This window comes from Neomonachus schauinslandi, chromosome 8 (genome assembly GCF_002201575.2).
Source record: "Neomonachus schauinslandi chromosome 8, ASM220157v2, whole genome shotgun sequence".
Lineage (NCBI taxonomy): Eukaryota > Metazoa > Chordata > Mammalia > Carnivora > Phocidae > Neomonachus > Neomonachus schauinslandi.
The window spans coordinates 28,323,960-28,395,730 of NC_058410.1; the positions used below are offsets into that span (position 1 = coordinate 28,323,960).

The 71,771-nt window shown below is 38.9% G+C and overlaps 2 protein-coding genes across 4 annotated transcripts; both read left to right on the top strand.

Moving 5' to 3' along the window:
• The first annotated feature begins 1,800 nt into the window (after positions 1–1,800).
• Positions 1,801–31,826, top strand: BCLAF1 (BCL2 associated transcription factor 1). Of its 3 annotated transcripts, none has more exons than XM_021693682.1 (13): positions 1,801–1,954; positions 8,325–8,428; positions 10,515–10,628; positions 11,360–12,265; positions 13,483–14,148; positions 14,301–14,470; positions 16,805–16,910; positions 17,977–18,061; positions 20,421–20,596; positions 21,731–21,911; positions 22,996–23,142; positions 28,842–29,054; positions 29,222–31,826. In XM_021693682.1, the coding sequence occupies exons 3-13, from the start codon at positions 10,525–10,527 to the stop codon at positions 29,225–29,227; spliced, it is 2,760 nt and encodes a 919-aa protein (XP_021549357.1). In that variant the 5' UTR covers positions 1,801–1,954; positions 8,325–8,428; positions 10,515–10,524; the 3' UTR covers positions 29,228–31,826. The 3 variants fall into 3 exon arrangements, with proteins under 3 accessions (XP_021549357.1, XP_044773604.1, XP_021549359.1); XM_044917669.1 differs by having other exon boundaries at positions 1,820–1,954; positions 11,354–12,265; XM_021693684.2 differs by lacking the exon at positions 22,996–23,142 and having other exon boundaries at positions 1,842–1,954.
• An 8,661-nt stretch (positions 31,827–40,487) lies between these two features.
• MTFR2 (mitochondrial fission regulator 2) lies at positions 40,488–53,562 on the top strand. The gene is made up of 6 exons (XM_021693461.1): positions 40,488–40,666; positions 44,933–45,037; positions 46,131–46,243; positions 47,188–47,429; positions 48,525–48,882; positions 53,211–53,562. The coding sequence occupies exons 1-6, from the start codon at positions 40,604–40,606 to the stop codon at positions 53,416–53,418; spliced, it is 1,089 nt and encodes a 362-aa protein (XP_021549136.1). The 5' UTR covers positions 40,488–40,603; the 3' UTR covers positions 53,419–53,562.
• The last annotated feature ends 18,209 nt before the right edge of the window (positions 53,563–71,771 follow it).

The window sequence follows — 71,771 nt, forward strand, 5'->3', positions numbered from 1 at the left end:
CCCAGATCATCTCAGGGTTGTGAGATCCAGCCCTGCATCGGGCTCTGCGTGGAGTCTGCTTGAGATTCTCTCCCTTTCCTTCTCCCTCTGCCCCTCAACGCTGCTCTCATGCGCTCTCGCTCTCTAGAATAAATACATAAAATCTTTTTTAAAAAAGTGGAATTCATGATTTCCTTCCCATTCCCCAACCTGTTCATTCCTCCCTTTCCTGTCATTCTCTCCAATCAAGGCCACAATCTAGATAGCAACACTATTTCCTCCCTTTCTTTAAACTAATCCATTCCATCAGGAAGACCTGTCAATCTCATTTCTAAAATATATTTACAATTTTTCCTTTTCTCACCATGATCATCATTACCTCACTTAAACTACTAAAACAACATCCTAACTGATCTCCCTGCCCAGTGTCAACCATTTCTCACATAGCAACTTAAAGATCTTTTTCAAATAGATCATGTCAGACCTCTGATTAAAACCTTTCAACAACTTTCCACCCCCCATACATGCAGAATAGTAGAGTTCTATTGAGCTATTAATGGTTAGGTTTTTTTCTTTTAATATAGTTCACCCATTCAACAAATACTTATTGAGCACCTACTAAATGCTTGGGACTTATCAGTGCACCACATAGGCCAAAGATGATTTTTTCCACATTCGGATGGTGGTGATGGTGGTTGGGCTAGGGGCAAGCTGTACAGTGAGAGAAAAATAAGAATTTATCCCATGAAAATGAAGTTATTTTTTTCTAGTTGAGCTGGTAAATCGGATTGTCAGGAAAGAATGCCCGAAGCACAGTGTTAAATTCACAACTAGGGCCCAACACTGGATTTAACTGACACAAGACTGGTTGCTAATTATAACTTTGAAATCCTTTAAGGTAGTTTAAGTCCCTAAACATCAAAGTAATAACGGTTTTAGGGCCTAAGGAAGAAAGTGCAGCCCAGACAAATATTAATAGAAAATGAGCTATGGCTTTTATTTGAAATTCTGTCCAAATCAAACGTGGCTTGCCTATTTATAATCTGACTTATATTTCTGGCAGACCAAGTTATATTGGGCTGTTTCTCGGCCGGCACAAATGATCGTTACGCTTCGTGCTCTGCATTCTTTTTATGCCTATGCCAACATTCCGAGGTGCCTAAGTGGTAATGCTTTAGCAGCGTCGGGAGGAAAGAAGCAGCAGCCTCTGATGCAAACCAGGACAGCCTAACATGCTCAGAGCTCTGCGGTGCTAACTCCGTTGGGGGTAGCGGGGTTGGTCTGACCCCGCTCTGGAAGGGGGCTTAGCTCGTGGCCCTTTTTCTACTATCGAAGTGCGTTTGGCACATTTTATATCAAAGCAAAGCGACACTTCCAAGTTTCAGTTAAGGCGTCCAAGAAGAAACTCGGCGCTTGCTGGCAAAGGAGACTCAGTGAGCGAACAGCCCTCTAGCCTCCCTGTCTTTTCCTCGGCGTGAGATTGGCTTTTTGCTTTTGGTCTGAGTCGGCACCACAGAAAGAACAGACCAAACAAGCAAAAAATGGGGCCGACAGAGAGGCCCAGAGTGTACCTTCAAAGCTAGTTAGAGACTCGCGCGAATTCTACCCTGTGGCCAGGAGACCTCACGGCCTAACAAAACACCCCGCCCACCGTCTACCGTCACCGCCGCGAGGCGGCAGCTCCAGGCCGGAGGGCGGAGCCGCCAGATCATCGCGCGAGACCAGCCACGAGACTTCCCAGAAAGCCTCAGGAAACATCTTAATAGCTAGGGAGCCGGTTTAGGGCGGAAGGGTGGGCGGGGCTAGTCCAGATATTTAGCGGCACTGGCGGCCACGCCCCAAATCGGAAGTGACGGAGACGAGCTAGCGCGTCGAAGATACCTCTATGGTTTTCCTCCCGTTCTTGAGTCGGGAAATGGCCGCTGTGTAGTTACAACGGAGATAAGTCCCGGGCACGGTGCTTTCGGCGTTTCAGGTAGGCCTCATGCTGCATTCAAATCACTCGGCAGTAAATGCCGAGGACGAGTGAATATTGTTGAATCTTTTGTGGGTAGTGACGGGTTGGCGGCTGCAGGAGGACCCAGGAGACGTTTCGCCGTTATTTATGCGTTTCTCCATCAGATCCCCTCAGGTTTTTGGGGCACTATAGGTCGAAAAGGTGGGGGGTGGGGCGAGCAACGAGAACGGTGCGCGCGCGCGCGCGGTTACGAACCTGGCTCGAAACCCAGAGACCGCGCGGCCTTCCCGTGCGCGTGCGCATATCTTCCTCTTCAACCCTTCCCCCATTTCCTCGGCCTGGTCCCTTGCGCGCGCCCGACTGAAAGCTCGCCCGGCGCACGCGCGCTTCCTCCTTTCTCAGCCTACGGCTCCTGAGGCCGCTGGAGGTGCCGCTTGTGTTCGCTTCTCATTGGCTGGGAGCGCCACCTTTCTTCCAGGCTTTGGGGCTTTGATAAAACAACTGTGACCTGCAGCAAAGTGCTTTGGGTAGGTTGACCCGTTTTCGCGTCGTCTTTAAATTCCCTTTTCCCGGCTTCACGCTACTCGTCGGTTTACGCCCCGTTTTTTTGTTATTCCCTTAAGAACGTGGTCTGCTGTCCCTCGTCACTGACGCGGGTATCCGCCTCCGGCCCTCGGTGTCGCGGGACAGTTTTCTCCGAGGTTAATCTCGGATCCCCCTGGCAACCCACTTTGTTTTGAAGCGAAGGTGTGCACTCGATTCTAAGAGTTGGTGCCTAGTTACCGTTTCCTAGTTTGGGGAGCAGGCCTTAGCTGATGAGTGGCCCTGTTGTTTCTCCCCCGCCCCCTCACCCCTTGCCCAAAAGGCAGTCTTCCAGTAGTACAAGCGAAACCACGTCTTTTTGGCAAGTGATTCAGGTCTTTATATCGAGTCAGAAATGTTGCAACCATGATAGGTAGACAGTTGGGGTAATTGGGTGGGAGTGGTGAGTTAAGGTTAAGGACTTTGCCCCCACTTTAAGTCCATAGGTTGGCTTTCTTCACATTTAAGATTCATCTTATTAGAATCAAGCAGCGGTGCTGGCAACTACTTTTCTATGTCTTTTTTTTTTTTTTTAAGAGTTTTAGGTTGAAAAAATTAAGACTAAAGTTGAAGGCAAATGTGACCAAAACTGATATAGTTACTTCAGACACATCTTTTTGCAGGAGCGCCTTTTATCTTCGGTATTAAAAAGGAAACCAGAATTCCTTAATCCTCATGTAAATTCTCATTCCCATTGAGACTCTATTTGGAATGGTTGGGCTACTGTTTAGACAGTAGAGAATCTTTACATAGGAAAAACCGCTACAAGCTTATTTGCATTTTTATGTGATTCTAGCCAATTCAGGATAAGTAATTCTATGAGAAGGATTGTATGTCTAAAATAACTCTTGGTGAACAACTCAAAGTTTATGTACTGATGGCTCATAGCCATCTTGTTTTAAGGATACCATGTTTTCACTGTAACATTGGGGTAAACATTGGAATCCCCCTTCATTCAGATAGTTGGTAGCATAGGAGATTTTTCTTTTAAGAACATTAGTATTTTAGGACTCAAAGACCTCTAAAAACCCCTTGATAGACTCAGGTCTAGATGAATTTATTGAATTCAGCTACCTGAATTAACTGTGTGATGAGAAGACTTGTAGAAATAGAGCAAGTCTTTTCAGTTCTACATAGAACTTTGGATTGGGAGTTTCCAGAAACTACATTCAGAATCCTTAGTTGAACACTAGCTGAATTCTATGTAATTTACAGTGATTTATTAATCAACAAAGACATAGATAAGGGAATCAAGAAGCCCAATATATCTCTGGGTAGTAAGTATAAATGTTTACATTATAATTTTAGGTTATAAATTTGTTCCTTTTTCAAATCCAGATTCTTTGTGGTCATTAGTGTTACCTCAAAATCTTAAGCATTAATGTTTTATTTGACTACAGGACTGAAAAAAATAATGTACAAAATTAAGGTGGTAGTAATCTAGTCTACATTTGTGTAATATTTTGTGGAGTCTTCAAACTTGATCCAGTATTTCTCCACTTAGGTAGAGAGCAAAAAGGTAGGAAACTTATTTATAAAAGCCTATTAACCAGGGAGTGGCACAGCCTGGTTTAGAATGCAGGCATTCTTCTCAGTCCCATGCTGGTTTTGTTTTGTTTTAAAGCAGGATGACAAGAAGCTGGACAAAGAACTAAAAACTTGTGACTAAACCTACCATTTTTGAAAAGCTTTTAATTATGGAAATTTTCAAACAAGAAAGTAGAGAAAATAGCACCCATGCTCTCATCATCTAGGTTTAGTAATTGCCAGCGTGTACCAATTTTAATATTATTTACCTTTTTTTTGGAGTTTTTCATTCATTTTTAAGGATTTTATTTATTTGAGAGTGAGAGAGAGAGAGAGCCTGAGCAGGGGTAGAGGCAGAGGGAGAGGGAGAAGCAGACTCCCTGCTGAGTGCAAAGCCTGACACAGGGCTCAATTCCCAGGACCCTGGGATCATGACCTGAGCAGAAGGCAGATGCTCCACTGACTGAGCCACACAGGCCCCTCTTTTTGGAGTGTTAATAAAGCAAAATTTCAGTCATTTTATTATGCATTTATAATGCTGATTAATGTTGTATCAAAAATACTAAGCATTCTTACAAGAATCACTTGAAGCAAAATTAGATAACCTGCAGGAAAAACTGTCACAAACCAGTTACCAATAATGATAGCTGATGTTTGAGTGTATACTGTGTGCAAAATGTTATGCTGTTTACATTCATTAGTTCAAGTAACCTTAAACCTGTAAGTACCATTATTGTTAACCCTATTTTATACTTGTGGAAATTGAAGCTGAAAGAGATTAAGGTAACTTGAGCATCTAGTTAATGGTCAGGTCAGGATTTTGAACCTAGTCTATTGTAATAATAGTCTTAGGATATTATTTTTAGGATTATTAAAGATGTGAATAGCAATAATTTGTTTATAGAAATCTGGCAGCCAAACTTCCTGAATCTGCTAAAACAAAAACTTGGCTCTTATTTAAAGAATCCATTTTGAGGGGCTTTAGCTTGAGTATTTTGTTGAACTCTGTTGTCTGCTCTTTTCATCACTTGTGTTCTAGCTGATCTTAATGTAATATCGCATAAAAGATAGACTTTCTTAAGGTATTTAGGAACTTTATAAATAAATCCTGATTTATTCTCATAAGTTTCTCACTTGTTGGTGAATCACTTGGATAAAAATATATAAAGCAATTTATTCCCTCTCTCTTTTTACAGTCTGTTAGTAAGTAATCTTGGTTGTAATAAAGGGAAGATTGATTTGGCATTTTGAATTCTATATATAGGTTATGGCCACATCAAGCACCTGTCAGGGTATTGGAGAGAGTGCAGGAATTGGAATCAGGAGATCTGGGTCAAATTCTGGCTTAACCATTTACACTCTGTGACCATGGGCAACCTAAAAGGGTAAAGAAATCTGTTTACTCTCCCAAACTTAAACATCTCCCAGATGCTTGAGCCCAAAACCGGGAATTTAGGAACACCATTGAATTTCCCCTCTCCCAGTTCTCTTTCCTCCACACCAACAACCTGTGAACGAATACTGTTGACTGCACTTCCAAACCAGATTCTGACTTTGCCTTTTTTTTCCAACTTCGTTGCTGCTACCTTTTCCAGGTCACCTTTGTATTGAATTTCAACCTTCTAATTTATCTCCTTGTTCTCCTCTCCATATTGTTCATGCTGTTCACAGCAGCCATTTTAAAATGTAAATCTGATGGTGTGACTTCCTGATTGCGGAGCCTTCCCATTGCAGTTAGAATAAAATCTACTCTTTACTCTGGCCTGCTTTCTAGATGCAATTTGATCTGGTCCATTCCTGCCTCTTTCACCTTATCTCACACCCTCTCCATGATCAGAGTGCCTCAACTTTCTTAGTGGTCTTTCTGTCCTGAATTTGCCAAGTTTGTGTCTTCTGCCTGGAATGCTCTTCTTTTTCTGTAACTTTGAAATGTACCTTGTCTTTAGCTTTAATGTTTTCTTCTTAAAGAGGGCTCAAGGACCCACCTTTGTAGTCCTCCTCTCCACCTCTTAATACATCATCTTGTGGGTTTTTCTGCCTCTCTTTCCCTCCCTTTAAAATAAGCTCCAAGAGAGTAGGAAACTTAATGTCTCACTTGAATACAGTATTTTCAGTGCTAGAATAATAGTGCCTGGCATATAATAGACACTTCGTAAATTCAGATGAATTCTGACAACTTAGAATTCTATTTGAGAGATGGGTTAACATGTAGTTTATCAGATTATGAGGATTAAATGAGATGATTTTATTTAAAGTCACCTAGCACAGTTCTTAGCACATGGTTGGTATTCAGATGTTTTTGGCTATGATTTGTTGATTTTTATTCCTCTTTAGTTGGGTTTTGGAGAGCATGCACCTCTTCCATAGTCCTGTTTCCCATAAAACCTAGCATAGTGCTTTTTACATAGACTTTCATTTAAAAAATATTTGCTGAGCTGATTATAGCCTTTGTACTAACTATATTAAATATTGTTATTAAATGTTAAATATATTTTGCATTAAATATTACTAAATACTATTAAATATGTGTCATACTTCACATGATTTTGGGGTTCTTTTTATGAATACTTAACCATATTTATAGATTGTGAACAAGAATTTGTATCTACTAGTGTAACAGCCTACAGCCCTCCTCCCTTTGTTATTTCTAGTGTATAATTTTTTGGAATTTCAGAAGTCATGATTTGGAGTAAAGAGGGATTTGGCAGTTGGTTTTTCTTTGGATATGTGGAAATTAAAATTAACCTTTTAGAATTGTTTACGGGAAGTGTTAGCTAAAATGAGCCTTGCATCACTTCCAGCAGTGAATCAGTATTACTGGACTTCTGGGTCCAGAATAAAGTTTTCATAACGCATCAGTTTAGAAGATTGGTTTCTTTCTGCCCCCTTGGGGGGATTTGATATTTTTAAAACTAAACATGCCTGCACTTTAGAAATCCTTTTGTTTCTGTATCTATGGTCTTTTTTTTTTAATTTTTTTTTTTATTTTAGTATGTTTCCCTTAATTATTAGTTCCTATTCTTCCTAGTTTGAACCTCACATCTCTTAATCTCCCCAACTGTAGGGTCATGGGTATATAGGGACAATGTTCTTAATTCACCAGTTTAATCTTAACATTTCTTTTCCTTTGTATTTTCAATTTTATTGCATTTTTTTTATTGGATCTTTGGTAAGAGTCACAGATTCTCATACTTATGTGTATTTTTTTTTAAATTTAAAATTGGTCTGTGAATTCCTTGAGGTTAGGCATGAATACAATTAATCTTCTCTTCTTTAGTTTCTGCTCCCCTAGGGGTTTTTGACTGTCCTTCGCACGTAATTGGTGATCAATCACTGAATGTTACTTACAAGGCTAACCTCTTCAGTGTTGATAACTGCTTAATATTTTGCACAAAATTTAAATTTATTTTCATAGTAATGGTAAATTAGTTTAGGAAGATATCTAATCCATTAGATATTTGTTTCATTTATTGCCTGTTCTTTTATTGGAATGTCTGTACATGTATCAGAATGCTTTTAGGCACTGAGCTTAGAGTTACTGTGATAGCTGTTAATAAGAATTTTAAAAACCAGTTTCAGATGAAACTAAACTGTAGAAAGGAAGTGGCCAAGAGAGAATAAAGAATAAGTAGCAAAGCATTAAAAATAAAAACTCATACTTTAGGTAATTTATAAGTACAGCATTATGAGTACTAACTACTGATAGATGACATGTTTTGGTATTCCAAGAATACCATATTTGGCATTATATTAGCCACTTTGAAATTTTCTGATAGGATAGCAGCATAGCTTCTGTTTTCTAAAGCCCAGATTACTAAAATGAGAATTCAAGTATTTAAATTAAAAAGTAAAATGCTGTCGGGGCGCCTGGGTGGCTCAGTCGTTAAGCGTCTGCCTTCAGATCAGGTCATGATCCCAGGCTCCTGGGATTGAGCCCAGCATCGGGCTCCCTGCTCAGTGGGGGGCCTGCTTCTCCCTCTCCCACTCTCTCTGCTTGTGTTCCCTCTCTCGCTGTGTCTCTCTCTCTCAAATAAATAAAATCTTTAAAAAAAAGTAAAATGCTGTCAGTTTCATGGTACACTTCTACATTTTGATTAAAACAAAAAAAATTCTTTAAGCTTTTATGGTTAAAAGTTTATTTCCTAGATGAGTTTCCCTTTCCCTGAAATCATAAGTGCTTTTATTAAGAGTTTATTTCAGTGCCAGTATAATTCATTGTTGTGAACAGTGGGCGTTTAATTTACCATAAAGCAAACTTGTATTTTTTTTTCTTTGCTAGGAATTTGAATTTAGAGTTTAATTTCTCAGAACATTTTCTCCAGGAAGAACTTTACAGTATCTTAAAGACTTCACTTGACTGTTTAATCCTGCATAAAACCCAAGGTAAATAGCATTCATTTTTCTAGTTTCAGTTTTGGTTTATTTGAGAAAATGCAACTACTTAATTTATGAATCTGAGTGATTATAAGTGACGTGGTCTGAAGCTTTTTTGGTTTGGTTTTGTTTTTTGGGTTTTTTGTTTTGTTTCATTTTGGTGGCTTATATGAAGTAAGCCAGATTTTAAAAGTTGTAGGAAAAAGATTCTCTTTATCTCTCTTGCTTCTCTGTTGTGTGTCTCCTTCCACTTTTATAAACACATCAACTTAGACTCAGGCCAATAACTCCTTTTCCCGTGTGCATATAAGAGGAATTCCGAGGAATTCCGTGTGCATATAAGAGAATTCCGTAACAACTTTTTAACACCCTTGCATTGGTGTTAAGGTAATTAAAGTTGATTGTATTAAATGTATCGACTCATTCATTCTTAACTACAACTCGGAGGAAGATAATTATCTTTATGTATTTCTTATTTATGAGAAGATAGAGCTAATATTTGTCTTTAGGATAGTTATGTTTTATTTTGAAATATCTGAAACCTTGAATTTGTCATTTAATGGTTTTTGATGAAGTATGTGCAGACATGTTGCTGCTTCTGTAATGCAACTCAATCTTAGTACTTTTAAATACTGTTTTCATAATACTGAGCAATGCCTAGGTAGATCAAATAAATGCCTTCAAAAATATTCAGTTGTGGGAGGAATTGTTCATATGGCAATTGCAGACTATTAGAAGTTTAGTGAGTCCATTTTTATGGAAACAATTATTTTGGTAATAAGTTAGTGGAAATTTAGAAATAGTTATAGCAGAAATAAACTTGGGAGGCATATATATATATGTGTATATATATATAGTTTGTATAATTTTGGGAAGAGTAGATCTTCTAAATTATTTAGTCCTGTTATTTCTGTACCCAGTGAAGTTTGATTATTGCACTAGATATCAAGTAGTGTTTAGAAAAGTTTGAATATTGGTGCCCAACTTTTTCTTTTTCTTGTACTTCCAATATCTTTCTTCAAGCAGTCTTTCCAGTTTTTTATCCTTTTTCATCAACTTACCAGAAAGCTACAGGGTGAACTAGCATTGTCACATAAGCCCATTTTTTTTTTTAAGATTTTTTTATTATTTATTCGAGACACAGAGATAGAGAGAGAGAGAGAGAACATGAACATGAGCAGGGGGAGAAGCAGAGGGAGGGGGAGAAGCAGAGGGAGGGGGAGAAGCAGAGGGAGGGGGAGAAGCAGGCTCCCTGCTAAGCAGGGAGCCTGATGAGGGCTCCATCCCAGGACCCTGGGATCATGACCTGAGCCAAAGGCAGACGCTTAACCATCTGAGCCACCCAGGCGCCCCGCATAAGCCCATTTTTATGTGAAATCATGCAGTATTATACATAAGGAGTGGTTAATTTAGTCCCATTTTATTTTTTTTATTTTTTTAAGATTTTATTTATTTATTTGACAGACACAGAGAGGGAACACAGGCAAGGGGGGAGTGGGAGAGGGAGAAGCAGGCTTCCCACGGAGCAGGGAGCCCGACGCGGGGCTCGATCCCAGGACTGAGATCATGACCTGAGCCGAAGGCAGATGCCTAACAACTGAGCCACCCAGGTGCCCCAATGTAGTCCCATTTTAAGGCCATAAAGCATTTAGGATGACAGTCTGCTAGGTTTATTTATTTTTTTTAGTATTATGCCAATTGTGTTTTCTTTGTTTCAGGTTCCTTATCTGATATTACTCTGATATTTATCTTTTTTACAGGACAGGTAGGCATTTGTATTGGGCATGGAATAACATCTAACATGCTGCTGTACTCTTGTATTGCTCTTTCTGGCTTATGCAGCTGCTGCCTTTTTGAATTGAGGCACATAGGTGGTGCAGTCCATAGAAATCTTCTACCTACTGTATACAGTAACTGTCATGCAGGTGAAGATAAGTAGGGAGAATTGTCTTAGTATTCATATGAAAATGGTGATGAGTAATATCCGTTAAGAAACTATGTCTTGTAAAATTTAGTTGGTCTTTGAAAATAAATAAGAATGGGAAACTTCTTTAATTGAATTGTGATTTTTGACTTTTTTGCTCTCGTTGACTAGGAGAAAAGAAATGGGTCGCTCCAATTCTAGATCACATTCTTCAAGATCAAAGTCTAGATCACAGTCTAGTTCTCGATCAAGATCAAGATCGCATTCTAGAAAGAAGAGATACAGGTGAATTACTGTGTTTCAATTCTTTTAATAATGATAATCAGCTAATATTCATGGAGTGCTTACTACGTTTAGACACAATGCTAAACTCATTTATTCTCAACCCTGTAAAGTGAATCTCTTCTACTTTCATTTTAGAATTGGAGAGATTGAGAATTGTTCAGGTTGCAAGCTAGTAAATGGCAGTGCTTAGGTTTGATTTCAGTTAGCGTGACTTCAGATCTCAGATTCTTACACTGTGCATGTATGGTGAATTTCTTTGAATTTATAACATTAAAAGATAAATTGGATAATGTGAGAATTATTTGACAGTAAGCCATCTTTTGTATTATTTTATAGTTTCTCATTGTTTCTGATTCTGATGTCTCAGTATTATGTATGAATTTAGCCAGTAGTATTTCATTGATGAATATTCTTCTATGCCATTAAATATTCTTTTACTTTAAGTGCCTGTATAGCTTTACTATAATTTGTTAGTATGTCCTGTTGGTGGATATTTTCCTGTTTTCTGTGCCTTTGTTCCTAAGGCGTTTATCCTCTCAATATTTATCTTAGAAGTGAGACTTTCTTCATTAAAAACAGTAAACTTTTGTATAAATGAGAGGTTTTGTTTTTCATATGTACATTTTTGGTTTTGACTATTGACATGTTACGTTCAACCATAAGTGTTTAGAGTGGTAGAATGGAATAGTTTATTTTTCTTGCATTGATATTTATTTCATTTTTAGTTCTAGGTCTCGTTCCAGGACATATTCAAGATCTCGTAGTAGAGATCGTATTTATTCTAGAGATTATCGCCGAGATTACAGAAATAATAGAGGAATGAGACGACCTTATGGGTACAGAGGAAGGGGCAGAGGGTATTATCAAGGAGGAGGAGGTAGATATCATCGAGGTGGATATAGACCTGTCTGGAATAGAAGACACTCTAGGAGTCCTAGACGAGGTCGTTCACGTTCCAGGAGTCCAAAAAGAAGATCCGTTTCTTCTCAAAGATCCCGAAGCAGATCTCGCCGGTCATACAGATCTTCTAGGTCTCCAAGATCATCCTCTTCTCGTTCCTCATCCCCATATAGCAAATCTCCTGTCTCTAAAAGACGAGGGTCTCAGGAAAAACAAACCAAAAAAGCTGAAGGGGAGCCCCAAGAAGAGAGTCCTTTGAAAAGTAAATCACAGGAGGAGCCGAAAGATACATTTGAACATGACCCATCTGAATCTATTGATGAGTTTAACAAATCATCAGCCACATCTGGTGATATTTGGCCTGGCCTCTCAGCTTATGATAATAGTCCTAGATCACCTCATAGTCCTTCACCGATTGCTACACCACCTAGTCAGAGTTCATCTTGCTCTGATGCCCCCATGCTCAGTACAGTCCACTCTGCAAAAAACACCCCCTCTCAGCATTCACATTCCATTCAGCATAGTCCTGAAAGGTCTGGGTCTGGTTCTGTTGGAAATGGATCTAGTCGGTACAGTCCTTCTCAGAATAGTCCAATTCATCATATCCCTTCACGAAGAAGCCCTGCAAAGACAATCACACCACAGAATGCTCCAAGAGATGAGGCTAGGGGACGTTCTTCATTTTATCCTGATGGTGGAGATCAGGAAACTGCAAAGACAGGAAAATTCTTAAAAAGGTAAGCATTAAAGTATTTAGATGATAATACATTTGTTCTTTGAATTCTGTTTGGATTTATAAGACTTAAAATTGTATCGTGATGTGTAGTTAGCTGTTTTCACTCACAACGTTATAATTCAAGTTGTTTATACTACATCTGGTTAACTTTGGAAATTGTTTTAATAGAAGCTAATTTATATTTCTCTTTTTAATTTTGTTTTCAGTCAGTCCAGAATTAAGAATGTAAACAAGAAATTGAGTAGCATAAAGCGTAACTGATGGTTAATATGTAAGATCTTAGATGAATTTTGTGTTAGAGCATTGAAAGCTTACTTTGTTTTCTTCATTATAATGTAACTTATATAAATAATGTAGTTATAGTACATGTTTTTACTTGTGTGGTATTAATACATGCAGCTGCCAATTCTTAGTAAAACTATCCGACCATAGAAAAGATAATGGTATTTCTTATTCTAGTAATGTTTGAAACATACTTTGTTTAAATTCTGATTTCAAGCATTGCTAAAGAGTTGCTAAAAAACTCAGTGAAAATTGGTTGCTAATGTAGTTTGATTGACTTGAGTGAGAAAATAGAACAGGCAGGCTATTTATGGGATAGTGCTGTACAAACTAGAATTAAATTTCTTGTTGAATTGATACAGTTTGTACTTAGTATTGCCAGGAATCATTTTCTGCAGCAAAGTATATATGAAATAGTTTTGTGATTCAATTAGAATATTAAATATTAACTAATTTAAGTTCACTTTTGTGAACTCATTTCTTTTGGTAGGTAAGTGTTACAGTCTGAAATTTTGAGTATAATTATAAGTAGAATTCTGATAGATAAGTATACTGTTTATTAGTGGTTTTTAGCCTTAAAAATTAAACTGTTGCATGTTATAGAAGTTCTGGATAATCGGATTTGTTAGTGCAGAATTGTGGTCTATGACTAGAACAGGTTTTTGGGAAAGGCTTTACTTTTTAAACTTCAGGAGATCTAATATGTAAATTTATTTAAAAACTCAGTACATAAGTGCTATATAGATGCTTTTAATGTTCTTTTAAAGTGGAATCTGAAGAAAGCACTTTTCAGTAAGGTTTTTTTTCTCTTTATTACTGGTCCTGTGATATTGGGCAGATCTCGCCGGTCATATAGATCTTCATACATATAAGTATGCAAGTGATCCACAGTGAATGCAATCCAGAGTTACCATCCTCTTCTCTGCTTATTCACAGGTTCACAGATGAAGAGTCTAGAGTATTCCTGCTTGATAGGGGTAATACCAGGGATAAAGAGGCTCCAAAGGAGAAAGGATCAGAGAAAGGGAGGGCAGAGGGAGAATGGGAAGACCAGGAAGCGCTAGATTACTTTAGTGATAAAGAGTCTGGAAAACAAAAATTTAATGATTCAGAAGGGGATGACACAGAGGAGACAGAGGATTATAGACAGTTCAGGAAGTCAGTCCTTGCAGATCAGGGTAAAAATTTTGCTACTACATCTCACCGGAATACTGAGGAGGAAGGACCCAAGTACAAGTCCAAAGTTTCATTGAAAGGCAATAGAGAAAGTGATGGATTTAGAGAAGAAAAAAATTATAAACTTAAAGAGACTGGCTACGTAGTGGAAAGGCCTAGCACTGCAAAAGATAAGCACAAGGAAGACGACAAAAGTTCTGAGAGAATAACAGTAAAGAAAGAAACTCAGTCACCTGAGCAGGTAAAGTCTGAAAAGCTCAAAGACCTCTTTGATTACAGTCCCCCTCTACACAAGAATCTGGATGCACGAGAAAAGTCTACCTTCAGAGAGGAGAGCCCACTTAGGATCAAAATGATAGCCAGTGATTCTCATCGTCCTGAAGTCAAACTCAAAATGGCACCTGTTCCTCTTGATGATTCTAACAGGTAATTCCACATTGATGCCCAGGAAATAATCTGTGGTGATTTAGTTAATATTCTAATTAATTATCTTATTTTCTGAACATACTCCCATTTCGTATTCAAACCAATGGTATATTTTGTTTGTTGTGTGTGTGTTTGTTACCGATATGCTCCAGACCTGCTTCCTTGACTAAAGACAGGCTACTTGCTAGTACACTTGTCCATTCTGTCAAGAAGGAACAAGAATTCCGATCCATCTTTGACCACATTAAGTTGCCACAGGCCAGCAAAAGCACTTCAGAGTCTTTTATTCAACACATTGTGTCCTTGGTTCATCATGTTAAAGGTATGTTTACTATTGTGAATAAAATATTTCTTGCAAATTAAAATGAACAGTTAGGCTTTAATTAATGTACTCTAGGGCTATCAAGTTTACATAGATACCATTAGAAATTGGAAGAATAGTTTTGTGAAAGAGTGATCAGTCTTGCTAGGATTAAGACCCATGTGGAGATATTTGATAAAAAGTGATTGAAATACCAAATAGAAGTTGAAACACACTCTGAAAAGCTATATCATGATAAAACTGATAAAGATTTATTTAACAGGAAGTCTTCTTGAAATGTGTCATTGTACTTGAAGGGCAGAATGCTTACAGATGATTTTTCTTTGCATGCATAGGATTTATAATGCACTCTTGCATAGATTTATAACAAAGTGAGGTCATATTGTTATTGAATATTATTAAGAATTTCTTTTCAATTTTTAAAGAAACCTGAAACCAGCAGAAAAGCAGTATTGATTTTCTGTCTATATTTTTGTTACTTAATTGGTTTTAATACTTAGCTTTTTTAAATGATAAGCTGGAAAAGAATGTATTGGAATTTTTTAAGGAAAAAAAGTTTAAGAAATTTAGAAATGTGTTAGACGAGTAGTGAATTTATGAATAGTTACTAGTTAGGATGATAGTTATATTTCTTTAAGTCCTGAAGATGATAAGGGTGTTCACTTCAGTTAAAGTAATGATGCTCAATTTTCACCAGTATGTAATTCAAAGTTACTAATAATTTTCAAAGGTTTTAGGGTGTGACTTTTTGGGCAATTAGGTTGTTTTGTTTTTGTTATTTTCTTTCTGTGTTTAAAAGGCAACTTACTGTGAAATAGGTTCTTACCCAGGAAGCTACATGGTTGTTGGTCTTAAAAGCCATTTTTTTAAACAAGTTTTGTCTTTTTATATGAGAATAATTCGTTGTAATAGCTGAAACTTGTTCCTAGCAAATTCTTTATGCAGTTGATGTGTCAAGATAGTGAATAGTGAATGAATTTCTTTTTGACTGTAATTATTTAAACATGGTAACAAGGGTTTTGTTATTTGGCCATAACTAGGTTTGTGAGCCAGTTTATGACCATATTGTGGTACATAAAATATGAAACATTAACATTTTTTCTTTTTTTTACCTTTTTTTGACCTGTCTCCACATTTTACAATTTATTGCTGAATTTTGAGATCAGGTTTTGATAAAATTTTTTCTTTTTCTTTTTCATTTTTTTTTTTTGTTTTTTGTTTTTTGTTTTTTGTTTTTTTTTTTAAAGATCTGTAGTTATGTTTCATTATTGGTATTGTACAACCGATCTGAACAGCTCTTTCTTACTTTAGAGCTGAAAATGCCCAGTGATGTTTTCTTTTTCATTGTAACTAGGTCCTGGAATATGTTTTGAAATGGCAAAATCCATGTTTCAAAGTAAAATAGCTGTTGAAAGATACAGGCAAAGTTGAATCTTCTGTCTTCCTGGCAAAAATGGCATAAAAACTGAGTTGCTAGCTCAAATTCCTGGGTTTCATGGAATTATGATTGAGGCACTACCCTTGTAGTGGCCGTTTCAAGTTTTAATGATTGGTTATGAGACATGTGCTGGATATTGGGCGGTAAGTTGACACAGATGTATGTTGACCTGTTAAGCAGATAGCTTGCTTCATAATGTAACATTTCATGACTTTATACGTCTTTCTATTTTACATTTACAGCGTATCTTGAATGGTTTAAAAAGTAGTATTGATATTACTAATTTTAAATTTGAAAGAAGGACAAGAGAACAATAGCAAATATGTCGGGTTTGCCAAGATGCCAGATTTTTGGAGTAATTAGTGTTAATTGATTTGAAGAATATTTTTTGAATTGAAATGGTACTATTCATTTTTTTCTTAAATCCATTTTTGTCAACGTAGTACTTGATGAAATAATTTTACTAGTGTACTAAAACCAACTGTGTAGTTATTTCAGTATTTTTTGTTTTCTGCAAATGATTACTTGAAGTAACCTCATTGGTTCATATTGGCAAGGTATAAGGACGTCCACTTACTGTTCCTTTTTGTTCTGTTTGAGGAAGTAGTTCATTATTGAAATTAAGTTCGAGATTCTCAATTTTAATCTGTTTATTGTTCTTGGATTGTATGTAGTATTGATAGTGCCCTCTGAGGAACTTTGTATTCGTTACCTGTTGAGGTACAAAAAGTTAAAAGGGACAGAGTAGGAGTTCTTTGTAACACTTGATTCTCTTCTGCTAGGTTTCTTGAGTATTTTTATTTTCTTTTCACCTGCCAAATGCCCTTCTGTCACAAGTGAAAATCTTTCTTGAAGTAAAGATAACTAATTGGGCAGTATTTCTCCTAAATCAACAGAGCAATACTTCAAATCAGCTGCAGTGACCCTAAACGAGAGGTTCACTTCGTATCAGAAAGCCACCGAAGAACATAGTACCAGGCAAAAGAGCCCTGAGATACACAGGTATGTGCACTGTTGTATGGGTGTATAAAAAATGTTTTGATAGACACCGTTTAAACAATATCATAATGGAACTGTGCTATCATCATGATAATAAAATGAACTTTGGTTTTATTTCTGATTTGTACCTTGAATAAGTGTATTTCCAGCCTTGAAAAGTTTGTAATTTACTGTTTCTTTTTAATTTTCAGTTCACTTGGTTTAAACAGGTTCTTACAACTTACAGTACTCTTAATCACTCCCCAGTAAGGAATTCAGTAGATACCACATTTGTTTTTTTGGGAGGAAGTTGGATGCCTAGAGTAGCCCTTTATTTAATTTACTTCCAGTAAGTTTGTAAAATAAAAATGCTTGGTAACAGGTAGAACTGTTTTTCATAAGAAGAGCATGAATGTTAAAAGTCAGGCAGTTATGTTCATATACTGGTTCTGTAACTTCATTGCATTGTGATGAACAAGTTAGTTAATTTCTGTACATTAGTTTTTTCCATCTACCAAATAAGGACAGCAGTGCCTCTTTTGCAGGGTGGTGGTGACAGTTAGTATTGGTTATAAAGTATTTAGTGCTTAGTCATAGTAGATAGGGTTTTGGTGGTGACTGCTGAAGAAGCTCTGAGAAGTTGGCAACGGATACTAGCTTAAAAAAGGCAAGGAAAGGCACAGCATAAAACTGAAGATCCACTGATTATGTAAAAATATTGGAGATATTTAGGAACAAATAACCCTATTCATGTGTTCATTGAAGATATGGAGGTATAATTGTATGAAGGTTGACACTTAGGATGATAATATTCAATTTAATCAAAACATGGGTTTTTTTAATGATTAATTTGTTTTAAAACTTCAGACTTTATATGTAAAAATACTGAAGCATTTTTAATTTATTTTTAATGGATATAGTCTTTATTTCTTAATTATTTGGAATTAGATTAATAATGTTACAATGCTAAGGTTTATTTGGGAGAGAAATAACTGTCTAGTTATTTCCTTTATTAAAATGAACAGTTCTGAGGAATTTTTTGAACCATAAAGTTAATGTGACTACAAATAGACTTTATTTTTACATTAAGGAGAATTGACATCTCTCCAAGTGCCCTGAGGAAGCATACTCGTTTAGCAGGGGAAGAGAGAGTTTTTAAAGAAGAAAATCAAAAGGTATGTTTTGAATGGACATTTTTTTAATGTTAAGTTCAACTCAGTTAATGATATTGTATAATTAAGTATAGTTTGCATAGACAAAATGTTTGCAGAGGTCATCTATTTTTAACTTGTAAATAAATGCATTTACAGTTGTGTATATACTGTTCCTTCCTAAAAGAAATTAAGCTGACACTATACTATGTATTCAAGTAAAACCAAAAGTAATTTTTAAAAATGATAAAAGGAAGAAATTCATTCTAAGCAAAGGGTAAAGAATCAAGTGTTAGATAAAGGAAAATGAGAAAAACAACGATAAGAAATTATAGTAGGGTTTTTCTATAAAGTTTTGGGGTTAAATAGATGAGCCAGAATAAATATTCCTTGATTTATATATGCCTAAATTAATATTTCTAGGTTTTTCACAGCAAGAACAAGAAGTAATCCCCATGCTACTGGGTTTTTTTGATCTGGACTAAGAAATAAACATTCTAAGAACAGATTTACAAATGAACATTTGGAATAAAAACTCACTATTGGAATTTTTGTGGGTTGGGGAAGAATGCTTTTAAACTTGAGAGAAGAACCTGTGAATGTTGGGGGAGGGAGGTCTGTGAGAATAGAATGCGTTTGTTAAGGGGACTCTGATACATTCTGATGATTTGAAATTGGTGTTTTCTAGGTAGATTAGTCCATATGGCAGGCCTTACGCAGGGACAAATAGCAACTGTCCATTGTAATGAAAAGGTTAGGGGACTTGGAAATGCTTGGTTCCAATTTTGGCTGTAGCGAAGTATTTCTGTGATACGTGGAAGATAATTAGCCTCTTGGACATTTGGTTTTCTAATCAGAAAAATGAGACTACATGTGTTTTGCAGAGCTAAATAGTTGAGGTATTAGGAAAACATCAGCACTTTCATTTCCAGAAGCTGTTATTAATAGTTGTATTATACAAATAATAGGGCATCCTCTTAACTTACTAGATGTGAAATTTAAAGCTAAAAGAAAGTGGTCTCTTTGTATGGGGCATACTGATCTTGGAAAAACTGATTCTGAGAGCTGAATACTAACCTTGGCTTTACTTTCAATGTCTTGGGTTCAGTGTTGGTTAATTTTGTTTTGCCAACAGTTTAGTCTATCCTTGTGCTCTGACAGAGTGAGTATCTTGTTTCTTTCGTCATTACTCACCAGATTTTCATCTGGAGGAGAGAAAATAGTGATTACTTATGGACGGACAAGAGGATATGACATTGCTTTTTATCCTTCTTCTTACGATCTGAATGAATAATAAATATATGTTATTATTTAATGTGTATATAGTTTTGGAGTTTATAAAGTAGTTTTACTTAAATTATTTTGTTACTTGTGGGCTTGATAATACCTAAGTGAAAAAGGAAGGTTTTTGCTCTTGATTAGATTTTCTTTGTTACCCAGGGAGCAAATAGGTGAGTAGTTGATATCATTTGGAGATATACTTCCAGTTTTATGAATGCTTATGAATATCATAGCTAGATTTCCCAGAATAAGTACTTCTTATTGTTGAATACTAGCAAGGATGTCCACATTGCTTAGCATCTTACTGATGTATAATTTTTCTTCATTCCTAGATGCCTCTTTCCATCTTCCTAAATTATATAGTATTTGAAAAAGCAATGGAACAAGAAGGAGGTGAATTGTGACCCAGTTAAACTAATGTCCGTTGCAATACCTGAATTGAGAAAGGGCAGTATATGGCCCAAGATACTGAGTACAGGATTGGGAATAAACTCTTTCTGGCTTTGTTTCTACCCTTATTCAACCTTACTTGGTTTTATTAATCATACTCCACTTGCATGTTATGGAAATTTACAGTTCTTCCTTTTGAAGTGGTTTTTATTGGGTTGGTCAACTTACTGGGAAGAGCTTGATAATAATGAGGCTTAAATAATGAGAACCGTTACTTTAGGATCCCATAACTTTATAGGTAGAAGGCTATACCACAATTACAGATAGACTATAATCTCTATCATTTAAAAAGAAACCCTGTGAAAAGGATGAGTGATGACAATGAGGATGTGCTGAGTGGAAAAATAATTATGTCATTCTACTGTACAGAGTTTATTATGGATTGCTTTGAACAAAAACCGATGACATTTTCAAGATAATTAGCTTTTCATAACTTCCCTAGTCCTGTTGCACTGTGTATACAAATGTTTAGTCAAAACAACCAGGCATATTTTTTAAGAAAAACTAAAACTAAGTGTGGAAGTAGTATGTTATGGTCTACTCTTCTCTGATACTAAAATGCCAATTTAGAAACTGGCATAAAATTTGGCTATATATTTTTTTTTTTCTTATATCTCTCCTGAAATCTGTATTTTACATTTGTCTTTTATAGGGAGATAAAAAATTAAGGTGTGATTCTGCTGATCTTCGGCATGACATTGATCGTCGGAGAAAAGAAAGAAGTAAAGAACGGGGGGATTCCAAGGGCTCCAGGGAATCCAGTGGATCAAGAAAGCAGGAAAAAACTCCAAAAGATTACAAGGAATACAAATCTTACAAAGATGACAGGTAATTGTTAAAACTGTGTGAGTTAGGTTTTAGCTTCTAATTAGCCTTTAATAATTGTCAGCTTAATTGCTTTCAATTTTGACTGTGTAATCGAATGTTTAAATTTAAACAATTAAAATTATTTGTTTTACAGCAAAAATGTATTTGTCTTTTACACGGCTTATGGTGGATGAGGACAAAAACTTTGGAATAGCAAGCTAACACTGAAAAAAAAAATGACAAATTAATGTGTCCTATTATCCAGGCTACATCAGGAGGTTGGACTTCAATGCAGTGCATTTCTAGAAACAGTTTGTGTAAGAACTTTGGTTCGTTATGCTTGATTCCGCACTTTTTCAACTCATAACACCCAGAGTACAAGAATTTTAAACTGATATCTAGTGGTTTAACATGGGAGAGATGGGGGGGAGGAAGGACTAGTTTTTATGAAATAGTAATGTGTATTTATCTTTCAAAGTAATGTTTCCATGGATACTGTTAGCAGTGGTAAGAGTTATCGCAGGTATGACCTTTTCGGGTGTTGCATTAGAACCATATAAAATTGATCATCATAGAGTCAAATAAATAGTAGGAATACTCAATATCATAGATAATCGTTTTCTTGCTGTTCATTAGGTAAATGGTGGATTTTACTCGTGTTTTTTTAATTTATGACTGGTATTTGTATGTCATATGCTTTTGATTTCTATAATGGAGTTATGGCCCAAACCATACCATCTGTTCTCACCCAGGGTGTACAGACTGCAGTCATTTTGAAACTTGGCCTTAAGAACATTCTTACTTTTTCCTACTCTTCTTTTCCTTGCCTTAAAATAACAACAACAAAAAAGTTAAAAATATTGAAGAACTGAACCTTATTCTTGAAGTTTCCAGACTGCTAGTTTTTAACTGGCAGGCCATATCATGTTTTTCAGTAGTTATGTAAAAAAAAAAAAAAAAAAACTGAAGGAGAATGGAAACAGACTGTGTCAAAGTTTAACACCCAATCATTTTAGTTATGTAATAATTTTAATAGGGGTTAGTTTTTTTTTTTTTTTTGACTTAAAAAATATCCTTTTTATTATAAGATTCAACAGGGTCTTTATCTTTTTTAAAGTAGCACATATTTTTTTGTTTTCTTTCTTTATTTTGCAGTAAACATAAAAGTAGAGAGCAAGATCATTCTCGATCTTCATCCTCTTCAGCATCGCCTTCTTCTCCCAGTTCTCGAGAAGAAAAGGAGAGTAAGAAGGAAAGAGAAGAAGAATTTAAAACTCACCATGAACTGAAAGAATACTCAGGCTTTGGAGGAGTTAGCCGACCACGAGGAACCTTTGTAAGTAGTAGAAGTACCTTTGATTGATGGTAGGACTTTACTTTAGAGCACTGTGCATAAGGAAAGTTAAAAATACATGATTTAGACATTGTTGTGAGTCATTACTCCTACATTCAGAATTAGTCTTGGAAAGTGAAATGGTTTTTGATAATATCTTCATTAAGATATGCCATTTAAGGGTTGGGAGGAGGGGCTGGAGCTGGGATGATGCTTTCTTTGTATACAGAGTAAATAATAAGTGTTTTTATCTAATTTAAAAAAAATTTATATATATATATATATATATATAAACTAGATACTTTTTTAAACTTTGGAATCAATATCTACATAGCGCATAAAGACCCAAGAGTCAAGTAAAGTTATTGAGATCTAGTTCTTTAATCACTTAGTTTTTGAGAAGATACCTTAAAACATTAAAAAAAAAAAAACCTAATCTCTGTATTACAACTATTTTTATTTTGCCTATTTTGCCTTCCAGTCCTTGCTTATATGCGTATAATCATAGAAATCATATAATTTTCTTTTTATTCTACATAGCCTACACATTATCCCCATATTTGCATAAATATGTTGTAATTATTAATGACTTCATAGTAGTGCATTTTCTTGACTCTTCAATTTCTATATTCAGATTCCTACTGTAAGCGAGTATCCAGTCAATTATTAGTAGGGTTCATTAATTAGATCATTTAGGAAAGAGAAGAGCTTTGCTTATATGGTGATAGGTGTAGTTGAACACTTGGGACTCCTATGATAATTCAAAGAATTAGATAACTCTTTTGGCTAGTAAAAGGGAAAAGAACCAACTATTATTTAAAAGTACTAGTTCAGGCCATGAAAGTGCAGTCAGTATGCTAATACTTAGATTGACTGCATTTTTTCTTAACCTTTTTAACTTGCAGTGGGCAGAATTTTTTGCTTATAATATAAAATAGTCACCCTTTCTATCCTCAGTGGCTATGAAATTGAGATTTAGGAAGGAAATTAGGAAATATGTTTTTTGTTACTGCAGTAAAATTAGAGTTTGCATGTAACTAAATACCTTTTGATTGCATTACTAAACAACTTTGTTAATGTTAATCAGTTTCGAATTAGAGGCAGAGGAAGAGCCAGAGGAGTTTTTGCTGGGACAAATACTGGTCCAAACAACTCAAATACTACTTTTCAAAAGAGACCGAAGGAAGAGGAATGGGATCCAGAATATACCCCAAAGAGCAAGAAGTACTTCTTGGTGGGTGTTAGAAATCTGTGTTTATTTGGTTTGCATTAATTTTCAAAGCATACTGGGTGAATACATTTGAGTACAGGTATCCACTACTATGAGTTTTCACCATAATGCAGAAAATCTTTTAAAAATTCATTACCCAGATGATTGGAAGTTTTGAAAATGTGGGTCCCTTTGGTCCTGTTTATACTTTATTGATAGCACCTATAGGCTGATCAGGGTAAATTTAAAATGTACCTGATTTGATAGCCACATTCAGAGAAGAAATTAACGTATGTTTCATATCTGTCTATAAGACAATGACAGTTACAGAAACTTCTCATTAAGATTTACCTTCCATCATCACAGCTGTCTGTTTAAATGAAAGACAAAGAGAAGAATTCTCTCACAGTACACATAATTAAGGATCTCAGGGAGGTTGTTTACTTCCATTGGAATAAAAGGAAGATGAAAATTTACATGTGGAAAAGTTGCTAGCTACACTAATGTGGTGCTTCTTTGTGATACAATTCCTTCTGAAGTAGTTTTCTAAGGGATGGAACCTAGAGGAGGTGGGTCCTGAAAGAGTTTCTAGGTAATGATGGAAATTTTCTGCAGTTTGACATGGGAGAAAAGGGTCCAACATTATAGACACTTTAGAAAATACCAAAACTATTACCAGAAACATTTATTTTTATCATAGCTTTTCAAAGAAGTCATGTTTCAGAGACTAGTTCTGAAGATTAGTTGTTTTGCAGAAGCAAGGAGGAAAGTAATACTAGATTTATAGAATCGTGTTTTTTATTTGGCTTTTTATGAATACACCTGAATACCCACAACTTACCTGCTGAGAGGAGAGAGCTATATGCTGAAGTAGATCTGTATTGTTTGAAGAATGGCAATCAAAAATTTATTATTATTTTAAGATTTATTTATTTGACAGAGACACAGCGAGAGAGGGAACACAAGCAGGGGGGAGTGGGAGAGGAAGAAGCAGGCTTCCCGCTGAGCAGGGAGCCCGATGCGGGGCTCGATCCCAGGACTCTGGGATCATGACCTGAGCCGAAGGCAGACACTTAACGACTGAGCCACCCAGGCACCCCCAAAAAATTAGTTCTATTTGACTCTCTTGGGTACTTTAAGACCAAAGTCTGAAAAAATTTTTAAAGTGTATTATGCATAAAGTTTACTCAATAAATGCTCTAAGGGGAAATTTAAGCTTGTTTAAATTGAATGAGTTGACCATGTGCACAGGGAAAGGCATTTTATTCAGTTACAGGAAAGCTTAAAAGATCTCCTTTTTGATTTAAGAATTTATATATTCACAGACTGCTGTTTATGCTAGGAACTGTGAATGCAAAAACAAATACTGTATGATTTCAGTTCTTGGCTGGAATAAATATGAAAACAAATGTTCTAAATACATGTGATGGATTTCCTCCAAAGCAGGAAATGGAGGATTATTTCAAAGGAGAGAGTGATTAGGAGAGCCTTCAGAGAGGAACTGGGCTTGAATCTGAAGCTTAAAAGATAGGCCAGGTGTACTGTAGATTGAAGGAGTGAAACATCTTGAGATAGAACTCTATGACTAGATGGTTGATGTAAGTTTGGTAAAATTAAGAAAAAGCAGGAGCCAAGTTGTGGAAGGCCATAATATCCTAATAAATTTGGATTTTAACCAGAGTTTAGAAAAACAATGTTTGTATAGACAGATCTGAGAGTTACTGAGTGTCGGAACTAAGGGGTTAGATATTAGAAAAGTTAAGAGTAACATTTATGAGGTCTTACTCAGGGACCCTGTAATGTGGTTGGGTGTTAGTAGTGAGATGAGGGGATCTCTCTCTAAGATTGGGGATACAGGGGAAAGAATCCAATTTGAGGAGAAAAGTTCTATTCTTGAAGTGCCTGGGAGAAATGAAGTGCAGATGTGCAATGGGTTGTTGATAAGGCAGATCTATAGAGAGAAAAAAAAATCTAGGAGCCATCATTTTACAGGACACAAAGCCAGATCACCCAGTCGGGAGAGATTAAAAGGCCACCCTGTCAAAGTTAGGGTGAGGAGTGAGTGATAGTAAAATTGCCGTATTGTTCATTTAAAAAAAAAAAATGCCAGAGAAGGAGACCAAATGTTAAAGGTTAGAAAGTTAAGAGGGAAGTGCTCGCTTAGGCAGCACATATACTAAAATTGGAACGAAAGTTAAGAGGGAAGTGAGAGGTGAACAAGTAGATGGTAATTATTTAGTATTTTGAATGTTTTACAAATAATTTAGGCCAGACCTTCATTTTTCTCTGGCATTCTTTCAGAATCTGGTGTTGTAATTTTTTCTTAAATTGAGACATAACATTTTAGTTTGGCATTTAGGTGGTAATTTTACTGATTAGAGGAAGAATGTGTGTTACTTTAAGAATTTAGCAACTTATAAGTAGCAGTAACATTTTATATGTTCCTATTCGGGCCTATATTTTAAAACCTTCATTTCTATATAAAACATGCATTTGTCAGAGACTGATGTTCACTAGAAGTAAAATTAAAATGTTAGTATATTTTTCTTACAAATCTATTGCCACAGTTAATTATTTTGGTTCTTAATTAATGAACCATTGAAATGACAGCTCTGGTTTTTACACGGATATTTAAATTTGATTTTGCTTTTGCAAAGATACTTTATAGACTGCTACCGCTGAGAATAGAAATATATTTAGAAGAGATGAGGTTGAAAAGTAAACAGATATGTTCCCTTAGGTTCTTTCAGAATAATTGACAAACATGGAACTTTTGATATTAATGAAACGTTAATATTTAGTAGTAATAATAACAGTGTAACATGTATTGAGCATATGTACTGTGCTACGTAGGAGCCTTCCGAAGGCGCCTAATAAGAAATAAACTTATTTCATGCTTATAAAAAATCATTTTGAGATGAGTCCTTTATCCCACTTCTTTACAGATGAAAAATAATGGGGTACAGAGGTTGAGCACTTGACCAAAGTTACATGCCTAGTAGAACAGGACTGAATTTGAACCCATGTCTTGGGCCCAAGAGCCAGGGTTCTGAAAGCACCCGACCATTCTTTCTCCAATATTGAGTAATAGTAACATTTGTTGCATTCTGTTCTGAAACTTCTCATCTCTAATCTTGGATTTATGCAAAGGTATGGTAGTGTTTCCAATAATAAGTACTCCAGAGTCTATCTTAGAATCTGAAATTCTATGGAGGGGTGAGTATGTGAAGAGTTGGAGCAAGTGGGAAAGTACTGAAGTGGACAGGTTCTCAGTGTTGATGTTGTCTTCTGAGGAAGAGAAAAATCCCTGGTGGGGAAAGGGCCTTAAGGTAGGAGGTTTGATCAATTAAATTTTTGAAACTTGTTCATTTTGTGGAGAAGAGATAAGGGGTTTCAGAAGGTTTTTTTTTTTTTTTTTTGAGATTATTGATTTGAGAAAGAGAGGGCACTCGGGTTCTGGGAGGGGCAGAGGGAGCAGGAGAGAGAATCTTGATCAGATTTCCCTGCTGAGCGCAGAGCCAGATGCAGGGCTCCCTCTGCAGGGAGTCAGATGCCTAACGGACTGAGCCACCCAGGCGCCTCCAGAAGGTCTTGATCTGATATGGCCACCTGTGTTTATGTGTTTTGTGCATTATAAATATCTCACTTCTCTGACCATTTATCATGTGAAGTAATTTTTAAAAATTGTAGTAGGACTAAAATCTTGGAAGTTAGAACTTGAGGATTAAGGGTTAGTATGCGTAGCATGAGAATGTTACTTAGCTGCCAGATACCCTCTGATAAATACAGTGTAATCTAGCTGCTGTTTAATTTATACAGTTTCAGATCATTGGTTATTTAAAGGTAAAGGCTGGTTTAACTCTTGTGTCTGGTTTTGCCTCTGCTTTTTCTATTTCTGTAACTATTAGCTGCCTTATGGTAATCATTTACTACCACCAAGATACTGGAAAATGTATTCTGTGGGTGATGGGCCTAAAGAGTAGTGGAAAGGACTAGTTTTGTGGCCTTGGGCAAGTAACTCAGTTTCTCTGTGCCTCAGTTTCTTATCTAAAGCAGGATTAGTAACAGTATAGAGTTCTTTGAGGATGAGATGAATAAATACATGGAAAGTGCTCAGAATAGTGTCTTACCCTTATTAATATTATTACCACTGTTTGAGTGCTTGCTTGTCATAACTGGGCTGGGTGCTTTTTACACCTCATCTGTGTTCCGTCACAGCTATCTCCCATTTTTAAAATGAGCAAGTAAAGTCACACAGCCTCTGTTGAGATTTAAACCCATGCCTCTGACTCCAAAACTGTTTGCTGTTTCCCACAAATGCATAGAATACTGTGTAAACGCCAGGAACAAACACAAACTCTAGAGTTGTTTGTGCTAATATCAAAAGGGAGCCTGAAATTATGTAGTTGTGTGGGTATGATTTTGAGTGGCAGAGTATTTTAAAATATTTTATTTCAGGTTTCTATTAAGCTTTCTGATATTCTGAAATCTACACTTTTGACAGTTCCTAAATTCATTCTTTATGGAGTCCTACACACCACTAGTTAGTCACTTCTCATCGGTTTGGTAAAGATAGATTATTGGAAATTGGTAACTGCTCTTTTGCATGGTGTGTTACTTGTGTAACTGAGCTTTGCAATTCATGCCGGGAGGGTGCTCTGTATTACCTGAAAACGCACAAAGGCACATTGTGCTTTGCAAAGGTGCTAATATCACGTAATACTTAAGAAAAAGATATAGTGACTTCTGGACAGCTGGTCAAGTATTCTATAGGTTATACAACATTGTTTGCATTATACCTGTTGTTTCAGTAAGGGGCATTATTTTGCTTTATTTTCCATTTTTTATAGGTGACAAACTTGAGAGTTTAAGTTTGAGGTGGGCAGCAATTAATTAAATTACATTACAGGAGAACTTTGGCTTTTTGTTTTGTATTTTGGGTTGTAATACTCATCTACTCATTCACAAAGTAAAGTGCTTTTCAAGTTTGCAGGTTGTTTTAATTGAACAATTTGTAATTTGAGGAATATCTGTATTTGGATATAGTTAATGAAAAATTAAGGTTAAAATAATAACTAATTAAAAGTAATAAAAAGCTATAGTACTTCGTATTGGTGAAGAAGAAATAAGTTGAGGTATTACTCTAGGGACCACGTGGTCATAATTTGGCATGTGAAATTCTCTAGCATAGATGATTGATGTGTAAGATATATTGAATTTTAAATCTTAGTAGGATTTTAAAATCTGTTCCTATATGTAAGGTATAATTTATAGCACTTATTTTATTTAACAAATTTTATAGTGTTGTAATAATATTTTTATGGCTTTTTAATGTCTATGGCAATTTTTTGGGAAAATTATTGGTTACTTTATCTCATTTACATGCAGCATATTAGCCAGTGGACTTAGATTGAAATAATGGAGAGCAAAAAAAAATTTTGGAAGTTGGCAGTAATTTAGCAGTTGAAATTCTCCAAAAAATTGGACAGCTCTCAATGCTTGGGTTATAAGCAGTAAGATATAATTATTTGCTTTCACAATGGAAAATATTTTTGCCGAAAACTTCAGTGTTACTGGCTTTGTTTTAATGTGTTTTAGAACATTACCAATCTTACATACTCTAATCTTCAGAAGATGTATACCATGACTTATAATTTGGGGATATGATCATTTTCCTTATAAGAAAGACATTTTAGTGATGATTGTTTTTAACCTCTCTGTAGCATGATGACAGAGATGATGGTGTGGATTATTGGGCCAAAAGAGGAAGAGGTCGTGGTACTTTTCAACGTGGCAGAGGGCGCTTTAACTTCAAAAAATCAGGTAGCAGTCCAAAATGGACTCATGACAAATACCAAGGGGACGGGATTGTTGAAGATGAAGAAGAGACCATGGAAAATAATGAAGAAAAGAAGGACAGACGCAAAGAAGAAAAGGTAGAAAATTTCAACTTGTTAAATGTGATTCTGATACATTTTTCTTCAGTATGGGTTTGGTGGGCCAATTAGTTAATTATTTCATTTTTAGAGACAGTGATTATTATGGATCATTTTCACTCTCCACATTTTTGCTAATCTTTTTCCTCTCTCTCTTTTTTTTTTAGGAATAGTAAATCTGAAGTGAGATTGCAACAGAGAGCAGAACTTGCACCCACCATTTTTTACCTGATTTTTGTTTTCAAATAAGAATGTAAGCATTTTACTTAAATTTTACTGTTTGCAAGTAGTCAATAGAAATTTTGTTTTAAGTCTTCAAATACCTTGAAAAATAGTAGACTGTATGTTGAAAATTGTATCGAAATAAAGTAGAAAATTGTTACGTACCATATTTGTAACTATCAACTTTTAAAAAATACTTTTACTGTTTTTGTTACATGCATTGTAATTCGCTTTGTCTATAAGATATGGTCAAGTACAGCTCTGTGAAAGTTCTGATTCTCTTCCTTCCCTGTTTGTTAATGTTTATTCTGAAGTAAACGTTAGCTCTACATACAAATCCCCGAACAGAAGTTGTTTATAGAGACCACACTAATTATTTTAACCCTATACATCTGTTTAACATTCTCCTTAATTCACACACTACATTGTAGGGTGACTAATTTTTGAGGTGTACCACAGAAAAGGTTTTTACTTTGGTAAACTAAACTAGTTTAACATGTCAGCAGATGTTTAAGAGGAAAAAAAGCTTTACCAATAGCTAAAAAGTACAAGCTATTTAAAAGATCCAAAAGTATGAGGTTTTTTTCTTTTTTTTTTTTTTTAACTGAAAGCAAACAGTGGCCTACAAAAACTATCAGGATCCTTTACTTTTGGGGCTCAAAAAAAGTTCTCTTTCTATTCTTATTTGAAAGTTTGAGTCATGGTCTTAGATATCAGCTAATTTTTTTGAGAGAGGAACTGGTCTGTAAAAATACAAATAAAAAATCCATTCCTACCAAATGTATTACTTTTAAAAAAATAAAACAGAACAAAACCTGTAATCTTGGTCTTGGTATGGAAGAGGATTAGCTGCAGAATAACTTGATACATTAGAAAGATGTACCTGATTTCATATCTTACATATTTATTTGAGCTTCTGGACAGCTGAAACATTAGTTTGTAGTCTAACCATAAGGAAAAATAGGCAAACAAAACATACTGTTCATTAGTAGTATTTTAAGTAATTTGTTTTTCAATAAAAAGTTTTGACAGGAAGTTTGTTGCAGCATTGTCTAACTTGGTTTTACTTTTTTCCCTATTTCAGTTGCAGTTTATAAAATGGCTTTCTTTTTCTTCCCAAGGGTTCTATTCTTCAGGTAGATAATCTTTCAGATGTGAATTACCTTTATGTTTATGCTGATAGCTCTTAAGATGAAAATCCGAAATAGTAAATTTCAGTGTTTGTCTGCTCTATGAGCATATATAAAAGTAGTCAAATTTCATTTGTTAATTCAGCAACCAAATTAGTTGTTTATGTTTGCATTAAAAGGAGGTAATGCTTGTTCTTTTAGTGTAAACTTTCAGAGATCTTAAGTACATGGATCTTTCGTCCTCACTTGATGATTTGCAGTGCTCCTACCACCTTGATTGCAGCCAGGGGCATTTGCTAAGAACTGTAAGAGGGAAAAATATGAAAAAAAAACCCCTCAATATATGTGATGTGTATGGCCCTGGGATCTTTAGTATTGCATGATTTCTCCTATCTTGTCTTTTCTGAAATTGTTACAGAGCAGAGGAAATACTGTTAAAGCAAGTTTGTTATTGCATTAATCAGGACACAGCTAATTTCTTCTAGTCAGAATAATAATTACATGCTAAAGCAACATGGATTTAATCTTCAACACAGTTCTCGAGAATTTTCACAACCATTTTATTTTATACAAATAAATTTAGCTTTTATTTTAACAGTTACTATTTAGTTAGATACTGAATCTCTGTGCATGACTATAAACGTGCAGTTTTGTTTTTCCACTTAAGACAATAGAATGGGAATTTGCTGAGAAATTATTTAATAGGGAGTGGGAATAAAGCTCCCTAGGTCCTATCAGCAAGTTATATTTTAAATGCAAATGCATTGCTTTAACCCAAATAGATACCTGATTTGGTTGCTTTTATTCTATTAAAATTCAGGAAAGGATTATACCAGAATTTAGTAGGAAGGGTGATAGAACTCTGCAATAGGATTCCATTGTGGATGTTACCTGTTTCAGAGCCAAGCATATGAAAGCCTGTGTTGTGTTTTTTTAAGCCACAATTTAAGTCCACACTTTACAACATAGTATAAAGCTGAATGGTTCCTCTTGGTAAGGAATTTTGTTAACAAATGCCAGAAAAAATTAACTCTTTGATACCTACATTAACAGACTTCCTTTTGCCTAGAGAAGGAAAATAAAAGTGAACCAAAGGATATTTCCAGAAAGGATTAAGAAAGCTGTTTAAGAAGGCCATGACTCAGTCCTTAGGTGTGTATATCTTTCAACATCCTAGGAATTTTAATATAAAATAGCAAAATATGTTTTTCCAATTGCATCCAACTTTAAGGAATTACTATTTGTTCCCTTTTGTCACAGTTAAAATCAAGTGTTGGGAATTAAATTATAATTTGAGTAAAAATATTACCCAATACGAATGAATGTAGATGGCTAAACGATTCTTACTCAGTGTGATGTATATTGCAACAGGGACCCTTGTAAATTGTCATATGCCAATAAAATGTCATTAAGTGGTAATAGCCGTTGTTTGTTTACCTGATTTTGGAGACTTTCTGTGTCTGTTCTATACAACTGATTTCTATGGCCTATTTATAGAGTTTAGAATACCAGCTCCTCTGTTGGTAAAATTACTGGTATGTTGTGGCTTTTGGGGGGCTGATAATACTTTATAAAACTCCTTAAATCCCATTTACTGTTTTTTTGTTTTCCCTGGGAAAATGGGAAATTTTATAGTGGATAATTCCGCTGTTAGAGAATACAGGAATTCCAGATTTCTAGTCTAGTCTTCCAGTTCTTGAGTTAATACAGGAACTTGTTAGCCATAATATTACAAAGAATCAGCATTGCTTCTCTTCTTTTTAAAAACTGCAGTAGCCATTAACTAAAGAGGTTGGGTTTTGTTTTGTTAGACTTGTTCATTTTGAGTAAGATCTGGTATAATTCTTACCATGCCCCTCTTAGAAATTACTTGAAATATAAAGTGGACCATCTGTCAATTTTAAACAAAAGCATTTTCACAGATATTTGTGTGCTAAGACAAATATATTTGCCTAATAAAATGACCGATTATCCCTTTAAAACTTTGTTAGACAAATAAAGAGCTTTGTGTGGATGCTTAATGTATTATACTGGGTAATTTTAGTGTTATATACCAGTTTCCTACATTAAATAAAGTATGCTTATTAGGGACCTTTAACTTTTTTTACTCTAAGGTTTACATAAGTTTCTTTTTTTCTTTTTGGGTTTCAACTGGAATCCCTTTGGGAGTATTTGTTTTCATATGGAACAGTATTACTTTCATGTTCAGAGAAGTATAGAGACCTGTTTCAATTTATGAGGTTGCTATATAGGGAAGGCAATTGGAGAAATAAAATTTATTGTCATGGGATTGTATTTGACGAGACTTAGTCTCTGAATAGTAGATCATGATATATTCTTTAACAGAATTTTAAAATATTATGTTACCATTTAGGGTTATCAAATATTGTTGAAACCATTGTTAAATCTGAATGTGAAGGGTCTGATTTCTAGTTGTTCAGTTCATTGAGGTAGATACTAAAAATTAGGAGTCCGTGTCAATGAGTTTTAAGTCAACAAGGTTTGTTACTCAGTTTCTTAGAATCCAGGAATATTTGGAAATTAGTTGTATTCCATTTCCTTCCTCAAGAGCCTTAGAGATTGTGTAGATTTATGAGCTGTTCTCCTTATGTTTCTCAAACATTCAGTAATGATTAGTTTGTGTTGACTGTGCAGATGAAGCCAAAGTTGTATATTTAATTAAGTCTTCTAGTTCTCTTTATATTGTTATGTTACCTCTTACCTTAGCCTTTAAAAATGGATCCCACTGGTTAAAAAAAGAGAACACCGGCATTAGGGTGGTGCTTCACTACTAGGAAAAGAATCTCAAATAAAGTACCTTATTTATAGTGATCTCTGCATATAAGAAAAATATTTTTCCTAGACATTTTAGATGGTTTCCCACAGTGAACTGATTTACTGCACTCGTAAAATGCAGATGATCTTGATTCTTGCAATTAGAAGAGGGTTGGGCAAATGGATTTTAATGCTATTCTCCTAAGAATCAGAATCAGATTTTTCTTAGTAATGTGGTTGCCCCGGCTTCCCGATGAGCACTCCTTTTAGTAAAAGTAGATGATAATTAAGTACACCTTAAAATTAGGTGACTTGGAAGGACTTCTATTCACACCATGACCTGTGTATTTGGCAATGATAACTTCCTGGTACTGTCATAGTAATTGGCGAATTTTATGGAATGTGTAAAGCCACAGAAAAAGAATACCATTCTCATCCTCCAGAATAGTTGTTTATTGGCTACCTTATCTGGCCCTTGACTATGGAAGGTCATAATTACCAAAAAGGGAAAACTATAAACTTTTTATTAGGGTACTTCTAAAGCTGCCTTGAGGGGAATGTTAAGTACACTTTGAATTTTTTGAAAGAAATGGAGTATCATCACCAAATATAAGCATGAAAAGAAAGTTATAATAAAATACCAAATTTAACTGGTTAATGTCAGTATATGATTATAGTCTATGCATACATTTGGTGATGATATTCAAATTTCAAAATCACAGTGTTGTCTGCTTTTTAACCCTTGTAATCTGTGGTAAAGATACCTCAGCTGCTGCAGTAGACTTCCTAATTTGGACTCTTTGACCCTTAAATTTCATTCATCAGTTGCCATCTAAAGGGATGTTTTTCATTTTAAAATTAATGTCATTTTTAAGTTAAAACCCTTCAGTGTCTTCCTACTGCCTAAACTTAGTCAAGGTGAACAACATGAGCTGGTTTTTTGCCTTTGTGCCTTACCCACTCGTTCACTTACCTATCTTAAAATCTTAAACGCTAGCAAAAATTCCAAATTCATTTTTGGCCTCATTGAATGTAGCACATTCTTTTAGGCTAGCAGCTCATTCCATTTAAATGTCTTCCTTTCCCAGAATAAATGTTTAGTTTTGAGCATCATGCATTGTGTATGCATACATACTATAGGTATGAAATACATGCTCCTTGAATGTATAGTGAAAGCATGATATAATTGTGTATGTATAGAGGTTTGATTGGTATCAGCCAGTTTATTTTATGGCTGTCGCTAAAACAGTCTAAGCTGCTTTAAAATGTGCTGAATAGATTTCAGGTTGTGGTGAACAGAAGTTAGATCATTAATCTTTTTATACATGGCTCATGTCACTCTTGTGTATTGTTTCGAGTATCATGTTTTTAAGAGTAAACAGTATGTTTAAAGGAAGGGGAACCAGGAGCTTGAGGTCTAAAATAGTGTCATGTGAGTAAGTTGGAAAAGGAATGTGTACTATAAAGAAATGGTAACTGAGATGGGTTCTTTTCTTTTAATTTTATTCCATTGTATATATATATACCACATCTTCTTTATCCATTCATCTGTTGAAGGACATCTTGGCTCTTCCCATAGTTTGGCTATTCTGGACATTGCTGCTATAAACATTGGGGTGCACATACCTCTTCGGATCACTACATTTGTATCTTTGGGGTAAATACCCAGTAGTGCAATTGCTGGGTTGTAGGGTAGCTCTATTTTCAACTTTTGGAGGAAACTCCATACTGTTTTCCAGAGTGGCTGCACCAGCTTGCGTTCCCACCAACATGGAGAAGGTATGTTTACTGTAGTATAGAGCAATGATGACTGGGATGGGTCCTTGATAGCAGTCCTAAAGTATTTATAGGGCTTTCCCTTTAAAGAGGAAATAGAGTCAAATTCAAATTCTGTAGGATCAGGAAGGACATGTTGTATTACTTTGTCCTGCCTCATCATTTTAACATGTTCCATATTTAGAGGTGACAGAACCAGAACCATACGTACATAGACTTATTGACTCAGTGACCTAATTGACAACTAGGTTTTTTTTTGTTTTTTTTTAAGATTTATTTATTTGAGAGAGTATGCACACGTGTGCGTGCGTGTGCATGAGCGGGGGCGGGGGCAGAGGGAGAGAGAATCTCAGGCAAACCCCCTGCTGAGCATTGAGCCCCACACCGGGCTCGATCTCACGACCCTGAGATCATGACCTGAGCCAAGATCAAGAGTCAGACGCTCTTAACCTTAACCGACTGAGCCACCCAGGTTCCCTGACAAGAGTAGCTAGCTTGTGAAAAGCAAGTTTTCTGCTTATTAGAAGTATGGAGAATCTGGATCTCTGTCAGGAATGCTGTGCTGCCTGAAGCTAAACTTTTTTCCTAGTTCTCTGTATTACTTAATTCAGGATTAAGGTTACCTTTTAAAAACTCTCAGGTGCTTGCTTTATTAAATTGTATGTTATCAACTGAAGTTACCAGTGATAAAAAATACTGCATTTTGCTACATTTTTTTTCAGTGTTGTGATAGGAATGAACTTAGATTGTTTTTTAAGACTTATGCCATATTCTTATCTTTGGGTGGCAAATAATTTGTTATTAGCTGTAAGATAATAAATCAGTCACTTGGAATTTTTATGATATAGGATATCTTTATTGCTGTTACTTGGGGCCATGACTGTATTGAAAATTATGAGTTGATTGTTACTAAAAATGAAAAGGGCCAAATGTAAACAGTAGCAGTGATGTGTAGCTGACTGGGTGATCCAGAAGCAGAATAAGACTGGAAGGGCATACTTTATTTTTTCTGTGTTCCAGGTTTTAACCAACTCTTTTTAAGTGATTGACAAGAATTCAAGGCATACCTTCTTGTGAACATATATGACTGTAGCAGGAAACAGATTACAGAATCTAGGAAGTCCTATGAATATTCTAAAAAAATGGAACCAGAAAAATCAAGCAGCAGTTCACCTTTATGCTTTTAGAGCGGTCTAGCTGTAGTAGTCTATTTTTGTCTAAGACCTTTGGATTCAAATACTAAGCATAACCTAGATTTTCTTTTAAATAATTAAAGGTTCAAATAAAAAGAAATCCTGCTTTTAGGCTATAAACATTTAACTTAGATTTTATAATTTTAATATATCACTACAAGTAAATAGCAATTTACAGTGTAGATGTTACTATAGTATAGATATATGGTAGACATTGAAATACAGTTTTAACTATTGTCAAGACAAAATGAGATTTTCAGGAGAGTTTAATTTGAAATATTTTAATAGCAAGGAAAATCTTGGTCTTAATTGCTCTCAAATAATATTTGAAATTTTTGAATAAATAATTGTAAAGTTTAATTAATTTTAAAAGGTGTGTAGTCTTTTAAATAGCACTGGTTTTAAGTGTACTGCATTGGTACTACCCCTGAGAGGCTTCAAGTGTAGGCAGAACAAAAGGAAAAGGGGCCTTAAGTATTTTTCTTTTTGAAATGTAATATTTAAATGAACTTTCTGGGTGGGTGCATCCCAATCTGGAGATCACATTTTCATGAGACCCTGTGGTTAACGTTGGAGAGACTATTTCTTATTTTGATAGAATGTTAACTTGTATTCTATCCCACTACTTAAGATAATTACAGTAATTTGGATTCACCTATCACCAGAAATTTAGCTTGTGGCACAGGCTAATGGGACTCTGCTGGGCAGTGGGCAAGATTGAGTACACACATCTTTCTAGCCTTTGTCCAAACCAGCCCTCAGCCTCTCTCCTTCCGGTTTATTCAGTGAAAAAGTATGCCTGGCATTGGGTGTAAAGATGTATAAAAAATTCTTGGTGTTGGGGATCCAGAAGATAGCATGATGATTAACTATAATGTATTAGTAGTTTGGGAAAATGGAAAAATACATTTTGGATGGCAAAACCAAATATCTATGAACCGCATTTGCAATTAAGCTAGGTGATGAACCTCTAAAGAGCAGATGGGGAAAACTACCAGCCTGCCTGATACTGGTTTCTATGTGAATAGAAGGAAGAATTGAGGTAGCTTCTGAAAGACTTGAGAAAAGCAGAATCTCAAATTAGTCACCTGAAACTTGGACTTTTGTCTTTTCCCTTGTGAATGCAAGGTATCCACAGTAAGGATTGGAGAGACTGGAGCAGTTTACCCTAGTGAACTCTCAAAAAACAGACCTGTCAAGACAAAACTCCCTTTTAAGGACAGGACCCCCATACTGAGGAGAAAGTACTGAAAGTGGAATCACTAAACAGGGTAGAGACAATAGTAGGGCCTGGGTCAAACTGGGGGAAGGGAACACAACCAGGACGATCTTACAAAGCAAGCCACCATATTGCTGAATGCTACTCAAAAACAACAGAAAAGGTAACTAAAATTAAGCTTTCCTGAATCCTGCATCATTCTAAATGGCAAAAGAAGTAATTTCACGTAAATGGGAGCAAGTGGAAAATAGTAATGTCAAATCTCACTAAAGGTTATCAAGATGGAATATGTATGAAGGCTTAGAAAACATAAAATGGAGGAAAGCTCTTTGAAGAATGTTAGGGTTAAGTTGTTAGCAAAGCATTCATGGAGGGTGTAGCATTTGACCTGGGCCCATCTTGCTTGCTACCTAAATCAGAATTGAATGTGAAGCTCTATTAATAGTGAAGGGTGAAGGCAGCTTTAGTGCTGGTAACTTGTAATGTTCTCAAGGGAAGTGTTGTTGTGGCCCTATTAGATGCTGTTTGATATCAGACTGGAAAGGGAGGAGGTTACAAGATCCACAAAAGGAAAAGACAAGGAACTTGAGAAAATTGTGAATTACTGATTCCATGTAGGGTTGATCTGTTTGCCTTCTACTTCTACATTGTCCAACAGCCCTCTCCTGCCCCTACTTTCATCGTCTAGTTTGGACTGTTGGGATAGTCTGCCAGTTACTTAATTGCAAGTCATTTCTGTTGTTCATTCCCTCTCATCCCATATCCAGTTATTTTAGTCAACAAGTATTGATTTCCCGTTGTATGTACTAGGCACGCTAAGTGTTTATTTCATTTTTTTTTAAGTTCGCCAACTCATGACCCCTCCTGAGATGAAGGGTTGCAAACTCCACTGACAGGCCCGCGCCCCCCATATACTAGGCAGCCTTCTAAGGCACTACAGAAACAGCATGGGTCAAAACAAAGTACCTGTTCTGGAGTTTACATTCTAGTTTGGCGATAGGAGGAGCAAGAATGTACATGGTGATAAGTGCTAAAAAGAAAAATAAGAGTGGAGAGAGATGCTATTAAAAAAAAAATCTCGGGGCGCCTGGGTGGCTTAGTCGCTACGCGTTTGCCTTCGGCTCGGGTCATGATCCCAGCGTCCTGGGATGGAGCCCCGCATCTGGCTCCCTGCTCAGCGGGAAGCCTGCTTCTCCCTCTCCCTCTCCCACTCCCACTGCTTGTGTTCCCTCTCTGTCTGTGAAATAAATAAAATCTTTAACCAAAAAAGCCCCACAAAAACAAAAAATAACAAAAAACATCTCCACTAGAATGTAATCTCCAGCACGGCAAGGACCTTACCGGTCTTGCCCGTTATTGTGTTCCCTATGGCTTGGAATAGTGCCTGGCACATTAACAGACTTTTCCGTATTGAATAAATGTGGGCCATAGAGAAAAATATCCCCATTTTTTTTTTTAATGTTTTAAGTTAGCACCGGGCACAGTTGACCTTGGTCATGTCACTCCAGCGCATCCTTACCTGAAATACGAAAAAAAGGAAGCTGCTGTCTCTTATGAAGCCAGTAATTCCAGATCAGAATTTAAAAAAAAACTGGGGTATCACCTGATATGACTTAGTCCTCACTTAAGCATTCTCGTTTAGGCCAGGTTAACGTCGGGCCCATATCTGGTAGCCCAGATAACCAGAAGCGTTTGGTTAGTGAACCTTGTAAGTACTGCACAGCTACACATCCCTCCAGGACTGTGTTTAGCTTCTGCGAGTCCCATAAGCATATAATAGATGTTCGCTGAATGAAATGGTCAAACAATAAATAGCGACTCCACGGCAAGAGTACCTGGGAGAGCGGCCCCGCTTAGGGTCTGGGTGTAGGGGACGACACACTTTCTCTGCGAACTGGCACGAACTCTGGATCGCGGGCCTGTCTCAAAACCCATAATGGCTCCAAAACGCCCGGCTGTAGGCACCAGAAGTTTAGCCTGGAGGAACCTAAAGACAGGTCTTGCACGTGCGTCACCATCTCCGCGCGCCCCCGCCCCGCCCACCAGCTGTCTATAGGCTTCTATTGGCTGCCTCGCGGGAGGTCCGCCCCCTAGAAGAAGGAGGAGGAAAAATCCTAGTCGGCGCGCCAAATAACCGTAACTAACGACGGCATTCCGCAGCCAATCACAAGCAGCGGTCTTTAGCCTTGTCCAATGAGATCGGGCACGGGCTTGGCCCGCGGAATTTGATTTTCGTCCAGGAACGCGGAAGTTGCGCCAGTCCTGGGGGCGAGCTGCAAGGTGCGGGGGAGAGGCGAGATGAGAGTGCGCCTCCTGCGGAGGTACCCGGGCTAAGCGAGGGGGTTCCAGTGCCCAGCCCCGGGTCGGTGGGAGGTGTCGTTACTGTCTGTGGCCTGCAAACTGAGGTGCGCGGGCCAATACGGGTGGACGTCCGAGCGCTCTTGTACCAGGACGTGTGCACTAAGAGCTTCGCAGACTGCGGATTCGAGGCAGCTTGATGTTCCGGTGGTTGCTCGGAGGCTCGACTTCGGAGGAGGGTGAGCAAGGCGACCATGCTGGGTTAGGAGAGCCTCTGAGGAGGCTTGCGGCCAAAGCGAGTGACACGACAGGGCGCTAGTCTCGGTCTGTTACTCACTAGTTGGGTGACTACGTCACGTCGTATATCTGGAGTTCATATTCCTTATCTTTAAAATGAGGAGGATGGATGGTACCCCGATTCGTTTGTGAGAAAGAGCTGCTGTTCATTTGCTAAAGCCTTGTGTCGGCCCCCTGCCTACTTTCTTTCAAGGGTGATCTGAACTCATCCATCTCCTCAGCCCAGAGCTTTCAGGAGAGCGGAGACTTCGCTGTCGGAACTAACCTAAAGGCTTTCCTGCCAAGTGTCCAATCCATTGTTGGTTGATATTTATCAATGAAGACTTAAACATCCTATGAACTTTTAATGCAACTTAACTGATAAATGGAAGTTTCCTTTACCAGCCCATCCCCACTTCTCCATTCCTCTCTTTCTCTTTGACTTCCTTCAAAATACTGCTGGCCAAAAGAAATTAGTTGATGGTGTAATGTGAAACGAAAGGATTTCTCCAGGTTACTTAATACAGTTTTGTGCATTCGTTTTTTGTTTTTTTGTTTGTTTGTTTTTTGTCAAGAGTAATATTTTCTAAATTATTTTTCCAGAAGGTATCAAGAAACTGATAATGTTTCCTTGAATTCGCTTATGTATTTGTTTCATCAATGTCACTCATACTGAATATCTTAAGAGAAATGCTGGAATATTTTGGTGTTCCCATAGACCAGGTAAATGTCTTTTAATGGATTTGAATGAACCTGTTGTATTTGTTGTTGGGTCTTATTTTGAAAATGATCTGTATGTAAACATTTAAGGTGAAATTGTTACTTCTTTTAAGGTGTAACAAAGATGAGTTTGCAATAGTATTCCTTTGGTAGTTTGAGTTAAAAAGGGGATAAGATTAGGGACACCTGCTGGCTTAGTTGGTAGAGTATGCCACTCTTGATCTCCAGGTTGTGAGTCTGAGCCCCAAGTTGGAGGTAGCGTTTACTTAAAAAAAAAAAAAAAAAAAAGGATAAGATTATTAGTAACCTATTTACGGGATAGGTAAAATGCCAGCAAAAGAAGCAAATGCAGCAAAATATGGATATGACTTTCATAGATAAAATATATTTTTAATTAGCTAGTGGTTTTATTTAAGGTAACTTAAGTTTGGTATTTGGATATATAATGCAAGTTATAGCTCAAATTCAGCATACATCTTGAGAGAGGATGACTTGGGTCTGCGAATTATAAGCAAATCCAATTTTCTCTACTTCTGGAGCATTACTACATCTAAGACAATATGCTTGGTTCTGCAGGTGATATAGAGTAGCAATACATGGTTCTTGTATTCATGATGCTTAAAATATAGTATGAGGAATAAGAAACATACAGACTATAATACAAGATTGAATATAAGAAAGAATAGTTGAGTTTACAGAATGGGCAAATTGTTGCTATTTGTTGTGAATTAGAAGAGAATAATAGTCAAGGATACTTTCAAGATTTTAAACAAAAGTAAGTTGAAGAGTGGTTATAAATTATAAATAGGCAATTGTTATATTATAAATATTATAAATGGGCAATTCAGTATGAGTAACTAGTTTGAGTAGGGAGCTAAGGTGAGCCAGATGTGCTGTTTGATTATATAAATACAAATATCCTGCAGATAGTTAAATGGTTCTAGAATGTAGGAAAAGGGGGTGCCTGGGTGGCTCAGTCGTTAAGCGTTTGCCTTCGGCTCAGGTCATGATCCCAGGGTCCTGGGATTGAGCCCCACATCGGGCTCCCTGCTCGGCAGGAAGCCTGCTTCTCCCTCTCCCACCCCCCCTGCTTGTGTTCCCTCTCTTGCTGTATCTCTCTGGTCAAAAAAATAAATAAAATCTTAAAAAAAAAAAAAAAAGAATGTAGGAAAAAGAGATTCAGATTTGAGGTTATCTGTATTATTTTGATATTTGAATTCATGGATTTTGACATAATGGAAGTTGTTGGATATTATTGATGCATTTTGAATTTCAGAAATAGTGGGATCAAAGATAATGGCAACTTGAGTAATAGTTGAAGATTTGCTTTTCATTAGATTATTGATGCCTTTAGGGGTTTCTGTAGGTGGAGAGCAGCAGCTGCCTTGTATTTTGAAGAATGACTGAAGAAAGGAGATGGCATCGGCACCTTCGTTTGAAAAGTTTGTGAAAAGAGATCAAGAGTGACCATCAAATTGAAATTTTGTTTTCTTTCCAATATTAGAGATATTTCATGTTTGCAAGCATTGGGGAAGAACCTCATAGACAGGAAAAAAGATTCAAATGAAATGAGCAGTGCCCTGGAGAAGGTAGTTGGAAAAGGAATATAAATAAATAAGCCTTGGAAAAAAGATGGACAGTCGAGGAGGATAAAAGTGAGAGAGGGTGGAGAGGTTTTGAATGGAGAGAAATGAAAATTGAGGTATGTCACCATGGAGTTCTCAGTTTTCTCAGTTAAGAGTAAAGTCAAGGCTACTGGCAGGTAATAGAAATGGTGGCATTGGAGATTTCAGAGATTGGTGATTGCTTTGGGCAACATGATAGAGAACAAAACATGTTCTGAAGGGGTTGCAGAATACCTGTGCAGAATACTCAGCTGAAGTCAGCGTGGATTTGTAGTCTTTCTGAATATTGTTGTTTTGTGGTTTCTTTTCTCCAGCGAAGAGTAGTTGGGGTAGTTTATTCAGCCTATCACTGAAACTATTGAAATTCTCTGCTTGGTAGGAAAGTCAAATCAGTAAAGTCAAAATGAGGGTGCTGGATGAGGAATAGAAAAAGGAGGGGAAAGCATCAGAATGGTGAAGATGGTCAATGGCAGTGAAGGGATGAGAGAGAAGAACAGGAGTTTGTCAGGATGGAACTTGCAGAGTAAGACATGAAGGTACCGTCCAAGTTAACCAAGAGTTGGGTGGCTATTTATGTACAGTGAGTAGCCCTCACTGTAGCAAAACCTCCAGGCCTGTGGTTCTTAGGAAGAGTGTGCATATGAGTGATCTATAGAACACTTTAAGTATAATTGCTCAGGCTGGAGGAAATTCTAGTGTTAATAGGTCCAGGATCTGTATACTTCAGGCTGTGCTAGTCAATATATATGGTAGCCACTGGCCAGATGTCATCTTCAAGCACTTGAAATGTCTGAATTGAGATCTACCATAGGTGTGAAATATACAATGGATTTTGAAGACTTAGTATGAAAAGAAGAATATAAAATAATGCCATTATTTTAAAAATATTGATTACATGTTGAAATGATAATATATACATATTGAGTTAAATAAAATATACTAAGAAAATTATTTCACCTTTTTCTACCTTTTCAGATGTAGCTACTAGAAAATTTATTTTACATATGTGGTTTGTGTTTTATTTCTCTTGGAAACCACCTTCCAAGGTGATTCTAGTATACCTATGGTTAAGAACTACTATGCTGTAGGATTGAAAAGCAACACAAACTTGTCTTTGCCTGCAAAGACTTCACAATCTAATGGAGCAAAGAGAAAACTGCAAATGAAATAAAGTTATATGTAGTTAGGTGTCCTATTGTATGGTACTCCTTAGAACTAGTTTAGGAATTCAGAGCCTAGGAAGCTCCTGAGAGCAGAGAGAATCAAATGTGTAGAGGAATGTGAATCTGGCATTAGAAGAGAGGTGAAAACAGCTGGTTCCAGGGCTCGAGTTAGAGCCAGGCCCACTGGGCACATGGGTAAGTGCTTGGCAGTTAGGATAATATTGGCTTGTCTTTGAAACGAAGGGGAAAATCGCTTAACCCAGAAGAGCTTATGTCCTTGTTAATGAATAGTGAGTGGGTAATTCAGTTGGATAAACAGAACAGGGCCAAGTGGCAGAGAATCTTTAAGGGTGAGTGGACAATGAATACAGAATTCATGGAGGACGTTATGGAGACTGAGCTAGCAGAACTGATGGAAGATTGTGAGGCTGGTTGGTGGAATTAGTATTTAATCTTAGAGTCAGGTGTTTGGATATGATTGGATACGTTCAGAACCCTTACGACTTAAAAGCAGAGGGATGGCATTCTGTGTGCCAATGGCTTCCGGATCTTACTCTCTAGCCCGTTTTTCTCAACTAGTCAAATGGCTTCGATTTTTACCTATCATGTATTGTGTCTGCTGATGATTCCCAAATCCATCTAAATCCCAGATGTTTTTTCCTGAGTTCTAGGACTGTATATCCATCTGCTTATTGGATACTTCCAAGAAGATGCTGATAGGATGCTACCTATATCTGATGCTTGTAATAAAATTTGTCCTTGTTATGGGATCTGAGGAAAAATGAAAAGTCCAAGTTTTAATGCTTTTTAAAGAGAGGAAGTGCTTTCTTTGTGTTGAAATCTCTGCCAAGAGCAGAAATGTTATGTCATGTTTTGGGGAAGGTTCCTGTGGGAATAGTTTATACCAGTCTGGAAGGCCCAAGGCAAAAGACAAGGTGGTATTTGAATTACAGTAGCACATTTCATTTCTATCCTCTTTTTAAAAACTGACTTCTAGTAGATATATTGCACTCTAAGTAAAGAATTCTTAAATCATCTAGTGCCAGATTAATTTATTACCCTGAAAAGGATCTCACCTTTAAAGGGAATTACAGGAGTTTACTCTGTACTGCCTCATGCTTGAGAAACTGAAACTGTCAATTTTTGATTGGGCCAAAAGATATGTTTAGCTGGGAAGAGGGGAGGCAGTTTTTCTGAATAAAGTTCCCAAAGGTATATTGCCATTATCAGAAATAGAACAAACATGAATTTGTGGTGCTTTCTTAAAAGACCTTTCTTCCTGGAATATTATATAGGTTAACTCCCATCCTTTATTCATATATGACTAAAGTTTAATTCTTTGAAGAAAATACTTTGAGTATGCCATTCTGTATTATCTTTTTCAAAATAAGTGTTAGTGCATTTACATCTGCTTTTCTTCAAAGTATATAAACAGGCTTTAACAGAGTACTTCTTAAAAACAACACTCTATGTATAAACAGGTTTTGCAGATTAGAGAAAATAAAGACTATGGATCAGCTCGGAGTATTGTTCGTATTATTGGGAAAATTCTTCCTCTAGAACCTTGTCCCAGGCCTAATTTTGAGGTAAGTCAGTCAACAGGCATTGTTTAAGTACTATGTATAAAATAATCTTAGGTACTAGAGACAGAGTAGAACAAAAGAAGAAGAAATGTTTCCTGCAAGCCAAAAACCTTTAGCTTATTCTTGGAAACAAGTCATTTCTTGTATGTTTTTGTATTTACTTCTTTAAGTATTACATTCAGAGTTGGGCAGGTACAAAGCAATACCTGAATAGCTTGTTTTATTCTTCTGGTTTGTGTTTTATGATAGATGACATTAACCAGGGTAGAGAATACTGCTACATGTTTAGACTTTAGAATAACATTTTCCTCAGTATTGTTTCTTGCTAACAGGTGCATGTTTTTGTTTTTTTTTTTTATAATTTTTATTATGTAATCCCCATACATTACATCATTAGTTTTAGATGTAGTGTTCCATGATTCATTGTTTGTGCATAACACCCAGTGCTCCATGCAGAATGTGCCCTCCTCAATACCCATCACCAGGCTAACCCATCCTCCCACCCCCCTCCCCTCTAGCACCCTCAGTTTGTTTTTCAGAGTCCATCGTCTCTCATGGTTCGTCTACCCCTCCAATTTCCCCCCCTTCATTCTTCCCCTCCTGCTACCTTCTTCTTCTTCTTTTTTTTTCTTAACATATATTGCATTATTTGTTTCAGAGGTACAGACCTGAGATTCAACAGTCTTGCACAATTCACAGCGCTTACCAGAGCACATACCCTCCCCAGTGTCTATCACCCAGTCACCCCATCCCTCCCACCCCACCCCCCACTCCAGCAACCCTCAGTTTGTTTCCTGCGATTAAGAATTCCTCATATCAGTGAGGTCATATGATACATGTCTTTCTCTGTTTGACTTATTTCGCTCAACATAACACCCTCCAGTTCCATCCACGTCGTTGCAAATGGCAAGATCTCATTCCTTTTGATGGCTGCATAATATTCCATTGTATATATATACCACATCTAACAGGTGCATGTTTGGTTTTGATCATTCTTTTTCCTTTTCACTCCTGGATTTTTAATTTATGTAATTTCACCCCTGCCCCCAACCCCTGCAGTGCTCTGACTTTTTTTTTTTGCCTTTTTTTCCTTTAGTTAATCCCGCTGTTGAACTCTGTAGACTCTGGTAACTGTGGATCTGTAGTTCCATCTTTTGCTGATACTTTGTGTGTGGCAAATGATGAAGAAGCCAGTTATCTCAGATTTCGGTAATTTTATATACTTACTGTGGAAAATGGGATATGGGCTGTAATCTGAATTCTTGCACGTGTTGAAGTTTGATCATACTAATTGAGCCTTTTGTCTGTCTCTACTACTGTGCGTCTTACTAATATCTTCCTAATAAGGATGACTAGGTGTCTCTCATTTTTATTTCCCATTTCTCTTAATGCAGGCTTAGGAAGGAGTAATTTTAAAAGGATGTCAGAATCAGTATGTCCATTTTTAGGAGAAAGCTGTTTCCTACACTAAATCTTTTATATATTTATATATTTAACCAAAAGGTATATAGCATTTACTGTGTACCAGGCAATGATGTTAAATATATTTCAAAATTAGGATGTGTTACTGCTTGAGAGGACTAACTTATGTGTTAGTAATATCAGATATAGGCTATCAGCACAATAAGGGTCAATTATTCAAATATTACGGCTAAATTTATTATGTATCAAACTGGTTTATCTACTTAAAAAAAGTTAGAATACCACAAACTTACCCCTAACATAATACTGAATATAAGGCCTTTCAATACCTTATATTCAGAATACGTAGAATTTCTAAGTAAATCAACTTCATTTCTAAATAAATCAGTTTGTACTGTGTTTAAACCTAATAGGTAGAACAGTTACAGGATAATTATTTTTGTTTTACAGTCTCAGAGCAAGATTCGTTCCTTCATTCACTTACCACTTATGGTTACCTATAGCCGTTGTGTTCTAGATATTGAGAATACAAAGTTACACAAGATGTTGTGCTTGTCCTTAGCCAGTCTAGAGACAATCACGGGATAAAGAGAGCTTCTCCAATTTTTGTTTCTGTGCCTTTATTCCTCTTTAACTGAAAGAATTTATTGCTCTTGGAAAATTTCCCTCCGTTTCTCTTTCTCTCTCCCTCTCTCTCACTGTCATTGTCCACTTTTTCCTTCTACCCACAGAAACAGTATATGCAAACATGAAGAAGAGGAGAAAATGGAATTTTTCCATACTTTGCAACCAGTTTGGAATCCATTGTCACCTGCTGTCAGACAGAATAAACGAATGAAAAGTGACGGGCCTGTAGGTGAAGCAGCATTTAAAAAGATAGCTGCCCTCGAAGAGGAGCTGACTTTTCTCCGTACCCAGATTGCTGCGATCGTGGGAAGGCAGGAACCGAGAGCGAGAGCCAGTGCGCATGCGGGTGAGGGGGGTGGGGGTGGGGGGTTGTTTCAGCCCGACGGGGCGGGGCTAGCAGTTTGGTGGGCGCGCTGCCCAATGATAGTGTCCGTTGCGAGCGCAGCCTGTGAGTGACGTTCAGTAAATCTAGGATGTTGGGGTTGTGCAATTACTATGCGTGGTGTTTATTTAGAGTAAGTTAAGACACATTTGTGGTGAGGGGGATGGCTTTGGTTCCAGCTATACTGCTGAAGATTGTGTTTTTGAATTAAAAAGCCTGTTTTCTCAGGAAGCTTTTCTACCTCTTCAGAAAAGCACAAATTTATGAGGAAGGATGTATTAATTTGAAAGAAGAGCTTGCATTTGTAGCTTGAAGTTATTGCTGCTATCGTTCCACCAAATTCAGGTTGAATAATGTGTTCCAGATGATCTTTTTCTAAATGTTTAGAGATGTGACTTGTTTTAAACAACACACACACGTAATACATACGTGTATCTCTACACATTCATATACACACATGTATAATTCATTATACATGAAATGTTCATATTGTATATTTATAATATATATAAATATATAATACATATTAATAAATAATAGCAATTAAAGTGAGATATACACATATTTTTTTTTAGCAGTCATCTTAAGAACACAGTCTTTTGGGAGCAAATCTGTTGTGAAAATTAAGTACTCAGTACCCATCCTAGGCTCTTGCCTAGAAAATAGTTTGTTTCTACAGTGTCATCATAAAGAGAATATACCAGTTTGAGTGTTTAACTACAAATTGTTTATTATGTTTTAGCTTTTTTAAAATAGAGGATGACATTCAGATCGTATGTTAATTACTGAAAAAGCACTTTTTCTTTTTAAAATGCATTCTCACCCTTCCTCCCTTTAAAGGCCTACACAGACAATCCTAATTGGATTAAAAATAAATTTATTCTTTGGTTTGACTGTTACAAAAATTACTAAGCAGATGGGATTGCTTCTCTTCCCTGGCCACCCTATCATTATTTTAGTAACATTACAGAAATTGTTCCTGTTTCAGTTCTAATTAGTGTTATGTGTTATGTTGGAGAGAATTTTGCATGATTTTTCAAAAGAGTACTTTGTTTTTAGGCTTCTTTGACTTGAATGACGAGCCTAGCAGTGTGGGACAAAGACCGTCACCAGGGACTGCTGAACTGAGTGCCCAACCAGATCCATTTTCAAGTTCAGTGCTTTTCCCACCCCACCCTCACCCTCCTCCTCCTCCTCCACTGCCCCCTCAACTTCTTTCTCCACAGCCTGCATGTTCTCCTCTCACACAGCCAGCATCTAATAATATGTGTGACTCAGATAATTCAGCAAATGAAATGAAAAAACAGCACCCAGGTGATAGTAAGACCAATTACAGTCATTCAAAAAACCAGGATGTTCCAAACATGTTGGATGTTCTAAAGGACATGAATAAGGTTAAGCTTCGTGCTATTGAACGGTATGTTACCATAACTTGAGAAATGAACCAAGTTCTATTAATGATGTTTTAATAATTTATTGTATTTATCAAAGTACGCACAGACCAGTCTTCTCGCTCATTCCTCTTTACTCCAATTGGACACCTCTCCCAGAAAAAATCATTTTCCATTTTTTTTTTACTCTTCTAGTGTCTTATCTGTATTTTTTTTTTTTAAGATTTTATTTATTTATTTGACAGAGAAATAGAGAGCACAAGTGGGCAGAGCAACAGGTAGAGGGAGAGGGAGAAGCAGGCTCTCCGGAGAGCAGGGGGCCCGATGCGTGGCTCAATCTCAGGACTCTGGGATCATAACCTGAACTGTAGGCAGACGCTTAACCAACTGAGCCACCCAGGTGCCCCTCTTATCTGTATTTTTGAAACAACATACTTCTTTTGCTATTTCTTGATACTTTAACTGTATTTATTTCCCTTTGTTAAAACTCAGGAGTGTATGTTCTCCCAGCCATCCTATCCTCTAACACATACACACAGATACACCTCTTGTTTCATCTTCCCAATATAATTAAATCCTTAGTTTTTACTTAAATCAGTAATCAGAATTTACATCCTTATAACAGTAAACATTCACAAGTAAGCCATTTCCTATGCTACGATTACATTTTGTTTGTTGAATAATTTTATTTTCTATTGCAGTTAATATCTCTCTGAGTTTCTTTCTCTTTTTCTTTTTAAAATAAATTCCCTGGTAGGAGGCCTCTGTCCTGTTCCAATCTCTGGTTCCCGCAAGCCTTCTGCATTATGGCCATGCTGAGGATTTCCTTGGCCATCATCATGGGCATTCTCTACCCTCTCTCTTGTGTTGCCTCACCCATTTCTGGGGTGTCCTATCTTCCCATACCTTCCTGAGAAAGGATCTATAAAAAGGGAGATTATTTTAAGACCTTGCATATCTGAAAATGTTACTATTTTATTCTCAGTTCATTGCTAGTTTGGCTGGGTATACAGTGGCAGAAAATCATTTTTCTGCAGAATTTTGAAGACATCGTTCCATTGATTTCTAGCTTCCAGTGTTCTTGTTCAGAAGCTCATGTCATTCTCATTCCTGGCACCATGTATGAAACCTGTTTCTTTATTCTCGAAGCATTTAAGATCTTCTCTTTAGTCCTGGTGTTTGGAAATTTCATGATGCCATGCCCTGGAGAGTTCCTTTTTAAATTTCTTATGCTGGGCACTTGTGGACTCAATCTTGAGTTTACATTTCATTCAGTATGTAGACTTTTCCTCAGTCCCTGTTTTCAGGAAGGCAGCTCATCCCCCACCTCTTTGCTTTCATTAGCTTTCCAGATTTCAATGTTTTGTTGCTGTTCTTACCCACTCTCTCATAATTTCTTTGTCTTTGTGGGTATACGTCCTTTTCATTTCTTTACTGTCATTTTAGTAGGATTTCACAGAGATCTGCCATGTTCATCTGGAAATCCCTCAATGAGGTTTTTTTTTGTGAGAAAATAAATATATTTTCTATATAATAGTGTTAGGAAAGCCCCTACATCATTTCATTATTAACCAGGTTATGATTTGATCCTTGTGTGAGGCACCTGGTACAGAGAAGAATGTTGTGGATAGATGGGCACACTTGTTCCAGCAAGAGGGCTGACTGGTATCACTGGGCCCAGTCTGGCAGATGGTGACTCCAACTGTTACCATCACTGGAGACACAGCAAGGAGGCAGGAGACTCTCCCCTCTACCCCTAGTCTGTTTTCTACAACTAACCTGGCATTATACATTACTGCAGAATCAGATGAGACTTCCCCCATCTTTACATTTACAGTCACTGTTCATGTTCTCTGCCTTCTATCTTGTTACTGTGAATGAAGTGTCATTGTTCATGTCCATGCTGTCTGCTGGGTTACTGGTTCCCCTTCTCTCTCATCTCAAGGATTTTACTTAAAATTATCCCTTCTGTCTTCTACATCATCAAATTTTCCTTCTCTACTTTATTCTCCTCACACCTGAGTGTTTCCTGTCTTCAAAACACGTATGTCCCCGGCATTATTGTTTCTCTGCTCCTCTTTCTGGTATAAATTCTTGTTGTCAATAGTTTGTTTGCATTTCTCACTTCCTTCTTCTACCCACTGTCCTATGGTCTCTGTCCCCATCACTCCACTGAAAACTGCTCTTTATCAAGGTCACCAGTGACTCTCTTGCTAAATACAATGGTCAATTCTTATTGTTCCTCCTACCTGATATCATGGCAGTATTTGATATGATCTGTGGTTCCCTCCTCCCGGGAACACTTTCTACCTTTGGCTTCAAGGAAATCACACTTGGTTTTCCTCTTACTTCACCGTCCATTCCTTATTCCTTTGCTTACTCTTCCTTCTGGGCCTGGTGTCTACATGTTGGCATGTGCAAGGCCCAGACCTCAGTCCCCTTCTTTCTATATCCACATTGTTTCCTTTGGTGATCTCACTGAGTCCTATGGCTGTGTATACCAGGGATATGCTAATGGCCTTCATATTTATTTTTCTATCCCTGATTTCTCTCCTCTGCACCCCATGCCTGCCTGATATCATTTGCCTGTCTCACATGTGTCTCAGGCTTCACATGTCCAAAACAGAACTTTTCCTTCCTACCTGTCCACTTCATCCACCTTGAAAACCTGTTCTGCCCCAGGTCTTTTGCATCTCAGTAAATAGCAACACCATCACCCAGTTGTCTGTTCAGTCCAGACATCTAGAATCATCCTTTTCCTTTCCTTCCCATTTCCTTTCTGTCAGCATACAGCTCAAATGTGTGTACCCTCATGATCTAACTGCTACCCCCAATCTAAGTCACCATCTCTAGCTTGGACTTCTGCAAGTTTCCTAACTGGTCTCTCTCCGTTCTTGCCTCCTTATCTTTTCTCCATATAGTAATCAGGGTGATCCTTTAAAAATTGAAGTCCAGGGGTGTTTGGCTGGCTCAGTTGGTGGAGCATGTGACTCTTGATCTTGGGGTTGTAAGTTCGATCCCCATGCTGAGTGTAGAGATTACTTAAAAATAAAATCTTTAAAAACAAAAAAATAAAATAAAACTTGGAGTTCGATCTGGCCATTCCCTGCTTAAAACCCTTTGGTGGTTTTCCGTCATGCTTAGAATATAATCCAGACACCTTGCTGTGTCCTCTAAGTGCCCCCAGAATCCAGCCCTTGCTTCTGTCTCTGACCTCATGACCTATTTCCCATGTCACTCTCTGCACTCCAGCTGTACCTGTTTTTCTTTTTTCTCACACATGCCAAGCTCCTTCCTGATGCATCCACTGGATGTTCACACTAACACTGACTCAGAGTCTTATAGAGAGATGCCATCTCCTTAAAGAAGCTTTTCCTGGTCATCTCATCTAAGGTGCTGTTGTCCCAGTCACTGTCACATTACCTACTTAATTTTATTCATAGCATGCATTGCTATCTGCAGTGACCTCACTTGTTCATTGATGATTTCCTGTCACCAGAATGTTCCATGGGGAATATGGCTCTACCCTCAAAGCATAAAATGGAGCCTGGTTATAATAGTAGGCATTAAGTGAAGACTGAATGAACGATTGGCCTAATGGTTTTCTTTTCATGAATTTGATAGTCCCCTTAAAAGTTCTTAAATATTTCTTTAAATTTTCCACTGGAAAATTAGAAAATTAAATAAATAAAGATCTTCAGGGGCGCCTGGGTGGCTCAGTCGTTAAGCGTCTGCCTTCGGCTGGGGTCGTGATCCCAGGGTCCAGGGATGGAGCCCCACACTGGGCTCCCTGCTCTGCGGGAAGCCTGCTTATCCCTCTCCCACTCCCCCTCCCAATCTCCCTCTGTCAAATAAACAAATAAAATCTTAAAAAAAAAAATAAAGATCTTCAGTACAGGGAACCTGGGCGGCTCAGTTGGTTAAGCGACTGCCTTCGGCTCAGGTCATGATCCTGGAGTCCCTGGATCGAGTCCCGCATCGGGCTTCCTGCTGGGCAGGGAGTCTGCTTCTCCCTCTGACCCTCCTCCCTCTCCTGCTCTCTGTCTCTCATTCTCTCTCTCTCAAATAAATAAAAATAAAATCTTTAAAAAAAAAAAAGATCTTCAGTACAGTGAGATATTTGATACTCTCAGGTCACAACAAGATTGTGGTGGAGCCCCACTCACACGGTTTCTTGGTTTTCTGATTCCTAATTCATTGTGCCTTCCAGATTCCGTTCTTTGGCAAAAATATTCAACCTCTTGAAGAATAATTAGATTGTAATGTATTATGCTTATATTTCTGGTACGTTTGTCAACAAGGAGCTTAAATTGCACAAACCTTTAATTCAAAAAAGTTTTTTTTTTTTTAATAGGTCACCTGGAGGTAGACCCATTCATAAGAGGAAAAGACAAGATTCACATTGGGATCCAGTGTCTTTGATATCCCATGCACTTAAGCAGAAGTTTGCCTTCCAAGAAGATGATTCCTTTGAGAAAGAAAATAGGTCTTGGGAATCTTCTCCATTTTCTAGCCCAGAAACTTCAAGAGTGAGCTATCATAACGTAAAGCTAATGTTTTAATTTTCCCGAAGTGTGCTGTGCTTCCGTGGCCGCCTTCAGGCTCCCGTGAAGCGCTTGCGCACAACGGGCCGTGCGCTTGTGCACCAGTACCACCCATGTTTCTCACGTGTCTGTTCACGTTCACACGTTCCTTTCGCTTTTAGCTTCCTGTGAAGTCTTTTGAAATAAAACACTTGGTTTGAAAAATACTTGTGCGTGAGTTGGTCAAGGTTTCTCCTGCCAGGTGCTAACTTGCCGTTGCTGTCTGCGGTTGGAGCGGGGTGTCCGAAACTCGGAGAGACCAGAGAACAGGCACAGACTCAACCTCCCCAGAGTGAAATGAAGACTCCCACTATTTTTCCTCAAATATAAAGAGTGGGTTATTTAGTTAAATAGAATGTTAACAGTGCTTTTAAAAAGGCAACTGGGATCATAATCATCTTCAGTGATAATGCTTCTTGGTTGTTTAAAAGGACACATACCTGTATTTCAAAACACTTGACCCTTGAGATTGCCTCTTTTTTTTAAAATTTAATTTTATTATATAAGTCAATCAGAGAAAGACATGGACCATATGATCTCACTGATAGGAATTCTTAATCTCAGGAAACAAACTGAGGGCTGCTGGAGATTGCTTCTTATTGGAATTCCCTTTTCTTTAATTCGGACATTAGTTTGGGGCTTGCTTTTCCCACGCCACGGCTTACTCGAGGCAGTAGTACCTACGAGTAAGCCCTGGGAGCGAGGGGACCTGAAGGGAGGGAAGCGTCTGCCAGAGGCGCCCAGCGCGGAGGAGCCGCGCCTGCGCCAGGGGAAGGGGCGGAGCGAAGGAAGAGCGGAGGTGGGGGCGGGGAGAGCGGGCGGGAGCGGCCGTGCCCCTCACCGGCCGCCCGCGCGCGCGTAGCCTCTGAGTTAGTGTGCGTGCGTGCGCGGTGGCGGAGCTTCATCAGGTCGGCCCTGGAAATTCTTAACTCTAAGAAGGCAAAAAAAGTATAGTTTACTTTAGAATTATTACAATCATAAAGCACAAATGTCCTAAAAATAAATGTTTAACATTTGTGTAGAAATGTCTTAACTTGCAGGGTACTTTTTTGCTCACCCCTTTTGATCTTCACAGCAATCTCCTAAAAATAAATAAATGTAAAAATAAGTCAGTGTTGGGCGCCTGGGTGGCTCAGTCGTTAAGCATCAGCCTTCGCCTCAGGTCATGATCCCAGGGTCTTGGGATCGAGCCCCACATCGGGCTCCCTGCTCCGCGGGAAGCCTGCTTCTCCCTCTCCCACTCCCCCTGCTTGTGTTCCCTCTCTCTCTGTCAAATAAATAAAATCTTAAAAAAAAAAAAAGCATTACCTGTCTCACGCTTCAGAACCCCGAAGTAACCCTACATCTAACTGGCAGAGCAGAGACTGGAGCTTGGTTTATGAACATTTTAGGAAGTCCGAAAAGCTTCAGTTAGCTACGAGTCACTTGTGTGGGACACACTTCCCCGTGATGGTGGGTAAATGAGGGATTACTGGGTTGTCTTCCACTGCTCACTCGTCAGCATTTTATCTCCAACCACCTACCAGCGCCTTAGAGAAAGAACCATCTCTTTTCATCTATTTTAAGGCACCAAGCTTAGGGCTGGCCCCCCGGGGACTCAAACTGTAGTTGACTGGGAGCCCAGTCTCTGCAGCTGAGCCCCTCAGCTCGCTCTGTGTCCTCGGCTCTGGGCGTGGTGCCTGACACACAGCCCAGTCTCAGATCCCTATTGATTGTTGGATGAATTAAACGTCAAGGGGTCGTTTGGTCGTTAACATTCTTCTACATGAGAATACTTTCTGGGTGAACCTTTCGCTTTATTTCCGTTTGGACGTCACATTTCGGAGCCAGGACCGCGAACTAAACGAAGAATTGACACAAGAGATGTTGACGGAGGCGTGAACAGCGTGAGCTGAGTCTACACCAGCAAGGAAAGACTGCAGAAGTGTGCCATGTCTTTCCCTACGTGTTGCAAGGATCTCATCTATTAGTGAAGTTGAATGAAGTGTGTGCACTGCGATCTATTAGTACAGGGGTCTGAAGAGTCTGGACTCTTAAGAACACCTGTCTCTGTTCTTGGAAGATCCAGCAGCTAATTGGCTACTGATGATAGGTGTATGGATTTCTCTTTTCACGTATATTAGTGTTATTAAAAACTGAATACACGCTTTGGATGATTTTCCTAAGAGCTAAGTAGTAAATGACTTAATGTGTCTCATAGGGTCTTACAATAGGGTAACGGAAATCATTTTAACGGATTAAGAAATTAATGTATTGTACTCAGCAAATGATAGTATATTTGGATTTTTAAAAACAATTTTTTTTAAAGATTTTATTTATTTATTTGACACAGAGAGAGAGCACAAGTAGGCAGAGCGGCAGGCAGGCAGGGGGAGAAGGAGAAGCTGACTCCCCACAGAGCAGGGAGCCCACTGTGAGGCTTGATCCCAGGACCCTGGTATCATGACCTGAGTTGAAGGCAGACGATTAACCGACTGAGCCACCCAGGCACCCCTAAAAAACAATTTCTTAAAATAATTATGAATTCCTAATTTAAGAGTTTTTGAGTCTTTTAAAAATTGGTAGTGATCTGGTTTACTTGGCCTCCAGGGACTTAGAGATTTTCAAAGAATATAAAGTATCATTTTTTCATTAGAATTGTTAAAGTTTGGGGGCACCTGGGTGGCTCAGTCAGTTAAGCGCCTGCCTTCGGCTCAGGTCATGGTCCCAGGGTCCTGGGATTGAGCCCCCGCATCGGGCTCCTTGCTCAGCGGGGAGTCGGCTTCTCCCTCTGCCTGCCACTCCCCCTTCTTGTGCGCTCGCTCTCTGACAAATAAATAAAATCTTAAAAAAAAAAGGTTGAAGTTTGAATCATATAGATTGAATCTCCTAAAAATCCTTCCCAAGGTGATCAAGAATTATTCTTAGAAACTGATTTTGATTATTAGAAGTAGAAATACTTAAAGAATCTTGGTAAGTTTTGCCTACTTCTATGTAAATATGAATGCCTATCGTCTTATTTTCTTTGATCTTGTTTACATTTATTCTCTGTACTTATGTAAATAAATGTGCTTTTTGAACTTGGTTATTTTTTGTAGCAAATCAAATTCATGTTTTCTCCTTACTGATTCATAAGTTTGAACCTTTTTTTTTTGAAGAGTTCTATAGGGAGAGTACCTTGGGTAATACAGATGAAACACATATAGGGTTGGACTAGGTATTTTTCCCTCTTCGCCCATATACTAATGTCATGTGGAAATTTACATGTTCCCTAGATTCTTCAGCCTCTGCGACAGCTGGGGAGCTTAGGTTCCATTTGAATGGACTCGGCACCCACCCGTTTTGCCAGACTCTTCCCCTTTCAGAATAGCCCATGGTTTTCTTACTGTGCTAGAGAGTCGGTTGCTTGGCTCACCTTTATTTCCAACCTTTTTCTCCCCAGCCACCTGTCAGTTAGGAGTGGCCATCTGGCAGCCATCTTGTGAACCACGAGGAACAGGCTTTGGATCACAGAGATGTGAACCCTGACGTCACAGAGCCAATACCCTCCACAGCTATTTTGGACTTCTTGCTGTTCGAGAAAGAGAAACAAGAAACATAGGCCTTCTGGGTTTTCTGCTACTTGCAGTCCCAAACATTCATAATGACACAGCTCGTGAAGCAGTGTAGTTTGATACCTGCCTATTATTCCTTCTGTGTAGTTTTCTGATACTTCTCATCCAGTTATCAACTCTGTTCTTGCTGTTGTTCCTGTCCCTCTTGTATATCGCCCCACCCTGCTTTTTCTCCTCCATTGTCCTTGTAATTACAGGTTTCCTCCATCTGAAATAACTGCTTTTTAACCTACAAGGGAGTCTTGCATTTTCAGTTTGTTAGGTTCCTTATTCAAAGGTGTATAATGAACAATCTCTCCTTAACCAGGAGAGAGTTTTGGAAGATACCATCCTCTGCCAAGTAAAGTACGTTTCTTGACAGACTTCAAGTTGATTTTATGGGGGGCTTTTCTGTTCTATGTTAGAATGAATTTCCTGCCTGCCCAAAGCTCATTTTAGCACCATGACTCATGGGGATTGAGTTGGCCTTGGGCTCCCCTCTGTTTAGAAGCATGACTTCTGGTGCCCTGGGAGATGTGACCACATGCCCTGAAGTTCTTTACGAAGCCTCCTGAAGGGCCCATGCTCGGGCTCCTGGCGACTGTGGAGCTCCTGAAGCTTAGGGATTCCATGTGGGCCTTCATGAGCCTGTACACGCACGATCTAATACCAAATGTTATTTATAAAATCATTTGGTTATGGTTTGGTTATATCTTAAACTTGCCTAAACGAGCTACGAATGCCGAAACTCTCTTCTTACAAGCTCTAGAAATCTTAGCTTAATTTTCTGACTCTGAAACACATGTTCTCCCACTTGCCTTAGAAGAGTCTCTCTCTCCTGCTTCCTCAGATGCTTTCATCCAAGTTGCATTCTTCCCAACTGGCTGCTAGTTAATCCCTATAAACTGAGGTGTTTGAGCAAGGTTATTTGATGAAGGATTCTAATATGGGAAATGAAGAACGAGTGTTGGTTTTATAACCGAGACCACAGGAAGTTAACGCTCAGAATCTTGACTAGCTGAGACATACCTATGAGGACAATGGTGGGTGTCAGGGCAGTGAGGGGAGAGGCTTCCTAAGGGTGTGCCCTAACATCCGGGGGCCCCAAATCGAAAGCAGTGGCATGGGACCATTTATGGGGAGGGGATATCCAAGGGCCTTGCTTTTACAATGAGAATATATTTGTGCTCTAATTATGAAATTTAAATAGGAATTAGGTTGGGGGAGATGCAACCATTTATATGATAGCAATGAGGAAAGAGGATTTTAAAGCAAGTTTTGCTGGATATTAAATACAGACCCTCCTTAGATTGGAGACGTTGAGTATGCAATTGGATTTGATTCGAACTGAAAACGAAACAATACTGGGCAGGGGAATGAAGTGTAAGATTTTTGTATCAGAAAAGGGCTGTTGCAAGGGGCTTCTCCGGGAAGCAGACTCAGATGGAGATTCATGCGTAGGAAGCCCGTCTGGGTGTTAAGACCCTGCAAGGGAGGAGGCAGGAGCAGGTGCAGGGGAAGCTAAGGGGCGATGCGCCTCCATGAGGGCCCCGGCAGATGCCACAGGAGCGCCGAAGCTGGGGAAGCCCTTCAGAGTTGTCTCCCCGGGGATCCGAGGGTGCTGCGTCTTTAGACTTTGACATTGACCAACCGCTGGGACAGGGGGCAGGGCCTTGAGCAAGCGGCCTTCTTCAGCCAAGGGCAATTTCCACCGAGGCGTGTCAGTTCTAAGACAGATCCCAGGGGCGCACCGAGTCCCTTACAGGACCCAGGGGCTCCGAGAGGGGTGCGGAACCCTCCCTGCAGGCCATGACAGCCGGCTCCGCTGGTTCTGCTCGCCTGGAATTCTCCGTGCTCTTCGCCCCCTCATCCTTCCGCCAGACTAGTGCTTACACTTACTTCCAAGGAGACGTTTGCATTGAGGAGGGGTGGATGGCCTGTCTCCAAAGATCTGTGGCCCTTCTGTCCTCCAGGTTTCTGTGTGGGTGACCTGTGGTTGGTCAGTCACAGCTTTGGCCTTTTCATGGGAATTGCTTCTGTTTACAAGGGCTCAGAAACATTAAGCAGTTATTCCATCTTGTTGCTTGGAGGACCAATGGAAGGAGTGCTGGACACGTGCCAGGGGAACCGCCTTATCACTTGTCTGGGCCCCGAGCTCCTCAAGTGGAAAATGAGAAGGCTAAATGGAGTGTGCCAGAGGTCCAAGACACATACTAACATTCTATGACTTACCTGCTGCAGCGGAAAGAGACATCATAGCTCAACTTAGTTACCATTTCTGTTTCTGTACTCTGCGCTAAATATTCTTCCCTGGGAGATGAGGTCTCGGGTGGGACACAGTGGGGAGGTGGCCTGTGGATCCCTGAGAACTTCTGGTACACTGTACTGGGGAGTCGGCTGTAATTTACCTTCTCGGTGACGGCAGTGGCTCTCATTTTTAGCGGCACTTACCATAGATCAGCTCCTGCTCTTGGTGCTTTCCATATATTGACTCATTTAATCCTCATAATGGCACTGGGTACTCTAGTTATCTCATTTTGCAGATGAGGAGCTAGGTGTAGAGAGAGCCTAAGTAACCCTCCATAGTGTTCACAGCCCGGAAGTGGCAGAGCTGGTGTTTGAACCCAAGAAGATGGTTTTCACATGTTTTTAACCCCTAGGCAACACTACCCATATTATAAATTTATTTACTTATTTATTTAGACTTTGCCTTATTCCAGAAAGTATTTAAGGCATCTCGTACAAGGATAGGTAAAGTCAGGCAGGATAATGCAACCAGAAACTCAGAGGAAAAACAAACAAAAAAATCCACAAAAACCCTTCAGGCTGCAGTTTTCCATATTCACCACAAGAAAGCAGCATAACATCGGCGAGCACGCAGGCTGACGTTAAACTGCTATCACCACATTTGGATATCAAATTTTTTAAGTTATAGACCAAACAAAGTTAGATTTAGTATTACTTGCAAAAGCAAGTATTTCTTTAAAGGATGTGCCTGAATTCTAAATGGCCATGTCTTTGATAGATTTGAGATTACTCATGTCATCAGGCTAATTCAACTTTTTCCAACAAATAATAAATACTCTGCGAAATTCAATGATAAAAGCAGGAGATAGTATTGCTTAATTGTAAAACTTAAAGATTGCAGTGAGATTCTTGTCATTTCTTCACTTTGAGTTCAGTTATTTGTTTCACTACTAGAGAAAAGCACAAGGCTTATCATACATAATAGGATTACAGTTTTGGCTTTTATTCCAGTAAAGATTGGTATATTAATGGGGTGGAATTTTTATTAGGTATACCATAATTAACACATGGAAATATTGTAATTGTTTAAAAGATGGTCCTGCCTTCTTTTTCCCTCCCTCCTGTGTTAGTCCTACATCCTCTTGCAGTTGAGATAAGCTATGTCAAGAGCTAATCCAGAGAGGGGTATTCATGATTTCAGATCCAGCTACTGGGGCATGGAGTTTATGGTGTGGCTCAGGAGGTTCCCCTCCTGAGGGGGATGGCACTGTCTGTCCCACGTGATTTCTTCAGCTTTTGACTAGGTTTCTGCCTGGCCCCTGCATTAAGGACCCTTGAGTTCACCCTTCATGGGCAGGTTTTCAGCCTCGCCCTACCAGCTGCTGGCTCGGGGGACTGTGCTGTGTCTGCTCCTGCAAATGCTTCTTCCCGGGAAGCCAGACCAGGTTTTCTCCCTTCTCTAATCCTGCTCTGGTCAATAATGATGGTAAAGCACGTTAGCTAAACTCATTGAAAACTAAATTTGTGCTAGTCACTGCACTAGGCACCTTACATGTATTAATTTAGTCATACTCCCTTCTTACAGATGGGGAAACTGAGGAAGAGCAGGTAAAGTATTTACCCAAGATCATACTGCTAGCAAGCTGCTAAGCCAGGATTCAAACTCGGAGTTCCAGAGTCTCAGTTCTTGACTGACAAGCCAGCCCCTGCCAACGGATATCATCACCACCTCATCTGACTTCCAGAAGCAACATGATGCTGCTGGTCCCCAGAGCGCTATGCTGGCATAGTTCTGTACCTTGACATTTGGTCCTTCCACCACAAGGGAGTTACTACTCATCCTTCCAGACATAGTTTAAAGAGCATTTTCCTCAGAAGCCTTTTCTGACTCTCCTTCCCCCACCCACCCAACCCCTCCAGGATTTCCCACTTTGGTTCACACAGAACCAGCACTTCTCTTTATGGATTTATTGTAGTTATAATTGCTTCCCAGACTGTCTCTCCCCAACTCCACTGGGCTCTTTTGAACGACTTGAGGGTAGAACCTGGGTGTTATTCATTTCCTCCTACATACAAACGAAGATCATAGCGCTTTGTTATTTATTATGTTATTATGTGATGTTAATTAATGGGAACTTTGATGCGTTAAGAATGACGCTAGCTATATAGGCCTTCTCATTTAATCACACCATTCAAAAGATCTTTTTTTTTTAAAAAAATATTTTATTTATTTATTCAACAGAGAGAGACACAGCGAGAGAGGGAACACAAGCAGGGGGAGTAGGAGAGGGAGAAGCAGGCTTCCCGCCGAGCAGGGAACCCGATGCGGGGCTAGATCCCAGGACCCTGGGACCATGACCTGAGCCGAAGGCAGACGCTTAACCATCTGAGCCACCCAGGCACCCCTCAAAAGATCTTTTTATCTTCATTTCACGGATGCAGAGAACAGAGCTGATGGAACTCCAGTAGCTTGTCTAAGGTCAGTGGCTACTGAGTGCAAGGGCTGGATCGAACCCAGGTGTAACTCTTAGACTCTGCATCCTCCATTGACAAATGTGATAAAAGATACACTTGATGTCAATTTATTTATTTATTTAAATTTAGACTCGATGTCAATTTATTTCGTTAAAACTACACCTATTATTTATAACGGACTTTATCCAAAAGCATGAGAAATAATGCAAACTAACGGCTCCAATTCACATGGCTAGGAGATTTCTGAGCTGGGATTTAAACCAAGGCTGCTGAAGCCAAGGGCCGTTGCCGTCAGTCTGTGTGGCCCATGTTTGGAGGGAAAGATTTTTGTGAGGCCAGGCCTCCCTGGCCAGAGGGGTCAGGCTGAAACCACTGACGGCCTGAACCCTTTGCGGGATGGCGCGGGGCCTTTGGCTCTCCCAGGACCACCTGTCTGGGGGGCCTGCTGAACACTCCTGACCACACCGTGGAGCTTGGTGCACAGGTCTCTCTGCCCAGCCCCGAATTTCCTCCCTTCCTGTGAGTTCTGTCCCAGCATGTGTCACAGATCAGCCTGCCCAAGACTTGGCTCTGAGTCTTTGGAAAACTACTTCAGCAACAGTAACTATTTCTCCTTTAAGGATGGATTTGATTTCTGGAAGTAGCCTCACGAGCGCCAGATCTGAGGAATGAGTGGGTGACCAAGCTGGGTGATACCACGATTGGGCACAAATGAGGTGCGACTTTCAAGCAATTTGAGCCATTCTCTTGCCAGGACTGTGAGCTGCTCTGAAGGCATTTCCCAAAGACTGGCTCCAAACAGATTTTGAGCGATGGCTACACAGGGTGTGTTACCCAGGACAACATTTGGAAGGACAATACTCTTTTTAAGCATAGAATTTCTGGTAGAAGTGTCAGTAAATCAGTCATAGGACTTTAACATCTTCAATATGTTCTGTGATTGATAGTGTCTGGTCAGGGGCCTGGATCCAAGATTTTAAGAGTTAGTTTTAACAGACGATAGAGTAAAATTTTGGATGAAGATGAAAATAGTCTTGTCTATTTAGGTCAAAGGCAAGTTAGTTTTGACAAAAACTCCTGAAGTATTTGCATCATAAATACACTGGTTTTCTTCTCTTTCTTTATGATATCCATGGGAGCTTTAGACGTATCAGCTATTTTCTACTCGAACTGAATATTATGACCAAATTTAGTCATTAAAAAAGTAGATGGCTGGGACGCCTGCGTGGCTCAGTCAGTTGAGCATCTGCTTTCGGCTCAGATCATGATCCCAGGGTCCTGGGATCGAGTCTCTCATCGGGCTCCCTGCTCGGCGGGTAGTCTGCTTTTCCCTCGGCCTGCCACTGCCCCCTGCTTGTGTTTCCTCTCTCTCTCTCTGACAAATAAATAAATAAAATCTTTAATAAAAAAAAAAGAAGAAAAAAGTAGATGGAAGGTAAAATATCACACATGCTAATTTCTTTTCCTTTAATGGCACGCGCCTCTTGCCAGGAATCTCTAACCTCATAAATTGTTGACACTGGTGATCGTCAGCTTGAAGTGAATGAAAACAGTGTTTTGTTCAGTTCTGCCCGTCTTTGAGCATTTCACCTACGACATGCTGTGTGGAGCATGAGTTTCACCGTTTTTAGTGCAAGCTTTATTTGGTAAGAATTCCAGCTTTTGCCACTTTCAAGCTGACTTCAGGTCTGGAGTGTTAGGAAAGCATATGAAAACGGGCTCCTGTGCATTCCATCATAATTGTTCATCCCCTTTCCCTCGGTCCAGACGTGACAGGGGGAAGTTGTGACTAGAAAGAGTCTGGGCTCTGGGGTCTGGAGAGCACGAGTCAGTGCTGTGATCCTAATTTATTGCATTGTGTCAGCCAAGTCATTTAACATCTTTTGACCTCAATTTCCTTCTCTTTAAAATGAATACTTTGGAGAAAACCCTATGACTAAATATTTAGAGGCGACAATGTGAGTATTTTAAAAGGCTGTATCACTTATCTGTCGTTGTAGCAGAACAAATGGCCCAAGTATGCTGACCCTATTTCGTTAAGTAGACAAGTCCCAGATGAGATCTCCATTCTCCTATTTATTTTATTTGAAGGCCTGAAATATTTTCTCTTGCCCAATTAAATCATAGCACATCCTCGATCCCTTAAGGGCAATGAACCATGAAACATTCCTATTTCATGATCATGCCTCAAGAATCGTAATCACACAGGTTTGTTCTTTTGGATGGGATGTGGGAGGGACCATGAATTTCTGTATTTTTTGTTTTTGTTAATTTATTGATACATATTACCACCATATATGTACTTACAAGTGGATGTGCAGAGGTAAGCTGCGCAAAGGTAGGGAATTTTGTCTTGCTTTTCTCAAAGGTATAACCCTGGCATCTAGAACCCAGTCTGATCCCCAGATGCCTGCCAGGTTCCAGGAACCCCATGACTATGCCAGGTCCTAGAGATATAATAAATGACTTGAAAGCTCACCCCAACTGCAACTCTTGCTTAGCTTAACTCATAGTCATAAGTTTAGCTGAAATAGTTTTCTTATTTAAGCTCTATCCAGCCCAGTCGATCTATTTCCAAGACATTTAACTAACATATTTGGAAGATCAAAAATCATTCTAGCTTTGACTGCACAGAATTTTTCAGAGGTCTCCTGCTCTTTGTAGAGATTCATGGTTTACTTTTTTTTAAAGTAGCCTCCACACCCAACGTGGGGCTCTAACAGCCCCAAGATCAAGAGTCACATGTTCTACTCACTGAGCCAACCAGGCGTCCCTACTTTTTGAAAATACTTAATAGTTCAACACGTGTAATTCTTTTCTCTTTGACCTTGAAGAACGTTAAGGATGCTAAATTTAAATGAAAATATTAAGATGTTTTCTGAAACATTTAAAGTGAAATTTATTCATATAATCATAAAAATTCTAACTATAAGGGAATAAACTCAAGAGACACATGGAATGGGATAAGATGTTTGAATCTTCTCCACTCAGAACAAACAAACAATAAAATGTATGTAAATTAAGTTACAAATAATAGAAGTAATATTTGCTCATAAGGAAATTCCAATGAACACTTAGAGGATGCTTGGAATAGCATATCCATGGGGGATTACTGTGCCCTTAGAGTCCATCCAGAGACTTTGGGCCAGGATGGTGAGGGGAGTCAGGATGGCCTCTTTTAGAAGGAGGAGTTCACACAATCAGATATTTTTAACTGGAAGAGGAGATTGATGGAGTGCATGGTAGTTCTCTTCGTGTGGAGGGGCACTGATCTTCCTTCCTGCTCCAGAGGGAGGCGCCAGGCTGTGGACACAAGTTAAAGCAGAGCAGAAAGAGCGAGGAAGAGACACTCAGCCTGGAGTCCCACGCCCTCTGAGGCCCCGCGCTTCTGGTCGGACCTCCCAGACAGGCTGCACCGGAAGGCTCTGTGGCCTGGTTCTGACATTAATGTGCATTTCATTCAGAATATTTCCTTTCAATCGGCTGGCGTGTTTATTTCCCGTAACAACACGACTGATAAGGACACAGCAGCCTATCATCCCACATTGTGCATGCACTGGGGGTCAGTACGATGCAAAAGGAAGCTGAGCTTAGAACATTTTTACCTGGAAAAATCAGTTGAAGAACCAGGGGAAATATGCAGATTAAGCTGCGTGGACCTTCCAGGCAGCTATCACTGACTTCTTTTATTAAATTCAGGCTGCAGCCTGCAGCACCCCTGCATTTGGAAAGGTCACCTCCTCTTTCACACACTTTCTTTTTTTCTTTTCTTTTAATTTTATTTTATTATGTTATGTTAATCACCATACATTACATCATTAGTTTTTGATGTAGTGTTCCATGATTCATTGTTTGCATATAACACCCAGTGCTCCATGCAGAACGTGCCCTCTTTAATACCCATCACCAGGCTAACACATCCCCCCAACCCCCTCCCCTCTAGAACCCTCAGTTTGTTTTTCAGGGTCCATAGTCTCTCATGGTTCGTCTCCCCCTCCGATTCCCCCCTTTAATCTTCCCCTCCTGCTATCTTCTTCTTCTTTTTTTTTTTTTAACATATAATGTATTATTTGCTTCAGAGGTACAGATCTGTGATTTAACAGTCTTGCACACTTCACAGTGCTCACCACAGCACATACCCTCCCCAATGTCTATCACCCACCACCCCATCCCTCCCACCCCCCACCACTCCAGCAACCCTCAGTTTGTTTCCTGAGATTAAGAATTCCTCATATCAGTGAGGTCATATGATACATGTCTTTCTCTGATTGACTTATTTTGCTCAGCATAATACCCTCCAGTTCCATCCACGTCATTGCAAATGGCAAGATTTCGGGTTTTTTTGATGGCTGCATAATATTCCATTGTATATATATACCACATCTTCTTTATCCATTCATCTGTTGATGGACATCTGGGCTCATTCCATAGTTTGGCTATTGTGGACATTGCTGTTATAAACATCGGGGTGCACGTACCCCTTTGGATCACTACATTTGTATCTTTGGGGTAAATATCCAGTAGTGCAATTGCTGGGTTGTAGGGTAGCTCTATCTTCAACTTTTTGAGGAACCTCCATACTGTTTTCCAGAGTGGCTGCACCAGCTTGCATTCCCACCAACAGTGTAAGAGGGTTCCCCTTTCTCCGCATCCCCGCCAACATCTGTCGTTTCCTGACTTGTTAATTTTGACATTCTGACTGGTGCGAGGTGGTATCTCATTGAGGTTTTGATTTGGATTTCCCCGATGCCGAGCGATATTGAGCACTTTTTCATGTCACACACTTTCTTTCAAAGGACTTTTATTTAATTTTTAAATTTGTTTTTAAGGAGACTTAAGGTGAGAGAGAAGTCAAATGAGCCCATTTTCGTTTATGCTAGATTCTATTTATAAGTACGCATGGAATTAAAAGAAAAATGTGAAGGCAATATATAGTTGTAAGTTTATTATTTTTTATTTTTAAAGATTTTATTTATTTATTTGACAGAAAGAGACACAGTGAGAGGGAACACAAGCAGGGGGAGTGGGAGAGGGAGAAGCAGGCTTCCCGCAGAGCAGGGAGCCCGATGCAGGGCTCAATCCCAGGACCCTGGGATCACGACCTGAGCCGAAGGCAGGCGCTTAACGACTGAGCCACCCAGGTGCCCCTAGTTGTAAGTTTATTAACAGCATTTAATTAGAATACTATAAAATTATGTGATATCCCCAAATTGTGTCTTTTATTCATTTATATTACTCGGGGGAAATTATTCGGTAGTTTCTGAGACACTGTAAACTTTGTTCAGTTTGGATAATGTTACAGCAGGCTTTCAAATGATAAGGAATATTTTCACGTCCATTATCTCTTTTAATGTTCAAACTTTGAGGGGCAGGTATTGTTATCATTCCCATTTTATGGATGGAGATTCTTAGGCTCAGAGAGTTTACGGAATGTGGGAAGTCATGGTATGCTCCATAGCAGGGCTCGGGGCTCACCTGTCACCTGCAAACCCCATGATCTGCTGCGGGCTGAGGTATGAAGGATGAGGAAGCCTTGGCGAGAATACCAGAGGCAAGAGGATTAAAGATACGGTTTCTAAATGATTATCAGCTCTCAGTTATCTGCCTACTTGGATGTGAAATGGGACCATACAATGTGCTCTTTAGGGATATCAGCCTCCAAACCGTCTCGTTCTATACGCTACGGCACAGATATTATCAGGAAATCCTCTTGTTTTCCCTGTACCGAACCTTCTTTTGTCTATGGGCATCCTATGAGTTATCCATCTGAGATGCATTCCTAGGGTAAGGTGTTTTCAGAAACAAGAGAAAACATCAGTTGTTGCTTCTAAGGTGTTCCCTCTTTACCCCCCACCTCCCTCTCCCCGCAGCTCAGACTCCCTTCTGACCCGGAGGGCAGGAAGAACCTAAACCCCCCCCCCCGCCGCCGAGGATCTGAGAAAGGCGGGGGTTTCATTACTAAACCTCCCTGTTAATCTCTTCTGCACCTTGACAGCTGGGGTGGAGTTGCTTCTCATTGCTTCTTTCTATAGACATCTAAACACTGATTATTTTTGAAAGTATAGAGGTAACAAAATCATATTACTCCAAATTAGGAAATAAAGAGAATGTTGGGAACCCTTTGCTAATATGAATACTTAGCGATTTCCCATAGTTTATTTTAGCTCTCCTCCCTTTTGTTGTACTTTGTAGCATAATTAGGGTTGGCTGCCTATGTGGTCTTTGTGGAAAGAATCCATTCATTTTGAAATGTCATCGGGGAGCAAAGTAGAAATTACTGACACTTTCTCTGGTGATCTGGAGAAGCTCTAAGAGCTCAACTTCTGCCCCAAAGGACTTATTGAACTATTTTCCTGACAAAGGTGCCCCCCCTGCCCTGCCACCCTTAGGAGAAATGCCTATTCCCAGCTGCTAAGAGAAGACAATTCTCTTCATATTATTGTGATTGCAGTCACACTGCACAGATGATGGGGTCCTTTGCTCTTTCATTATCATCTATATATTTTTCCTTTGCGCCACACAGCTTCTACCTCCCCAGCTTTTAAGAACTGTTATAATAATTTACAGAAGAGGTAGACACTCATGTACTTATCCATTCTCCAAACGGTTGGACACTTAGATCGTTTTTTCTAATATTTTGTTTGTGATTGGTCAGTGATGAATACGTTATTTGCATTGGTTTTTTATTTTATTTATTTCTTTGAAGATTTTATTTATTTGAGGGAGAAAGAGAGAGAGCATGAACTGGGAGGAGAGGCAGAGGGAAAGGGAAAAGTAGGCTCCCCAATAAGTAGGGAGCCCGATGCGGGGCTCGATCCCAGAAGCCTGAGACCATGACCTGAGCTGAAGGCAGAGGCTTAACCCACTGAGCCACCCAGGCGCCCCATGATAGGCTTGTTTATTTTAAATTTTAGTTGTTTTAAGGTATCCTTGGTTCACACACACACATGCAAAAGTGCAAATATGACCAAACGACTTAAAAGTAAGAAGCATATCACCCCAACCAAGGGGGGGTTGTTCCCTCTCCGGAGGTGAGTATGGTCATTGGGTTCTGTGTGTCTTTCCAGAGACGGTCTAGGCATGGTCTATGTGTGGATGTAGGTGTGCCTCTTTTTTTTTTTTTTTTTTTTTTGGCTGTTGGGTGGTGACTCAGTGTGGGCCAGAGAGGCTGCCACATGCAGTGTGGTCTGCAAGTGGGGTGCTTCCTCTTGGGGGAAGGGGCATGGTCTACTTCCCACCAAGGTGCCCCCCACTCACTAAGCCACCTGCTTGCAGGGCTGCAGGGGGACGGAGCGGAGGAGCCAGCTTTTAAGACTAGCGCCCTGGGTCGCTCTATCATAATGTACTTAACTAGTTATCTCTTGATGGAAATTTGCGTTATTTCTTATATAAACCTCAACCACACACCAGTAAATAACCGTCTGCACAAACATTTGTGTATTAAATTCCTGGAAATGCGATTGCTGATAAAGAGGGTGTGTGCGTTGGTACACGTTCACACGGATGAAGTCACTGACCAGAGTGGGCTGGTGGTGCAAAGAGTCGTCTGCTTTGGAAGTATCCAAGCAGAGGGGACCCTTCAGGGAGCGTTTGAAAGGCCATCCAACACTGGCAGGCTCCGGAGCCAGCTGGCCTGGTTTCACTGACCCTGGACAGTGATCCAATCCCTCGGTTTTCTAATGGACACTAGAAGAAATCCTAGGACTCACACTTCATAGGGTTGTTGTGAGTTTGTGGCTCATGCAAAGCTCTTAAAACAATGCCTTCATAAGCACTTAATAAATGTTAGCTGCTATCGTCGTCCCCATCATCATGTGACTGGTCTTCTGGGAATCTTAGGGAGGCCTGAGAAACTTTCAAAGTCTCGATCCTTTGATTTAGGGAGCACCTCGCGTCCCTGGATTTCTGTTAGGGCCGACATCCATGATGAGTTCTCATTCTGCTTCCTGTTCGAACTTGCCACTGATTAGCTTCCAGAATCTGAGACTCGCCCGGGCTTGTATTATTGCCTCTGTCCAGGAGGGACTCCTTCTCTGCCTCTTAGGATGCCCCCAGTATCGTGGCTAGCTCACCATCGCTCGGCATGGCTAGGTGTGCGTGCCCGCGCCCGGTGGGGTGTGGGGTGACCGCCGTTGGCCGCTTCACTCCCTGGCCAGTCCTCGCCAGGGCCAGTGACAGAGACTTTCCCAGGTGCCGCCCCGGGCAGGAGGAGCAGGTGTCCCCACTCACTGACTAATTGGCCTGGCTCTAGACCTCATTTTCCATATTCGGGAAGGGTTTTGGCAGCAGTGTTAACTCCCGAAGTTAGTTAAATGTTGCATGTGTATAAAACAGTTTGCCGCTCCATCAGAGCTTAGAAAAATTTCTTTTCCTAAAGGCAGTGACAATTTTCAATGTTACAAAGGGAGCAAAGACATTATTTGTGAATTAACACATCAGTACCGAGTCAAATAAATATAATTCAAAGAGCAGACTCGGGCCATGTGAGTATGGTCAGTTCTGTCTTCCCCAGGGAGACCTTGGGGACATCCGCCGCGTTCTCATTACAGTGTGGCTGGCAGCGTGACTCGCTGGGGGCCTTGGACTTCTGTTTGTAGCTTTTGCGGATGTCATTTTTGCAAAATCAATGTGGGTGTTTGAAGAAGTCAGGTTTTCTAGAAGCTGTGTACTGGTTTAGAGAGCCTGGGGGTGTTCTGTGAATTCAGAGAACGTTCACAGAGCTGCCTTTGGCCAAAGGGGCCTGTTTCAATCGCTCTAAATCACTCTCCCTGGCTGAGCTCATGGGTGGCCCAGAAGATAGACTGTGCCCTTTCTGTGGAGCTTTCATTTCTTGCTCCTTGCTTTTTCCCTTAAGGGACAGAGCTCTGTCTCTGATTCTGCACGTCGCTGAGGTGCGTACGGCACTAAAGCTGGACGGTGACATTTCTCCCTCAACTAATTACCCGCGTAGTCTTGGGTGGCACAAGGTTATGATGGTCTCGAGCAAGCAGGGGTCTCCTTCCTACTTCCCCAGAACATTTCCCAGTGACCCAAGTAGCATCAGCTCTGCAGTTTACTTCTGGCTTCCGTCTTTTCCTGAGGGTATTTATTTATTTCCATTGTGATACATATCTAAAATGCAATTTTAGAAACGTGTTCTTGTTTTAAGGGGAAACCAGATGTCAAAAATCTTTGGCTTTGTTGGTTTGTTCTCCAATTATGTGGTAGACTTCAGAATGACCATTGATATTGGGCAGGAAAAAATTTTACATGAGAAAATTTAAGAGTAGCAATTTTCTTGGAAGTTAAAAAAAATATTACAAAACAAGAGGGGTTCCCCATTGAGTAAGGTCTTTTGTCATTCCAGGCCTGTGTCCACTTAGCTATTGAAAATAAAGGGTCATTTTATAATAATAATAATAATGGTTCATACTTATAAGCTCTCTACTGTTTACCAAGTGTTTTCATAGACGCAATCACCTCTGTCCCACTAACTGTGCTATCAAGTATGAGGTAGACACACAGTAATGACATGTGGCCCTTTTTGACCAAAACCAAAACCAAAAACAGATCAATTTCACAAGGCTTCACTAAACAGAGAGGCCAGGTACTAATGACCGACTCCATTTCCATACTGCAACTCAGAGTTAAATGACACACCCAAAGCCACCAAGGCAGTTAAGTGACAGAGCGCAGTCTGGACCCTAGCCCTTCTTCCTGATGCTAGAGCTTCTGTTCTATCAGGGGCTACCAACCATCCGGGTCTCTCTGAGAAAGGGGAGGGGGCTTCCCCAGGATGCAAGATTTCCCATTTTAAAATGGGGACAGACTTGGGCAAACCAGAGTGGTTAATCACCCGGCCACTTCATTACTCCAAGGGATACCTGACAGAGGCTGCTGGTGTTCTTCCAGGGCTCTCCCTCGGTCACGCTACGCTGACTGCCCCCGTCTCCTTGCATGTGTAGGTTTCTTCCTCCTCACTGTTCATCTCATTTAGATTCCCTCTCAAAGTCAACTGAGGGACCCTCATCCTCTGTGAAGTCTTTTCTGACCCAGACC

Coding starts and splice junctions, on each gene's coding strand:
- BCLAF1 (XM_044917669.1), top strand. CDS start 10,525: ATGGGTCGCTCCAATTCTAGATCACATTCTTCAAGATCAAAGTCTAGA. Junction 21,912..22,995: donor GCCGACCACGAGGAACCTTT/GTAAGTAGTAGA, acceptor AATGTTAATCAG/TTTCGAATTAGAGGCAGAGG. Junction 23,143..28,841: donor AGAGCAAGAAGTACTTCTTG/GTGGGTGTTAGA, acceptor ACCTCTCTGTAG/CATGATGACAGAGATGATGG.
- MTFR2 (XM_021693461.1), top strand. CDS start 40,604: ATGTCACTCATACTGAATATCTTAAGAGAAATGCTGGAATATTTTGGT. Junction 45,038..46,130: donor GTCCCAGGCCTAATTTTGAG/GTAAGTCAGTCA, acceptor TTTTTCCTTTAG/TTAATCCCGCTGTTGAACTC. Junction 46,244..47,187: donor GCCAGTTATCTCAGATTTCG/GTAATTTTATAT, acceptor TTCTACCCACAG/AAACAGTATATGCAAACATG.